Below are 72,089 nucleotides of genomic sequence, written 5' to 3'. Positions count from 1 at the left end.
TAAGTGTTATTACAAAATTATGAAACAGAAATCAAACATATAAAAGTTTCATTTAGATTAAATGAAATTAAAGCATATTTTAATTCAATTTAAGGTTTAGGTTTTCATTCAATATAAAGTTTAGGTTTAAGGTTAAGCTTTTCTTTTAAAATCAAATCTTAATTTACTTAGCCATACATTACAACTCAAATATAAATTTACAAATTTCCTTGTAGAATCCCAGGAAGAATGAAAAAAATAAATAAAAAATCTACAAATTTGGTGGGTAACCAATAATAATAACCATAAACTATATACTTACAGATTTTTTCCCCGGAATAGCACATTCCCAATTCATTAAATTATATGTTCCATCAGCATTTTTTGTTGGTCTAGCCACAAATCCCTGAAATAGGGAGACATAATTTTATCTATTAGTTTTCAGTAGTGAATCATCTTGGGTAATTAAAAAAAAAAAAACTTCTAATTAAATTAAACATTAGCAAAAAACTATAAGACTTACAAATGGGTGATCTTTTCTCCAAGCTTTTCTCTCTTCAGCAAGTCGAGCAATTGATATCCCGGACATGGTAACACTAAAAGTATTTAATATTTCATTTAAACATTTCATGAATATGTTTATTATAATTAAAAACTACAAAATATTTTATTATGATAGAGACAATATATTTTTAAATAACTTATAAAACATTAAAACCTATCTATTTGAAAATAAACTTTATTAGAATTGGGTCACCACCTTTCAAAGATATTTCCATAACCGTAACAGTTTATTTTAATTGCTATCATCAATAGGCCAAATTGGTTATGGCTCTATTCACTTAATTGAATTAAATAAAAATAATGTAGATATATAATGAGTTACTCAGAGCTGGCTATGAATTTTTACCTTACAATAAATGAGTTAACTTCTGTCAGCAATTTTTAATTTTCCCACTAACCACTAGGTTTGAGCCGTAACTTATTGAGAATTTTGATACAGATAAACAGAAATGTTCTCTTATTCTAATTATGCTAAAGTTGATGTTTTACTGTCATCTGCCAAACCAACTACAATCCTCAAATAGATTTTAAACTTATAATTTGCTACAAAAAAAAAATGAAGGAATCTGCCTGGGATGGTTATGAGTTACACTTTTAGAGTTAGATCCCTTCTTTGTTTGATTTTTTTAGCTTCTTCTGGACCACTGCTCAGAAAACGCTAAGATTTGACGTGTATTTTGACGTTTATCAAGACACCATAATATTCCTACTGATAAAGATAATTAAATAATTATTTTGTAATATACAATACTATTATTAACAAATTTCGAACAATCTACATAATGAACCAAATATGGTGGTTACTTTCCAACTACGTAAATTACAATGTGCCTGCCACTAACATACATACCCTCCAACTGCTACGGAATTTCCGTAGTTTCAGAAATCTTCTTTTCTGACGGTAGCAAAATTAATGTCTTAATATTTTAAAAAAATTAATTTTAGCGTAACTTGTCCACTATTACTTATAAAAGTGCAGGCCATATGGCTAGATTCTTAAGTTCTGATAAAAGTTTTATGAGAGATCCATTTGCTTTAAAAATTTCTACTTTGGTTCGCTACCACTAGAAAGAATTATTTTCAAAATCCTCATAAGTTGGAGGGTATGAACATAGATAATTATAAAACTACAAGCTTAATAATTTGGAAAACAACGATTCAAAACTCAATTTTTAAGTATTTAATGAATAAGGTTATCTTTTCTGCCCCAAAGCAATGCATTTTGCTTTACCCCACCCCACATTAAATAACTCATTTTAATAATAAAGTTTCTGGAATTTATTATTCAAATTAATTTGCGTGCTTAAATCCATAAAAATAAATAACTTAATTGAAATTTACAAAACATGCTAACAAAATAAAGCCGAATAAAATCGGGAGATAATATAGGAGAATGGCGGGAGACGTCAGATTAGTCACAAATTTATAATCTAAACAAACAAAATGTTGCCCAAATTACGAAATAGAGACATAACTGAAGAAATACAGAACAATAAGAGCAAACCTGAGAGTTATTAAATTTTTCTGATTTAAAAACATTGGCACGGGATGTTTTATGGCGGGAGAAGTGACATAAGACTCACAGTGCCAATCTGACAGCATTCACCCTTCATATAGAAATTAAGGTTGGACATATATAAAATAAAACAATTATAACCTTTAAAATAGAAGTAATAACATAAATTTTTTTCCCGAACAACTTGAAAACAGACTTTAATGACGGTAGCTATTGAACGACTAAGATGCAGCTAAGACAAAAATACGCCAGTAACCAGAATTAAGTAAATTCAAAGAGAAAACATACTTGTTTACTATTCAACGAAAAAAAAATATTGCGAGATAGTAACATAAATATAATGAAGAGAAAAATTTGTGTAATAAAGATATGCTGTCTTAACCCTTCTTTGACTTCGTGTTCATGTGTGTTTTATTCAATAACAGGATATGCGACTACAAACATATTTATACATTAATATTTACTACACCTGAATATTTATATAGTCTCAAAAAAGACTAAAGTACCCGATTCGTCTAAAGTTTAAAATAAAAATATTTAAACAATTCAGCAAGCAACAACTTCTGAATTCTGTTTTCAGAAGAGATGAAAGCTCGTTGCCACTACACATGTCTGAATGCATGAAATAAATTTAGGTATATTCAGTTTGAAGCAACGCGTGTGATTAATTGAAATTTTTTGATTGGCCATTAAAAAAAATTTGGATGCAATGACTGTTTAGTTATCCTAGTTTGAATATTGACACAAAGATAATTTTTTTTAATTAAAAAATTATGCAAAGGCATTTTAAATATTCAAATACATTTCGTTTTACCGAATTTCCTGCATTTAAATTAAAATTATTAATTCATTGAAATAGGAACAAAAATTGGCAACTATTGTACTTTCAGACTATTTTGACTTGTTTTGTTCAATTCTGAATGAATGTATTTCTCAATTTGAATTAATTGTTACGAATATTGAAATTTAAAAGCGGTAAACCATGGCTGAAAAAATGGACGTTGACTTGTCTTTGGATGATATTATTAAAAAGCATAGAGGAAAATTTAATTCATTCCGCAATAAACGCGGTCGAGCTCTTCAGGGACGTCGAGGTAATACGAGAGGCCTTGGACGAACTCGTGGAAATTTACGTCAAGGCATGGATATCAGAAAATCTACCAATTTTAGGGTAATTTTTTTAATTTCTAGAGAAAATTGGTTTAACTCAGATTCTTAATGCTCTGTAGTGTGTGGAGGTGGTGCTGTGTTCTTCAATTTGGTGCTATGAAAGTGTTATTTTAACGAGCTTTTTTTTTTTTAAAGTTGTCTAAATGACTAATACTAGTTTTATTATTTTTTACTTATTCGACTCCATCAACTCCTCCCCTTTTCTTTCAGTGCTTTATTAGAAATAGTCATTGCTGTGTGATTTTATTTATTTTTTAACTTAAGAGATTTACCCCTAGATTAATGAAAAATTAATAAACTCTGCTGTTACTTCTCGCTATTCATCATGCTCTTTATTAGAAGACAAAATTTTTTTAGACACAATAAAAGGTATAAGTTTAAATGCTAGGTGGTAAACTGCAATAAATTTGTATTCAAGACTCCATTAAAATACTTCTTACACTAAAGTCACTGCCAGGTGACTCCTGTAAACTGAAGCTACTGATGCTTGCTTTGAGGTCTTAAAACTGCTTTACTTAATTGCTATGAAAGTACTACTACATTCTATCTCCAATAAGAAACCTGGGTGTAAGTATTTGCATCCTATGTAAACAATAAATATAATTGATTTTCAACTTGGGTACATATACCGAATAAGCTAAAATTGAGTATAATCAATCCATTAACTTTAGCTAATTGTCGAATTAGCAAAAATTGACAATGATAATGGACTTGATAAAGATTTGCATATCTGTGGTAAAAATAATGGCCAGGCCTTGGCATTTTCTGGGTAACATCCTGCAACACTCTAAAAAAGAAATTTAATCACAGAACGGGACCAAGTCGAACTTAACTAGTTATTACGTTAGGCAAACCTCACGTTTTTTTTTTTTTTTTTTATAGATTTATGAGTTTAAAATTCATTCGCACCTTGGCAATTGAAGTTGGTACGACTGATCATCAAGTGGAAGAATTGAAAAATTCAATTTTTTTCAAACATACTTTGTCGAAATTCAAAAAGGAAAAAATTGCTGATAATTGTTTTCTTTTTTTATATAAGTGGATGTCTATGCATCAGAATAAATATTTCTTAACAGTTAAGTTTCGACGACAACAGCAATTTTGAAAAGATTCCTGCATTTGTATTTGAAATTGAGCAATAGCCTAGTATAAGGCAATTTCCAGACAGTGGTCCACAAGATAGTACTGGATATAACTCATATCCAGCTTTTAGTGCCTTGATTGTTGGTATAAATAGGTACCTACTGATATGAAAATATCCCTAAAATGCATATTTTTAGCGTTCATTACGAGAGAATATAAAACATTGTTGTAAGAATCTCTTATTATTTTTTGGAAAACTACAGAAACTTCTGTTCTATTAAGATCTTTAAAAAGACATGTTGTTGGATCCTAAAAATATTACAGCGTAAGAGGTTGTAGCCTCTTTTAATCTGATCTTAGCTATATTTTTTGAAAAATAAATCAGTTGATGGATAGTGCTATGTAATCAGCATATTATAAGATATTTACCGATTTTTCTCTTTTTAATTATTTTATGAAAATAATTATGTATCTTAGTTATGATTAAATGTCTGTTAGTAAAAGGTGAACTTATACCTTTTTCTTTTTAGGGTACCTTTAAGGCACGATCAAAAACTTTTTTAACCACTAACAGAATCAGGCGAGGATTGAATAATGCTGCTGGTTCTGGTCCAGCAAAACTTTTAATTTCAAACCTGGACTATGGAGTATCTGATTCTGATATAAAGGTATTTTAATTTTTTGATATTAAAAATTTGTTTGTTTTTGATATGTTTTACTTATTAATTGTTGTGTAATCTTCATAAGTTGTTTCTGTTGATAAAAAATGATCAAGTCCATTAATTATAATTTTGTGGGGTAAAGCCCTTGATTTAAGACAGCCTTTGCAGGATTTGGTTCGCTGTTGTAAAAATATATTGCATTAATGTATTTCAATCTTCATTAATCAACAACAAAAAAAAAATTTAATGCTTTCATTCAGATTTGATCTATTTTAGTTCTTATTACTAAATATTTTTTAATATCTTAGAATAACTTTCCTATCAAGGGAAATTTATGACAATTTAAATTGATTATTTAAAAAATGTAAGTTTATGCAGTAAAAAAAAATCTTGCATTTGGAAGCAAATATTTCCGGAAAAGTTATTTTCCGTGAGAAATGTCTGTTTTTTCCAATCTGTAAACTTTTGAGGCAAATGAAGTTTTTCAATCAAGTATCTTACTGCTTCAGTTTTTTTTTTATTTTATATTTAATAATGCTTAAAATTTTCAGAATAGGATCATTCTGTTATCAAAGAATGAGTTGAGAGATACTTATAGATTATGTGAACAAATATTTTTTTTTATAAATCTTACTCTCAATATGCTTTTTAATTTGTCAAAGTTTAATCTAGTGTACTTTATTATGATTATATATTTTTTAAAGTAATATCTAACTTTTTTTTTACTAATGTTTTTACCTGAATTTTATTCATTTGTAATTTTATTTCATTATTAAAAATAATTATTGTGTTTTTAATGTTTAAACCTTTCTTTGCCCGAAGGAATTATTTGGCGATTTTGGCAACCTGCGAAAAGCAGTTGTTCATTATGACCAGTCTGGTCGTTCTCTTGGTACAGCAGATGTTGTTTTTGAACGTCGAAGTGAAGCAATACAGGCCATGAGACAATATAATGGAGTGCCCCTAGATGGTGAGGCTTACTGCCTGAAAGAGGTTGTATTTTTGTCAATTTTTTAAATTGTGATAAATTGCCTTATAATTTCCAAAATCTTGAAGGATTTGGTGGAGCATAAACATGTTTCCTGTCATTACTTTCCTTTGGCTATGAAGGTATGGTTTTTAGAAATTTTGTATCTCTAGAACAAGCTTGCCTCCTTTTGTGGTCAAATTATTTTAACTAGATTTATGATTTTATTGCATTTGAAATGAAATGCAATAAATTCAAGTTTTGAAAAATATGGTTGAAGCCTGTGGATTTTTTCATTTATTAAACATGAACATTACATTAATATTTGAAAGAAAAAAAAAGGATTGTTAGTTTTATTAATAGATAGTAACAAAAAAATTCTCATTTGAGTTTCACTTTTGCTGTTTTTATTGCATTTCATTTCATTGATTAAAGAAAATATTTTATGACTATACTCACTCAGTTAAGCACCATTTAAATATGTTTTAATTACATGTATGAATGAAATTTTTCCAAATGAATAGATTATATTTTAAAAAATAAATTGATGTGAATGCACCTTTATGTAAAAATAACCACTTTAAAAATTTGCAGATATTGGTAGAAGCTATATAAGTATTTGTTCAGATGTATCACTTGAAATCAGCCTATATGTTAGGTTTGGCCACACCTAATATATATGCTTCAGGGGTCTGTCACAAAATAGGCACCTGTCAAGAGAGGTGCCTATTTTGTGAAAATTAAATTATATTAAAAAATCAACACAAAAGTAAGATATTTTCAAAATTTGTCACTACAAATAAAAATCATTTATGACATTCATATTTTGCCATATATTCAAAAATAGTTTTGCTATTGTGAAATTTTGGACTTAAAATTGTATCGAAATTTAAAAATCTCTAAAAGTCATTGTCCATTGTTAAATTTCAACTTGAATTTAAAAGAAACACATACATTTAGCAGTACTTGCACTAAAAGTTATTTTGATTATGAGAACATTTCCCACGGGATAATACAGAAAAAAGTTTCAAAAAGAAAAAAATGTTTCATCAAAAAATAAAGGTCTGTTAGAATAACATGTTCAAATTTCAACTTCCTGTAAAGTTCACAGAGGGAGCGCCTCGTCGTTTAATTTAAAGGGGAAAAAAACTCTTAGACAAAAGCTCACTATAATATGGCGTAAGCGACCGGTTAGGCTACCACATAGCAATATCTCACCAAGCACATGCTACCTATTCGTATATGCTTAATTAATCCAGGATTTATCGTTTCTCATGAGGATACAAAAACTGAATTTTAAGGGGCGTGGGAGAGAATCTTAGGACTTACTTTTTTAAAAGGATTTTGAGAAACTACCGTTTTTCTTAAAGTTGAAGGTACCGCTAAATAGTAGTAAATTTGCCCTGGACAGACCCCTGTGCTTTTAATTTATAAATGGTACTTTGCTATATGTAAATTAAAAATCACATTACAAAGCTGTCGCTTGTTCCAAATAAATAATATTTGTTTCTTTTTTTTTTCGACTTGTTCCAAAAATAAAATTTTATGATTTTTTGGCGTTCTTGTGCCTTTTCGCTCCTTTTACTGATTTTTGTAGGTCTAAAAACTGGCAGCAGGGTGTGTTATTTTTTTTCCTCAATTCAAAAACTTATAATCCGGCCAGATTTTGAAGCTTTTGCTAAGTCCCATTATCGAGACGTTTACATGCATATGATTCTTTTATTTTCGTCATTTTGAATACTTGGTACTGCGCTATTCATTCTTTGTTTTTGCCTGATTTAAAAATTGTATATTGTGCTGCGTATTCATGTGTCTTGTAAAATCTAATATTGCAAGTTGTTTTCATGCATAGATTTTCGTATTTGTTCGCAATTTAAAAACTCTGCATTGGGATTCATATTCACCAGACTTTAATATCCGATATCATGGTTCTTGAAAAGAATGTGTTTTTTCTTGAATTAGTTCTATAAAGGTGTGATATTCTTCAATATTAAGCAATCTATTAAAAACGTCTGTTAAAAAAATTATGTTAAATATAAAGCATGTATGGTTTATATATTAATTTTTTGCTCATAAAATATTCAGGATTTTTCACTTGGTGTGGCAATTAATCCTGATTGGCTTATCGTGTTAGTGTTCTTATTTTTGTCTTTAAGAAGTTGGCAGCTATTCATTATACCAATGTGAAATAGTTTTTGTTACCTTTCAAATGTTATTTATTATATCACAACTTATCTAAATAGAAGAGAGTAACATTTGTAACATGTACCACTAGCAGTTTTTTCGTGTCTGTTAAGAAATATCCTAATCAACGGTAGAGTGAACAATGATTGCAGTTTATGGTATCAAAGTTTTAGTGTTGGCTAATGTTGGACTTTGTTTTGTTGCAATGTACTTGAAGAGCGCACATTGATTAAATAATAATTTATTTAAAAAAATTACATAACTTATCAGAAATACAATATTTCTTGTTATGCTTCTAGTTAAAAAAATTAATGTTATTTTTATACTGATTCTAGATTTTATTTTTGCAATGTTATGCCCGTATCAATGCTGAGGTCAACACTTCCATGACTTCTGGTATAAGATAATTTTTCTGGTATCATGTATCTGATATAAAATCATTTAATTCAGAGTGTGGACACCTCAAAAGATTTTTGAAAAAATAAGACTAAGCATTTTATCACTGAACTTTATTACATTAAAAAATAATGTTATCAATTTATATGAAAATTTAAAAAAAGAAGTATTCGTGGTATGTTAATAGTTTAATTATCTAGATTTTATCATTCTTTCTGCATAAAATTCTGAAGAATTTTTTTTAATTAAAATTTGATTTTAAAGAAAAAGGTTATTTTTTCAGTTTAGTTGTATTTATTAAAGTTTGGGTTTTTCTGATTATTCCGTCTAGGGCGAGCTATGAAAATTCAGATAACAAGTTCTGCTCCTCCAACAAGCACAATGGTAAACAACTCATTTTCTAACAAATTTGGAAAAAGAGGAGGAAATACTGGAAACAGATTTCCTGGACGGTAAGTATTAATAAATCTGTTTGATCTTTAAAATTATGAAAACGATTTGATTTTCAATTCGAAAATATTTGTGCCTGTGTGTAAATGTAAAGATTGCTCAATAGTGTTAAAAGTTTCTCTTTTTTTTTATGTTTTCATGTACGTAGATTTAACATAATAATTAAATTTATTTAATGAGAAGACCGATTTTGAATGGTTTGTGAATTAATTTTTGAAACAGTAATATTTTTATATTAAAAGCTCTTGAGCAATAGTGGAACTGTTTTGAGTGTTCGTCAATTTTACTTTTTTTTTGTGGTAGTATACTTTTTCTTAGAAACTTAAAATTATTAATATGTGTCCAAAAAAAATTGCACAGAGGGTACTACAAAAGGAAAATATTAATATTTCATTGTTAATTTGAGAATTATTAACTGTTAACCTAGTATAAAAATAAACTATGAGCCACTCAGCAACTGAAGGGTTGAAATTTGACATGTCGAAAGGACCATTTTTATTTCATGTTGAATTTCAAATGTGTGAAATTAAAAAAAATTGTGACAGCAGCATTTATGGATGGTGTTTTTTACACTAGGGAAACGCTGCGAGCTCGGTACCGCCTTAATTTCCAGGTTACTGTTTCCGTTGTATTTTAAAGCCATTTGGCATCATTGTGTTTTGAGATTCTTGCAAACAATGTATTTTTTTACTTATTACCAGGGTTGGCAGGTTTTTGACATGTGACAGTTTTTGACGGTTTAAACCGTCACGTCAAAAACCTATATTCATATGTGAAATTTAATTAATACATAAAATTTATATATTTTTTATAAAAGATAGTGTTTTTAAATATGTTCTAGGAAAAATAAATTTAAAATTTTGAAGAAACACTTATATTTTGAATAGTAACCAAAATCTTGTACTTTTGAAAGCTCACATCTTTTGTAATATTATGTATTCATTTTCATGTGTTATTGAAAATCTGCAGTGATATTTTTAAGAAATTTATTTATAACCAAATTTAGTGTATAGTATAGATTATACTAAAAATTAGACATTTTTAAAGATAAACATTAGCAGTTTTGTACATTAGACATCTTTTAAAGAAAAATCTTTTTAATATTCTTTTAAATCTTCTTAATAATCTTTTTAACATAAGACAATACAAATTTAAGTGCTTTCTGTTAAATACACAGAGTAGTTAGTGTCGATTTACAGTATATTCATCCTATTCATTTACTATGCTGAAAATTTAGTTTATCCAAATACTTGTGAATTTCATTTTGCTGAATACTATATAGTTTTGTTGAATATCTAAATATTCAGCTGTTGAATAATTACTTCTTGCTTTCAAGATATGCATTATTTGTATACAACATAACTTGTAAGTTCCTTATAAATATTAGTTATATGTTCCTTTTATGTCAAAAATGCATAGTAATAAACTTTTAATTTTCTTAAGTATCAAAAAAAAAAAAAAAATTTTTCGAAATATAAATATTTAAAAAAATTTTGCACAAAATTTTTCTGCACATGCATTTGAATATAAATTTCTGAGATTTCAAATCTGTTATTTTACCTTAATTTTAATTAAAAAATATTTTAAAACCTGCTGATTACCTATAGTATAATTAAATTTCAATATAATGCATGGAAACTGTTGGTAGTGTTGAAGTTAATATATTTTCTTGGCAAACTTCAGTTTTTGACGGTTTAAACCAGTATTATACCCTTGTCATGTCAAAAACCACTTTTTGACGTCAAAAACCCAACCCTGCTTATTACATGTGTTTACAATGCTAAGAGTGTTAACACTAACGTAAGATGGTGCACAGCTTGCAACAAGAACAAATAGTAATAAACTTATGGAAAGAGGCCAAATCAAGTCTGCCAAAAAAGCGAGTTATTCAAAATCTAGCAACCATGTCACCTTTTTTAAAAATATATCTCTAAATAACTAAACTCACCAGAATTACTTAATAACATTAATATCTTATGAAATACGGCAGATTTGAGCTCAGAAATTATCTAATTTATTTCTTTTATTGAAAGCAAAATTATCCGTTTGAAAATATCGCCTCACAGAATAACATGTAGTAAGCAGCAGCAAACTTTCTAACCGGAACTAGAGCAGGCATACAGCTCGAGATTGTTATTGTTTACATTTCTACTGAAAACACCATCCATTGAACAGTTTGAGATTTCTTATTTTGTCTTATCTAATCCAAGTTAAATACAGATCTATTTTTCTTTCATGAAAAAGCTTTTATAGCATACAATTCTGATTTATTTATTTTTTTAAATTACCAAAAAGAATCGGAAGTTTAAATAAAAATTCTCGACATGTTGATTAACACGCACACAAAACTATGTAGTTGATGTGTTTGAGAAAAGAAAGTTTTTTTTTTTTTTTGTCTTCTTGCGAGTGTATGAAATTAATAAATATAAATCCTGTTGAACAATTAATAATAGTGGCTTAAATAATAGTGCTGATAAAAGAATAGTTTGTGTTTTTTTAAGGACTTTTAAATTACCTCTATTGAACCTTCAATTCTGTGTATTAAGCCCCTTTGATATATTTATTTTTTTAGTTAATAAAAATCTAATACTGACTTATTTATCAAAACGAACTTGTAAGATCATCATTGTCATTATTTAGTTTAATGCTGTTCTTCTTTTTAAAAATGCATAGTATAATTACAAACCTTTACATTTGTATTTCAGTGGTCGAGGTGGTAATAGAGGAAGAGGGAGAGGCAGGGGTGGTTTCTCTAGAAGTTAAAAGTTGTACTAAAAATTCAAAAGGTGATGTATTTAAACAATTTTTTCAAGACATTTTTACATCTCCCTATTTCACAATTCTGCTTGAATTTTGTTTTGAACTTTTACTATCAATGTATTAATTTAACTTCTTTTACTGCAGCTATGTAACAGGATTAAATTCTCACTTGCTCTTAATGTGAAATAAACTATATACAAGGTATCTGCCACATTTTAGACTTTCAAATTCATGACTTAACGAAGTTACTATTTTCTCCGACAAAAATACAACAAGAAATTTAAAAAAGCATTATAATAACAAAAATTTAAATGATAGGTATAACCAAAACTGTTATACTTTGCATCGTTATATTTAAAGATTTTAAATTTAAAAAAAAAAAAAAAAGAGTTGAAGCAATAAAATAGCTGAAAAAAATACAAAAGCAAATAATTTTTTTCTGCCGAATTATATTCTAAAGAAACTTTTCTTGTTCATCCTAAAGGAAAGAAATACTCCTGATATTTCTGTTCTCATTTCGGAATTTTAAAAAATCGCCAATGACTGGCTTGCTTCAGCTAGAAATTTAAATTAATAAAATGGAAAAAAAAAATTCTGAAGTCACAGAAGTTTAAAAGATAATTCGCTCTAGAAATGATGTTTTTTCTCTCAGTTTTTGAAAGAACACCATAATTTTTAAAGAACAGGGTAAAAACATTTTATATTTTAATAAAATATGACTGTGAGTGTGGATTTTATTACAAATTCAGATAGTCGGAACACCATGAAATGGGGGTATTTTTAAATTCCGTTTTAAAAATTAGATTTTTTCAGCGGATACCCTGTATATTGTGAATGAAATTTGTACCTGAAAAAGCTAAGATAGCTTTACAAAAAATCCAATACATGCATTTTACAATTTATTCCAAGAAATGATTTTTGTATTTAAAATAAAAAATAATGACTTCTGGATTACTCAAAAATTATATTTTTTTTAAAGCTAACTCAATCTGTAAACATTGAAAAAAATTACCCACTACCAAAGAGCAGAGATGATTATGCTCCGAAAAAAAAAAAATCTGGATTTTTCGCTAGCAGCAATCTGGAAAGCCAAGGTCCAAAAAATCATCGGTCACATATAAAAACGTTCATCTATAAAAATTCTTGCATATTCATAGCTGCCAACTCTACTGGATTTTCCAGTAGACTACTGGATTTTGCCAGTTTCTCCTGGTCTACTGGTTTATTTGAAATTCTCCTGGTTTTTGTACAATTTAGAAAATTCCAAAAATTGAGTAAGTTTCCTTAAAAAATCCCTTTTGAAATTAATTTTTTGTGCAGATTATTGCTTGAATAATTAAAAAGTATTACTAATACATAATGAAGTGAACTTCATTTATAGAAATCAGTCGAAAACCTTTTTTGTTCTAAAATGTTCAGTTTATTTTTACTCACAGTAATCTTTTTAAATTACTTTTAAAAAATCTTTGAACTATGTTTGGTGAATTAAATGCCTATTAATGTTCAAAATTATGAGTAAACGTAATACATAACATTTCAAGTATGTTTAATGCCAATCATAACTATAGAATATTGCAGTTTTTCTACTTTGATGACTAAGAAAATCCCTAGAATTTCCTACTTCTAAAATATTTAGTACATTATGCAACAATTATCGTGAAATTTATATTATTTCGTAAAATCTACTGGATTTTTTTCTCTCTATGTTGGCAGCTATGCATATTTTATTTAAAAATATTGGAACTAGAATTTATACTTGGCATCTCATATTTATTTCTGGTAATTAGATTTAAATGTTATTCTGGTAATAAATGTGATTAGAGATAAAACTAAACTTATACATAATTAATTTAAATTATGCTGTATATACATTATTTAGAATTTCATGTTGTGAAAATATCAACGATTTAAATATATAAAGACATTAATTTTATAGCAATTAATAATATAATAATATTTGTTATTCATTTCAGATTAGAGCTATGAGGAATTTATTGTTACACCAGTTATCTTTCCGAGTCTCATAGTTTATTTTTCATTTTAGGTTATGTTGTCTGATGTGTGTGTATTGCCTTCTTCAGATCTATTGCTATTTGTATGCATCTGTTAACCACCTTGTGTGATGTTTTGCAATTATGTGACAACTGCAACAGCATTTTTAATAAACGTCAGACTGAATAACTTTACCATTTTTATCAATCAACTTGTAGTCAATCAGAAATGTTAGCATCTAAAATAACTATCATCATTTTGTAAAATCATCTTGTTTTAAATAAATTGTATCTATCCAAGCGTTCAATGTTGTTTTTAGTATGTATTCCTTTTTTATTATTTATTTATAAAAGTTATGGAACTAATGCTTCTGTCCCCTTTGTTGAGGTAAGCAAAATATTGTGATCACAATTTGTACATAAGATGATACTGTTGTGTTTTGGTTGACATTTATTTGAAGGGTGAAGTAAGTATATATTTTTAGTAAAAAAAGTATTGTGCAAATAATATTATTGATAAAAGTTACATTTTAAATAAGTTAAGTTTTTCAAATAAACTCACAGGTTGTTTATATAGATCTGTATTTCCTACTCAACCCTGTCTTTACACAAGTGATGGTAAATTTTCGCTTATCTAATGTGTTTAAACCCTGAACTTTTATTTTTCTTATCAATTTCATTTCCTTTGATAAAAATATTCTTTGTTAATTTATAACTAGTTTTGATAATATCTTGTCTCCTCCCAAAAAATGTTCCAATGAATGATTTTAAGATCTTTTATTTTGAATCATGTTAGGTCCATGTTTCAAACTCATACTTAAGAAGTCTTCTTATCTAGTTGGCCATATTTTCACAAAATCAAGTTTTAAATTTTGGTAGCACGTATTTTCAACTGATAAATAGTTTGTCATAGAACTGAGTTACAAAGAAAATCACAGTACATAGAGAGGAATATAATTTATATGTTACAGGGAAAAACCTAATAATTTCTACTGAAAAAGTTCCTTTCTTCAAAGTTGTCTGTTGAGATGTGTTATGAGGTAATTTCAGTTTGACAAGAATTTTTGATTAGAAAAAAAGCATTATTTTGAAACTTACTAATTAACTACAGTTCCGTAAAAATTTTGATGGAAAGAGCTGTCTGGTTGAACACATATGATAAAGCAAAGTTTTGCTGAAACTTAAAGACTACAATGCTTGAAAATGATGAAGTAGGGTCTAAACTTAAGTTAAAAAATTCTGGCTTTAAAAAAATTAAAATATTAACAAAACTTATTTTAAATGTTACCTTTTTCTTCATTAATGAATTTATTAATCTAGTATAGAACATTTATTGTATTTTTTTAAAATAGATAAGAACATGGAATTCTAATACATTGCTCAAAACAATTAAAGGCTATTGTCTTGTAGAAAATATCAGTATAGGCAATTTTTTTTGTGTGCATAAAATGGAAGAAGATAGTCAGGAATACAAATTTTTCTTGTTTTCAAATTTTGAGGCAGCAAATTTAAGTTGGCTTTCAGCTGAATGCAAGTGAAATCTAAAAAGAATGATCAACATTCAGCAAGCGTGTTGTTTCTATAAGTGATATCTTAACTAAGTCATTTAACCAAATTAGAAGTTTGGAGGGTTGTTGGCCGGCCGAAGTAGCAGAAGCCATGAGTTTCACAAAGTGTGATTTCCAAGATCTGGAACCGATTTTTGAAGACGAAATGTAGGCCAAAGATCAGGGCAAGGGCATAAAAGTGCAACAACACCCAATGAAGACAGTTATTTAACGCTAACGGCTTGGAGACATTGAAATATGAATGCCACTCTTTTTCAACAACACCTTCACTCGGCAACTGGCACCACAGTTTCGACATAAACTGACCGAAACCAATTCACGCTGTAGGTCTTGTGCTAGCCGACCAATGACGTAATAGCAAGGCCCTGTCTCGCCCGCAGGGGTGGGCAACAGAGTATGTGAACTGGAGGAGAAATGAATGGAGTGATATTTTTTTCTCTGACAAGTTCAGTATTTCTGTTCATCCTGATAAGAGGCATATTTTCTTCTGGGGGGAGCATGGCACTAGAAACAATCCAGCGCTTGTGCACAAAAGTGTAAGATTTGACAGTGGGGCAGTGATGGTCTATGCTGGCATCTCCATTGATGGGTGTATTAATCTCCATATCATTCGAAATGGAACTCTGATCGGTCGCCAATATAGGGATGAGATCCTGAGAATTTTTGTCTCTTATGCTGCAGCAATTGTAGACAACTTCAAGTTAATGGACGACAGTTGCAGGCCACATATTGTTAACTTGGTGAATTATTTCCTTTTGGAGGAAGGAATCATATGAATGGATTGGCTAGCATGTTCACCAGACACTAGCCTGTTTGGAATATTCTAGGCAGATGAATTGCTGGGCGCCTACCACTCCCATAAACTCTCTAAGAACTGGAAAGAGCTCTTCTGATGGCGTGGGACAGAATACCCCAGCCCCCTCATTGAAAAACTATTTTTTAAGGAAACACCTCTTTTTATTTGTTCTTCTCATATGCACAAATTGTGTTTTTTTCCTCATGTACCCAAATACTCAGAATAATGCATTTTTTTCTGGCAAACAAATGTTATTTTTATCTTGTATAGCCTACTACAGCTGTCGATAATGTATCAATCATTCAAACAATTCTCGAGGTGCAAGATCAACCCACAACATCAATATCCTTTATTTTGAGCAGTGTAGCTTTCATATAAATATAGTATGAAACTGAATGATTATTGTTCATTAAAGTAATTAAACTAAATTTGTTTCAGAAATGTAGATTCATAATACTACTGACTGTGTTGCAATAAATATCTGCTTTCTACCAAATGGAGCCCATGCTCTAACCTTATTGGAGACAGTTATTAAAGTGGAAAATATTTTGTTTTTTATTAGATTATAAAAGACTTATTTATTATGAAAATTTATTATTTTTTAAACATTGCAGTGCCCGCCGCTTATTAAAGTCACATATTAGTTTTGAGGATTTAATAAATAATCATTGAAGAAATATTGGTTTTAAAATTCACTAAAAATTAAATCAATTCCTACATTTACACTTGACATTTTGATTTTATGCATAAAGTTTTCAACCAGGTAATTTACTGAAAGGTTTTAAAAAATTAGTGTACTGTTATAAAGAAATTAAAGATTCCAATATCACTTTAAAAGTATAAATGCTGTTGCAATTTTTAGTACTACATTGAATGTCATGGCAGATTTGAATACATTTAAAAATTTTCATTGAGAATTAAATATTTTTCTGTTAGGCATGTTGCCAAATTAAATTTAAAATAAAAGCTTAACTGTACCCTTAACATTTATTTATTGCTGAATTATATTAGAACAAAGGTAAAAAAAGGTTGAACGCTCTGTTAAGCGTGGAGGTAGCGGGTTCGAATCCCGCCGTAACCCTGGATGTATTCTTTGTGATGTCTTTCTCTGAATTGTTCTATCTGTATTTTCTACTTGACAATGACTTATAAGCCTATATTGAGCACACAAGTCAGCAAATGTATGTAATTTCAATAAATCAAATAAAAAAAGGTTGCTGTATTATATTAGAACAATTCCACATTACAAAAATCAGACTGAATTCTAATTATTTTATCCATACAAACCAAGTATTTGTTTACTAGTAATTCAAATATTGCAAAAAAACTATCTAAATTTAATGTGTGAATTTATTTTAATAATTTGCTTATTACACTATTTCTTAGTCACAAAAAGTTTTCGGCAGTTTGAATTTTAAGAGGTTGTCTGTCATTTAACACATGAAGCCTTCTAAATTAAGTTAAATTAAATCTTCTTAATTCTAATTCCCAAGTAGTGTACTGAACACTGTTGCTTACTTAAATATCTGACAAACAGAAAATAATTATGTATATGCTACACATCTATTAGAACTGTAGAAAAAAGAAAATTCTTTTTTTGCTCTCATTTTTAAAACATATTCTCTATTAATATATATATAGGATCTCTAACTTTAAAATATGTTTAGAAAATCAATCCAATTTTTTGAAAAATTCACATAGCACCAGTGGATGGCACCTTTCGCTTGTGTAACCATCATAATTACTTTATGTGTTAGAAAGCAACAAAAAAAGGAAGAAAAAAAAATCACATTTTCTAAGTTATTAAAAATGATAATATATTGAATGATATGAATTATACCAATTTTGCATTTCAACTGTCAAGTATACTTTGTTGAACATTAGATAGAAATAATACAAAATTGTTCAATTTAATCGGAGGAAAAACGTTTTCTTTGTCAAATTTGACATAATAAAAAAAGTCATTAGTCAGTATAGGTTTTTATTTATTGGACATAAATCATAAAGGTTACTCAATAGACTATATGCAATTTGTATGCTATTTGGCTTGTTTTAAATAAAGCATACACTACATACAGCATGTTGATAGAATTACGTATCCACTGAACTGAATCTGGTCCTATATTGCACTAACACAAAAATCAACATACACATTTATAGTAACTTTAGTAATAAATAATTACTTTTCACTATTCAAAAATGTACACAAGTATGTAAAAATATGTATAAAACATTATATGAGAATACATGTATATAAATGTGCAATTTGGAATAAAAGTTTCTAAACATACAATCATTGAGGGGGAAAAGAAAGATTACAAAGGGAATTTTAACATTAATCTCATACAAAGCAAGTTACCAGATGCAGTTATATCTTGTTTTTAAAACTAGCATTCTTCTCATTTATTTCAGTTATGAACATCCAAAAATTTTATACAATTCACAAAAGGAAAGGACAAGAGATGTTGACGAAAATGTCAATAAAAAATAAAATTCAATATATTAAATGAGAAAGCTAAATAAAAAAATATCACAAGACATGACTTTCCTATACAAGTTAATGAATTGATAAATAACTGTAATGAATAATCAGTTATTTTTTTAATAAATTGTATTTAAACCTATGAATTTCTACAACGAAGTATGTTGGTGAAATAAGTTACAGTGCAGGGACATTAATTTTTAATAAGAAATAAATTAGGTAATTTAGACATAAAGTTTTGATTTTTGCACACAATGACAAATGATATTAATGGATTAAAAAATATTAAAATATAAATTTTTGTAATGAAACTGTACAGAACACTCAGAAACACCTTTCAAATGAATACGATAATAAATTTTGTGACACCTAAATGATAAACACTTGTCATCAAAGTATAACTTAAAAACTCTTGTACAAGTTACAGCCATGTCTTAAATAGGAGAGATGGTCTTGTTGTTGGCATTCATCATAATCTCTTAAGAGTTCTTTTCTTTTCCTTCAATAGTTTGAGATTTTTTTTCTCCACTGTCATTTTGTTCTTATCGCCAGCATGCTTTTTGGCAGTGGGGCCATCTCCCTTGGACGCCGAAGATCCAGTGGAGGACTGTGGATCCTCCTCGAGACCTTCTTTAGTAAATTTGGGAGGTCGAGCATGGATTTCCGTTATCATACGGGCTCGCTCACAATAAGTGTCATACTGCTCGAGCAATAATTTACCAGCCTCCTCATTTAATGCAGATTCAGGATTGGGAACAATCAAAAGACACTTTATAGTCTACAAAAAGAAAATTTGTTTTGAATTTTCCTTCTAAAAATAACCAAGTAACAAAAGACAACCAAAAAATTTATTTTTAAAAATGAAGAAAAAAAAGTAAACGCTTGATACAGTGTTCTCTCTAAGTGTTTTTAAAACGTAATTGTAAATACGATGTCCTCCCTATTTTTCTAAAGAGAAAGAGTCTTTTTTTTTAAAAAAAAGACCTTTTTTTATTTTAAGAAAAAATAACAGTAGCAAAAACCAGTGATTTCCCAATACCATAACTACTGCAAATTATTTATGTATTACTATAAAATATATATATATATATTTCTATTAAATTACTCTATTTTTTTTTCTTTTTTACCTTGCAAAACATTGGTATGTGCCAGAGTGTCTACATTCAACAACTTTACATCTATAAAATAGCCATAAATCAAAATGTTAACAGTTTTACTTCTCATTTATTTCATGGTTAAATGTTATTATTATAAACTTTAATAATTTAATAATAAATTTTGAAATTTTTTTTTATGAATCTCAAGTGATTATTGTAGCCATTTACATAACTGTATGTACTTTAAGTGCATGCTAAGTTAGTTCAGCATAAAAAAATATTTAAAAAGTTAGTTATAAGAACTTTTTTTACTCTTAGAAACATTTTCTCAGCCTAAAATCACATTCAGTTAATTAATTTTCTTTTATGAACCTATAAAGGTAACAAAATAAAACAATAATCCTAGCATTATTCAAAATAAATTCTCTTTTTTAACAAATAATATTTAATTTTAAAAACACATTTTAAATTATTTTAAAGCTTTATGCACAAAGTTTTCAAGCTATCTGAACAAATTTACTTTCCAAAGTCTAGCAGAATCACTGTGTGCATTGTTTGAATTTTTAAATAATTGAAAGAAAAAAGTTTGCTTAAACATAAGTATACCTGAAAAAGCTTAAAACTAGAATGGATGCTAAGGGCCTCTACACTAATAGTCAGGCACAGAAAAAGGCACTTAAGAGCTTTGAAAAGGCCTTCACTTGAAAGCATAAAGATTTATCAAAATATGTACCTAATAACTGAATTTGATCAGCAATTTTTAAATTACCCTTGTGGGGAGAGAAGTTATCGACAATGTCAACCTTCATCTATGAAAAGGTACCCCACCATAGAATCGAATTATCATGTCTTTTATACCAGTTAATTGGAATTATATATTTGTAATGGTATATACACTACAGTATTCCCTCACCAGAATTATATCTTTGATAGAATTCAATGAAGGGATACCACTAGTAGGTTTGTTGCTGTTTTTGTGAGAGGACGGGAGAGCTGTATTAAGATCGCCATACTTTTTGAGTGCTGATTTCACAATCAGTATGGCGAGTTGTATTAAGTTCATGTCCGAAGGTCACTAATGTGGGGCTAGTAGTTATCGACAATGTCAGCCTTCATCTATGAAAAGGTACCCCACCACAGAATTGAGTTAACATGTCTTTTATACTAGTGAATTGAAATTATATATTTGTAAGGTAGATACACTACAACCCTCTTACACTATTTTTTGTGTGTATTTTGAAAACTAATTTTCACTCAATATCAAAATGGGTGAAAAATGCATAGTTTATAAAAAATAATTAAAGGCATCTTAAAAGACAATTACTCTGCAAAAATTTTTAAAAAGAGTAAACTAAAGAAGAAATGATTATTGATAAACAACTTGAAGTTTTTTTTTTTTTTTTTACATAAGATTTTAACTGAAAATGAGACTTAACATGAGATAAGAAAATAACATTCAAAGATGCCTTTTTTCTTCAAAAAATTTTGAAATTACTTTAAAAAATTATTAATATACCCCCGAAAAAAGAGAAATTTGAAAAATTTAAGCAGTTGAGAATAATCCTAACAAAGTATAAATTTGTAATAACAATCAAAATTAAACCTATAAACATGGATAATTTTATCTGCGTGTAATTATTATTTAAAAAGTAAATTAATTTTCTTTATAATAAAATATGAATAAAAAGGCAGCATTTTTAAGGGATGGTGGCTTATTTTGATAGGATATGGCAAAAAAATTGTTGTGGCAGGCCACCCTTCTAAAGCACTTAGGGAGAACACTATTATAAAAAACAAGTTATAAAATATTTACCAATAAAATATGTTTTAATCCAAGATCACATTTCCAATCTTTTTTCAAGGTGTTGACACAAATTTCTCCATTTCTAGCAACATTAGGGTGGAAAATTTTAGTTACGAAATAGCCCTTTGGAGGTGCTGATGGAAAATCTTTACCCAACACTAGTCTCACACGAAATAAGCCATCAGCATATGGTGTTCCAGCTTTAGTAACAAAAAAATGGTTAATAGACATATAAAAACATACATAAATATTATACATGCATCGCATAGTAAAATTAATATTACAATTTTCTTTAAAATCAATATTACAAAAATTATAAACAAAACCATTATTTTCTAAAGTTTTTAAAAAATTACTGAAAGTTTTTAGGGGCGTTGTTTTTATGTTTATTTCAATTTAGTTGTGTCTTGCAGTCAGTAGTGTAATTTGGTGATCGGATTTTTGTTTCTAATAAGCTTTTGTGCATACTATTCTTATGTATTTGTCTTGTTTTTATACTTCTGTATTTGCTTCATGTATTTTATATTTTGTACAGAATTCTCTTCCTGGATTTTGGCAAAACCTTTGGGGTACAGAGAGCGCAAATTTAGACATTTGTCACGCCCTCTCGATAGAAAAGGTTTTGCTTTTATGACTTCCGGAGCTGGTACCCTCTGAAGAAATCAGCTTCAGTTGTCATATTTATCCATTTTTTCATATTTTATTGTTTCTTTTGTTCCTAGTTACATGTTATTTCCATATGTTACAATAGCTTTAGCATGTCTACTATGCAGCTAATCATGTCATTTAGTATGTCTACTACGTTGCTCAGTATCAATTGAAAAAAAAGAATAGTTTTGAATTACGGTCTAATTCAAGGAAAACTGAAAAATAAATAGTTTTTTTTTTTCAATTATATTTTTGTTAAACTACCATCATTTTTTTTTTCTTCTTCTTATAGTTGCATGTTTTAGGGAAAGGACCAGTTAAAATGGGAGTAAATAGAAATTGCTTTTATACATAATGAATAAGATGATTTTTGAGTATTTTTCTTTTATCAAGCTGATTATTTTATATTTTTATTTTAAATAACTTAAGAAATTAATAAATAGGATAAATTTCAAATTTATTCACTTTTACTTACAATTATTCAATATTTTCTACACCAAAATTTGGGTTTTTTTTTTACAGTAATTGTCAAAATAAAAAGAGGTTAATCAAAATAACTCAAGAATATAACAGATTGATCACGCGTAATTTGATATTTATATTATGATATTTACGTTTATTTATAAATACTTCATTTTTATAATAGCTAATAATTATCCGTATTCGAAATTTTTGGGGTTTGGTTTTTTGACATGGCAGATAAAACGGTGGTTAAAGAAGAAAAAAAATTAGTTTTTTTTTAAACTGGCAGTCAAAAAGTTTATTAAAATATTATTAATCATTAAAATTTTTTAACAATTATAAAATATTCACCTGGGCCTTCAATTGTAGCTTGAATGTCAGTGATATCTTCTTCATTGATGCAGATTTTGATACCTTCAGGAGGATTAGAAGAGAGCTCCCAAAGTTCTTTGGAAACTTGTCGAATAACTTGAGGAGAAAGATTTTCAACATTGGAGCTCTAAAACACAATATAAAAAAAATATCAGTAACACAGCAGGGTCTGCGATAAGGATCTCAAATTACTAGCCAGTAAATTAGCCAAATATCAAAAGCATAAGTCTAAATTTAAAAAGTCTTAGTCAAAGGCAAATCTTAATTTCTTATGATTTATTTTTTATATCATCGAAAATTTCAAATCAATATACAAATTAACTATAAATTAACTGTTTTATAAAATGCAAATTTAAATCAATAAATATTTTACAGTTGGGAAGGAATAAATAAGTAACGAATAGGAGAGAGAATGCAAAATCTAGCTGTTTTATAGTCTTACAAGAAAAGAAATAAGAATAGGTGCTAATTCTTGATAACTTCTTAGACTAGCGCAGTAATATAAGGGAAAACCTGAAGTAACATTTGACGGTTTTTTTTCAGATTCTGACTATCTTTAAAATTTTAAATAAAACATTTCATTCTTTAAGTCTTATTTTATTGAAAAATAATTTTTACTCTCACACTTATTTTTTTACTGAATTTATTTTAATGAGTGATATAATTTATTAGTTTAATGAATGATATAATATGGCAACAATGCCATATTATCTCATGACAATTGTTATTGTCATGAGAAAACATATTTCCGGCAAAAATAGTTGATTTATGATATGCACACTTATGATATGACACAAATTGTAGAAATGAGTTTTTGATACACAATATTGTGTGATCCAGCAACAATCGTGCTTATCTGTATTTAAGTTTTCTTTTAATTCTTGCATTATCTCTCTTGTTGTTTATAATACAAAGCTGTTGAGCTGTTACATAAATTTTTGAAAAGTCGTCATAATTGAAATCCCCCCTCCCCTAAATATTTTGTTTTAAGATTTGGAATTATTCTTTCCTTCATCTAGCATAATTTTGTAAATAAATCAGGTTTGAAAATCATTCTTTCATAAAATAAAATTAAATTTTTTATAATCGATTGTTGTTGCTTTTATTTTCATTCAATTTTGTTCTCATCTTTGTTATTTTGAGCAATATTTCATTTCCCAATTATTCTAGTTATCTTTCTTTCTTTGAAAAAAACAGAATATTCTAATTGAGAACAAAAAATTTAAATTAATCAGCTTTGCAATTTCAAAACAGTTTGAGACAACAGCTATAACCTTAGCAGCAGGGTTCAATCTAGGCGGGTTTGCATAGCGAGGCACCTCATTTGCCCTTTGAATAAAAAATTCGGCTCCGCATGCCTCATGAATCTGAATATGCGCCTTGGCATATTAAAGGGCAGAGGAACAGCCTATCTGCACTGATGTTTTGGTAAATCCACATGGTTTATTTAAAAGTTTTTCCTCAGAAATAAATAGTGTTTCAGCGTTAATTTTTTTTACCAACTGTTTCGCGATGCCTTTTCAAATTCCAATATATTTACAGGAGCTGTCCAGGCTTAATTTACTACCGTTCAGCAGTACCTTAACAAATTCAACTTAAGGAAAAACAGTAGTTTCACAAAATACCTTCTCTAAAAATTTTATTTTAATCCCGTAAGAAAGGATAAATCCATATTTTTGTGCTGATTTTTTAATATAATTTTCACAAATTATATCTACATTTTTACAAAGTAGGTACCTCTCAGAAAACCTAGACAGACCCCTGATTTAGTATATTATTACGATATGTGCATTTTGAACTTAAGCCATCAATTTTTTTAAGCATTCGATTTGTGAATATTCAATCGTAATTTCAAGTCATTTGAAGATGATTTTTTCGGCAGTTATTAATCAATTTTTCAGCTCTTTACATGTGGTTTTTTAAATTCTGTTATTTTATATACAATGCTATTAAGATGTACAAATTTCAAATTTCAGTATTCATTTTTTGACACATTCGATTCGTGACCATTCTATCCCACTTTCAATGCATTTGATTATGGTTTTTTCGGAAGTTATTTGTCACAGCCCTTTAACACGGCTATTTAAATTACGATATGTTTAATACGATGTTGTTACTTTTGATGATGTTGTTGAATTTTGAATTTGCGTTATCACTATTTAATACGTTTGACTCATGACGATTCTGTAGCAATTTCATGGTGTTGGTCATGGCTTTTTGGATGTTATTAATCATACTTTTGGCCCTTTTACATGGTTTTTTAAAATACCAAAATGTTTAATATGATAGAAATTTGAATTATCTGAACTAGATATGTTCGATTTGTGACAATTTTATCACAAGTCCTTGATACTTTTGATAGGTTTTATGGCAGTTGCTTATCACTTTATAGGTCATTCACATGATCTTTCAAATTTCGATATTTTTATACCATGTCATTACCCCAGAAGCAGAAAGTGCCTAAAACTGTGACGTACGTCGCAGAACAAACGAAGCCTTGCAGAACAATTTGTATCTTGAATAATTGACAGCCTTTTCCTGCGAGCCCCCCTTCCCTCCGGTAGTCTTGCAGAACAATCCCCAACCCTAATTTCATACATTCTTTTACAGATTTTTACGGCAGCCCTTATTTTAATGTTCGGACCTTCATATCATACGCATTTTATTAATAATTCATCATCGTCATTAACAAAATTTTGCACTTCAAAAGTGATTGAAAAGGTAACAAATCAAGAATGTTTGCCTCGGTTTAAAAAATAATGTAGTGCACCTGTGTATGATCCTGTATTTAAATAAATGAAAATATAGTATTTTAACGTAAAGATGACTTTTTTTCGCTGTGAAATGTTTGCAGAACATTTGTATAAATTAATAAGTCCTGTTGCAGAACATTTGAAAATATTCTGCTTTTGGGGTCATTACATTGCTCGGTTAATGACGATTTCATTATAATTTCTCGTAGTCGGAAAGTTCATGTCAATTCCATACTAGACAATGTATCAGCACAAACTTTCCAGAAAACCTAATAGCTACTTCGGCAGTTATTAATAATTTTATCATCCTTTTGCTTATGTTTCTTATATTTTCTTTTATGATATTTTTATAAGATTTAATGCGACATTCAAATTTCGAACTTGAGTTATTACTTTTTGAAGTCTTCGATTTGCGACTATTTCATCATCATAATTGACATAATTTCCAACATTCTCCACTTGTTTTTTTTTTATTCTGATACTTTTTACACACTGTTATTATAACAAGCAAGTTTTTCTATTTACCGAGTCACTTCTTGACATGCTCCGTTTAGATTGATTCTACCGTAAATCTTCATAGTTTATGGATTCCCCCCCCCCCCACAACTGTTTGTCATTTCTTGTCTACTTCGTGGTGATTTTTTCGATTCCAATGAAATACGATGTCATAGTTAACGAATTTCATATTTTAGCAATTATCTCACCCACTTCCTTATGTATTTCGTAAATTCACAATAATTTTTCGATTACTTTTTCAGCAGTTGTTACAATTATTGTTTTTTCATTCATTTCTAAATTTATAAAATCTTGATATGTTTAATAAATTATTTAGTTAAGATAAAACAAAAAACTTTGTATATTTTAGGTGTCTTAAAAGTTATGCAAATATATATGAATTATGGCCTTTTTAAAGGGGAAATAGTGTCCTTATCAGCTTCTAGTGCCCAGCCCTTTTTAAGATCTAGAATGAACATAGTTAGAAGCATTAAGACAATTACTTCGAACTACTTGGAACTAAGTTTAGAAATCAACTTTTTTTAATGCAGCAGAACTATATGAATGATACAAATTAATAATAATAATTAACAGTACAGCTTTTAAACAAAATATATTAGTTTTTTCTAGCAAATGATTTATAGTTTTATAGAAAATGCCTTATTCATGGAAAATTTAACTTAATTTTAAGGAAACAATTATTCTGATTCAATTTCAAGAACAATTAGAATGAATAAGAACATGATTGATATAGGCTTGGAGCAATTTCTGACAAAAATGTCTGGTTTTGAAGCAAATATGAAGCAGCAATTCCATTATTAAAAGCAAATAACATTTTATCTTTTTATAGAATAAACACCTTTAAGAGTACGTAAAATTAATTTAACTAATGTTATTATCCTAATAGTCATCATAAAATAAATTTAAATGCATGTATTTTCTTATTATGTTAATTTTATAAATTAAACTCTGTCTTTCTCATAGAACACACTGGTCTATTAATAATTTTGAGTAGTTCATTTACATTATTATTGTTGTTAGTTAAATACACAAGCTAGTATCAGTCACTTAATTTTGGTGATACTGACAAACGGATAGTAACATACAAGAAACACAGCACGGGAAAGGACAACCTTGAAGAGCATAAGTAATAGCTACAACCAGATAAACCTCTACATATTTTTGTTTATTTTTTAAAAAGTACAAAAACACTTAAGGGCCTCGGTGATAGTAGTTGTTGTAATCAGGTACGGGGAGATTCCGTATCGTGATCTGTTGGAGATTTATCACCAAGTCTTGGAAACTTCCGGGCAGTGGCTCGCGAGAAACTAAAAAAACATCACAGAAAGGGACCAACTCAAAAGGTATAACTTGTAGCCATCCCTGGGCAAACATTCACATGTTTTTTTTACATGCTACATGTTTAAAATCTATTTGGCACCTTGGCGATTGTAGTTGGCGTCACAGATCACGTTACAGAAATATCCCCTAAGGAACTATCTCCACAGACTATAAATAAACTAAATTTCAAAAATAAAAAGAGCTATTTTTACAGAAAACAATTTTAAAGAAACAGAAAGATAAAAAAGTACAAATAGCTGTATGAAGAAATAAATTCAAGCTGTTAAAATAGGATAATTTTTTGAGCTTATTCCCAGATCATATTAGAAATAGGAATCATAGATAAATGAGAAATAGCTATAGGAAAAAGGATAGTAAAATAATCAGAAGTTCAACCTCCTAGTTTAGAAAGGGGAAACCCTTTAAAAAAAACACTAACTAACATTTTATACTCAGGCGAGTGTTATATGTAACCTATATAACGAAGGTATTGATTCATAAGGCATGAAATGAAAAGAGAGATAAAACAAAGAGTACAATTTTTTCCCATCTAAAGGGACAATTACAGTAATACAATCTCAACTGCATGAAATCAACAACAAAACAAAATGCCTCAATATAGAAATTTTTGGAACCCCCAAAGTTATTTCGTTATCAACAGCTATTTATCTAATAAAATTTCAGTTAATAAACGACAACTAATATAAACAATAAATGGTAAACAAGCTTGTTGAAATGATTTTAAAAAGACATCACTGTCGATTTTACATAAGAGTAATTAGAAACATAACGTAAGTCTCCAATATAGATAAAACAATTATGATTATAATTTAGGAACTTATTTGAAAGATATTTTATGGAAATAATAATTATTTCTTATACTTACTCCCGACATTCTCCAATTTTACCCCAATATTAGTCCAATGCAGTAAAAATATAATATTAAAAACAAATATGAATAAAACTCCTTTATACTAATAAGTTTCCTAAATATGATCTATAATAATCGAATTTTTTTCATTTTTAGTCAAGAAAACTAAAAAACCGTTGAAAATTACTCAATTTCAAATCAGACGTAACAACAAATGAATAGCTGACTATTCTACGATAAAAATTACTTTCTAATCGATTTTGTAATCGATATTTTTCTCTTTTAGCCAACCAAATTGCGGAAGAGCAGATGAGGAGAAGGAAATTTCCTGGTAAGGATGAAAATAGTCAAATTCTTCGCATGAATACTTTCAAAGTTACTGGAAAATAAATTGAGATCCAATGCCTGATAATTATTGAACTACAGGCAACTCTTCCACCAACTATCAAATGTATAGTGCCGAAAGTAGAGCAGTATATATTACAAACACAGCCTGAGCTAAAATTTTTCAGATTCAAATCAGCCAAAGTGCTCCAACTAATTTATCAAGTTTTCTGCATATTCAAACAAAATAAAGCACGCGATGTGTATATTAATGTCACTTTTTCTCACGACATCTGATGAAATTTTCTGATGTGCAGAAATCCTCCTTTGTCAGTTGCTATGTAAACGTCTCATTGGGACCTCGATCCCTGGCCAAGCAGTATCGCTGGCCATATGCTCTGTAACGTGGAGGTAGCGGGTTCGAAGATTCCTTCCATAAGATTCATATGGCATGCCTACGAGAAGGAACTTGTAGGCGCACCATGCGAGTTTCTCGTAATCGTATCCCCACTAGTTAGGCATACGAATTTCGTGATTTTAGTACCGCAATGTTTCTTTTGAGCATGAGTTACACGGGTCATTCTCACTGAAAAGGTATAAATAGACTAAAAAATTTTCTTAAATTAAAGTAATTAAAAAAGCGATGAAAATTACATAAATGCCTTTATTTATTTTTGTTATATGTCCTTATAATAATGGTCAAGCTTTCTATTTTATTTTTTACAAGATTTAAAATATTTTAAATTCTGCCTTGTCAACGGAGGAGACATTTTATGTTATAAAATATAAAATATCAATGAAGACTAATTCGTTAATTATTGGGTACAGCTGACATGAGTTTAACATTAATAAGTAAATAATAAAATATTTCATTATTAGAGATAGAGCTACTTCTGATTAATCATGCTGCTATGAAAGGAAACATTCACTTTTAACCTAGGTGTACAATTTTTTAAGTAACTCTTACTGAATATTAATAAATTAAAATGTAAAGACTATTGAAATAAAAATTCAGACTCCACATGAAAGTTGAGTGTTGAGGGTACTCTTTTATGAACATTTTATGCATGTTAAACATACTGTCAACCAAATAACGTTTTTGTTTTTTCTCTTTTCTTCTTGTTATTGCTTCTTTTTTTCCCTGGACACAAACGAATTGCTCTATCAATTTCTAGAAATTTAAATACATTTAATCACGATTTTTCTGTTAAATCTTTTTTTGATACAATTTTAAAGTTTCTTGCTCTTTTTTTTTTCTTCTTTTTTCTTACTTTCTTCAAACAATATACCCAGAAAGCATGTAACCTTACGACAACGTTGTGTTTTAACTTTATTTTCATTGTCACGAAAAGGTTTGCAGTAAAAACCTTTTTTCAATAAAGCAAAAATATTGCAATTTCCAACCTTTTTTCCTAAAAGGAAAACTAAATGATTTTTAAAGCTTTTTTAAAAAACATTGTTACTTAGGCTAAAAAATAAGCAAATGGCAAACCTTAATATTTTCATTTTTGTTCATTGTCATGATAAGGTCAGCAGAAATATAAAGCTGAAACCTTTTTCCAAGGAAAGAAAATAAGGCAAATATTAACCTTTCCAGCGAAAATATTAATAAATAATTAGAAAATATTTTGCAAAAAACCTCATTTTAGGGAAAGCAAATAAACGAGTATAAGACCATGTTTTTGGATTGTTTTCTAAGGTCTGCGAAAGTATGCAGCGAAAACCTTTTTTTAAAGTTTTCTTGTAGTCACGGTTTAGATTTAAAAAGTTGGGAAAACATTTCTGTTGAGTCTGAATCATATCAAGTCAAGGGCTTTACCGTCTTCCTGTTATAACGAGAAATACTTTAGCAGTTTTCGAGTTTTGCTTTTTTAAGAAAATGTGAACACAACAAATAAAAGTTAACGTTAATTTTTCGAAACTTTTCATTCGAATAATCACATTAAAAATGAATAAAATTTAAAAAAATTTCATTTTGATCTTCAATATTTTTTTTCTTCAGAAATTTAAATTTTTTTTAAAAATTGTCTTTAGGGGTCCTATGCGTTGCGGTTCCTTTAAAATGTGTGGTCTATTCTCGTTTATTTTACCTCATTGCAGACCTAATTATGGTATAGCACTAAAATATCCGCACCAAGAGAATTTTATTTAAAATATTCGATACAAAAAATATACAAAAAATTCGCCCAACCAAGTGAACTAGAGGGTCCACGATTTGTGACTAACGGCGTGATGGTGACTATAAAATCAGCATCGCGCACCTTCCGTTTTTATTTCCACGACAAGCTGGTACCTGCTCTAAAGCTGGGTAGATTCAAAGCCTAGACCCATAGCTTTATTTCATCATATCTTAGGAGTGAATTTAAAAACTTTTTGCGCACAAAACTCACTGTATAGTGTGCAAAATAAGAAACAGACCTCCCTGAATAAATTTTGATCTAATGACCGGATCTTCACGTTTTGTGACTCAATTTTAATGGTTCGAAGGGATGGCATAGGCTAATTAATGCAGACGATATTTTAACTTACGAAATCAGGCGCAAAATTTTACTTTCTCTGAATAAACATACCTTTTTTCAGACGCATTTAGATTTTGAACCCCCAAAATATAGTGGGTTGCCGCAGTCTGGGGAATATGGTCCACATTGTTTGATCAGGAGAGCGATCCAAAGTTTGGATCCCTTAATTGTAATTTTACTTTTTGCGTCTTTCGCGATATATCCAGATCTTTTTAAACAAGTTGAAAAATTTTGAACAGAATTTAAAAATTCGTTATTCTAAAGATAATTACACGCAAAAAATTATTTTTCGTAGGCATTTATTATTTTTTATTATGTTATTAAATAACAGCTGGAAAAATTTTGATTTGTAAGGCATACAACTTCTTATTAAATTTTAATGTAGGTAATTTTGCATGGCAAAACACAAAGTTGAGTTAAATCGGTTGAATTGTTCCTGCGTATATTTAAAATTCTATTTCTCAGAAACAATTTAACCGATTTTGCTCAAATTTTATATTTTGCCATGTAAAATTACCTATTTCTAAAGGATGTAAAAAAATACATACCTCATAATTTAAAATTTTTCCGACTATTACTTTATAAAATAATAATAAAAATATTTACTAAAATATACTTCTTCCATAACATAATGGATAAACGAATTTCATAATTGTGTGCAAATATTTTTCAATTCGCTTAAAAAGCTCTTGAAATATGGTGAAATACGCAAAAAGTAAAATTAACATTATGGGAATCAACTGTTGGACCGCGCTCCTGGCCAAACTATTTAGACCATATTTCCTTGATTGCGGCTAACCTCTAGATTTTGGGGGTCAGAAATCTAAATCAGTTGGAGAGAAAAAGAAATTATTTAGAGAAAGTACGATTTTTGTCTGATTTCGTAACTTAAAATATCGTCTGCACTAAAAAATAAGCATTTTTGAGGTTATAGTCCTAGAACGTGAAGATCTGATCATTAGAAAAAAAGTTATTCAGGATGGTCCGTTAAATTTTTGCACACTGTATAAAATTTCAATAATATCAATTGCAGTTTTTGCGATCAATGTTATAAGGTTGAATTTTTCAACTCTATTTCACTTGGTAGAGTTAAAAATATATTAAGTGCATTAGTGGATGTATCTGTATATTTATAAATCTTATTTTTTATTCATATAGTGTTTTTATTTTTAGTACTTTATTTACAATTTAACCGTGAAATTAAAAATTTATAAATGCTGATTATTTTATTTTTGAAGAATAAAATTTATTTATTTATAAAATTAAATTCAAGAATTTCTTTTCTTTATCGAAAACAAAATAGCTAATTAAATTGTATTAGCATTTTTCTAATGTAATTAATGCTTGTAATCGTTTTTGATTTCTAGTAATTTATTTTTGTTCAATCATTATTTAGAATAAATTACAATTGTAATCGACACCTAATTCTGGACAGCGACTAGTTGAATTGTATATAACTAACTGATGGTCAGCCCCAGTCTACCAGCAGCGACAAAAAATGACGCAAGCGGCCAACTCATCCTGGTGTGAGAGATCCCTTTGACGTCGGGCTAACAGTAAGAGATTTCCTGAACGCAAATGTGGTGAAATTTTATCGAAACAAATTTTCATAAAAGCACAAGATGGTCTTAATACTTGACAAATGTATTCCATTGTCTCCTAGATTGGGTTCAAAATTAAAAGGTTTCAGGCATGAAGAACTGTATTTAATATCATTTATATGAGATGTAAATAAATAATTGTTTGAATGTTTAGTTTTGGTATTATTCAATTACAATCAAGTCTTGTAGATATGTTATTTGTACGTAGAGATTTTACATATAATTTTGAAATAAATTTGTCAAACTGACAATCAAACAATTTGCAACTACAGTAAAATGCTTTCTCTAAAAAGTTTATGAGTTAACAGGTACGTAAATGTTTAACCATTGCTGATAATTTGCATCAGTTTTTCAGAGTGAAAATTTTTTTTATATGCATTTTCAACAAAACACTGTTGAAAATAAAAAATTAGTATTAAAATGTAAAAGGAAGTGATATAAGAAAAAACACGTTTTTCTAAAGGAGGAGGGGAGGCTAAAAGTCAGCTTAATTAAATTTTACTCAATTCGTTTAAAAAATTTGGTCTTTTAAATCTCTACTTTTCCTTTTAACGTCTTATTTGTATTAGCTAACAACTATATATCTAAAATACATAAAATGAAAACGGAAAAGCAATAAATAAACTTTGAAAAAAAGTTCTTTAAAAAACTAGAAAAACTTCTATTAGCCCAGCTGTACTGAAACTTTAAGGCAATACTTTATGTTCAAACTTCAAAATTCTCATTCGATTAAAAATAATAATAAAAAGAAAAAAGAAACAATCTCACTAAATTTAACATTAGAAAATTATTGTAAACCTGATTCCCCTCCATCCAATAATACTGTCTTAAAAACTTAAGTCATGCGCAACAAAGCACTAATATTACTGCTGGTGATCATTATCACTCTTGGAGTTTGCTTTCGCAATTAAAATTGAAATTGGAGTTTAAGTTTTATTGACATTCTGTTATATTGTTTCAAGTTAAAGATATTCGAGTTAAAGAAAGTAGGTACACCGTTTGATTGTATTTCATTTTCATTATTAAGTATTTAATTTACGTATTGTTATTTTTTTAAGATTATCAATTAATATTACCATTTAACTTAGAAATCTAAAACTTAAATTTAAGCTTGGGACGACACAACCTAAGGGACATTGATTATTATGCTCTCTTCTTAATTTCAATAAATTTTAAGTAAACACTGAAACTATAATTTAAATTTAACTATCAATATTTTAATTTATTACTCTTATTATTATTTGACATTAATTTTTTTTGGATGTACGCGTTGCCTGAAGATTCATGTAAATAGTTCCAGAGACATTGCAAAAAAAAGCAAAAAGTACAAATTAAATAACTATTAAAAAATGAAATTAATACTAGCGTTAATTAAACTTGCATTAATATGAAAATATAGCTCAACTAATAAAAATTATATTTCCCAAATTGGAGATTTATTCATATTAAAATTTTTATGACGCTTCAGACTACTTATCAGGATTTTAAAATCCAAACTGTGTATTACTGTGTGTGTTTGAATCTGAGTTTTGCCAAACGTAGCATTTATAATGCTTTCTTCGCGCACTTTCGAGTTTATTTAAGGCTAGAAGATTGCAATTTAAATTTCGATAACTTTCCAATTAGCTTCAGCTCATTAATTTCTAGACAGAATAATATGTGTTTTATTCGTTTTCTAACCACTATTAGTAGAATTTATTGCTTATAGGAATAATCTTCTATCGAAAATGTGACTTTTTTTCCTAGTAGCAGGAATGTTCAATTTAGAATTGGAACTCTGTGCTATATGTCAAAACATATTTTAATCGCTTTCTGTCCACTATTAGCACAATTTATTGCCACATTATTGGCTGATAGGAAGTCATCATAAATCGAAATGTTAACCCCTTCCCGACTAGCTAGTGCGCGAATTCAGACTAAACGTCTTATCGGGATGCATGCACACCGTCGCTTAAATTAATTACGTTTATTAAATGGGTATTTAGATTGTGTAACTAACAACTCAGAAACTTTTCGACCGATATTAATTAAAATAAAAAATTAATTATTAATTTTTTTTGCCAGAATTAGTTTTGGTTAAATGAATTTTATAATTTTGCGAAAAAAGTTTAGATTTATTTGAACGTGAAATACGCAAAGAATTAAATTGACATTAAATGTTGACCCAAACTTTCGATCCCTCTCCTACCTAAACTATTGGAACCATATTTTTAATATTGTGACGACAACCAATTTAAAGGCAGGAATTGAAATCCTACTAAAAGGAGGCATGTTTTTTCAACGAAACACTTTTTTATTGTTGTCTGGTTTTATAATTTAAAATGTAGTCTACAATAATAAATTAGCATATTTAAGATAAGGCCCTTGAACCAAGTTTGGGTCACGGTTTAGAACAGCGGTTTCCAACTGGCGGCCCGGGGGCCGCATCCGGCCCGCGAAGCCTTTTTTCGTGGCCCGCGAACTAAAATATATTAGTTGTTATTTTTTTTTTGTGGGAAATTTTCGTACAAAATCTGTATGGGTTTAGAATACTTTTCTCGTTAACAAAAACCTAATTTCTTCGTTTCAATGAAATTTTACATACCAGCGGTGCAAAAATATTTATTTCTCAGGTTTTGCATTCAAGAAAATATTTATTCAAATACAAAAATAATCGTGAATGTTGTTAGTAGTGGAAAATTGGGGCTCAAGTCGCAGTCATTGACCCCGAGTCGATGTGACAGTATACTCATGGGGCTCATGTCGCAGTCATTGACCCCGAGTCGATGTGGCAGTATACTCATGGGGCTCCTGTCGCACTTGGAAAATTTTTCTGAAATGGAGGGAGATTGCGAGATCCCCTCTTTAGATAAAGTTATATCAGAAGGATGATTTTTATTATCTCTTTTTTCGAAAGTGAAAGAATTATTTTGATTTTCGGGACTTAGAAATTTTTCGCAAACTAGTATTATTTTTCAATTCGTTCTTAACTTTTATTTTTTTTTTATTATTATTATTTATTTATTTTTTGAAATTATTCAATTATTATTTATTTATTTATTTCATCATAATTTCCACTTTATTCAGGAAATCATTTCTATGACTTAAATTTTTTTTCTATTTGAAATTTAGTTTATTATTTTCAAAAATTTTAATGTAATGTATCCGATCATCTTTTTCATCTTATCAACCTGTGGTTTGAGGAAAACTATCATTCTAGAGAAGATTGATTGATTGTATTTCTTGTGTTCAAATAATGTGTTTGGAAACAATAAGTCCGATAAAACTTAAGAATTTTTCACTGATATACAATGCATTAACATTTTTCTTAAAATTCTTATGCTTAAGAAAGCTTTTAAGAAAAGAAAAAAAAACGATAAAGCATTCTTGTCTTTAACCGAAGGTTAAAATGTTTTGTAAACATATAGAAACACACCATAAATGGAAATTTTGATAAGGGTAGCTTGTTTTTTCGATCACATGTGTGCTAAAACGGCTCTGATTGGACAAAAATTACTTGAAAAGTGATATAGTTCAGTAGATATTCTCTAGTTTTCGAAAAGTTCTTTCTTGATACGATACTGCTTCATTCTATTCAACCATGAAACGTTCTTTGGCTGTAATGGAGGAGAGTGTAGATATACCTGTCCCTACACCATCTACTTTCTCGGAAAATGTTATAGTTCTACCGAATCATCACTACCATCTTGGTGGTTTAAACTACGTTGCTGTTACATTTTTCTCTGGTAGTATACTGATACATCTTCGGGAATATCTCCAAGGTGAAAATGGAAATCTCATTCCAACGAGGAAGGGTACAACTCTAACTCCTTCGCTCTGGCTATCCATTGTGAAAAAATCTGATACCTTTAAGGAATCTGCTTTAGCTGGAGAAGTGGTCATTGTAAATGATAGTCTCTTAATTGCGAAGGCGAACTTCGACATCGGAACCCATGTAACCTTCCAGAGGTATTATAAGAAAAAAAACTTTAGTAGACAATTTTGTGACTCAATGTGTTCACTATCAGAAGATGAATTTGTGAAACTAATGTGTGACAGAGACTTGCAAAGGAAAATATCATCTAGTGTAATTAATGAATTATATTCCCATGTCTTCCCTCAGACAGTGCTCAGAGAGGTAAAAAATCACCCTGCTGACTCTCCCCCTCCTCAAATCGAACAGAGTGATGTTGACTTGTTGTTATCAACTTCCCTAATTGAACTATTGAAAACAAGCTTAGAAGAGAATGTACCAAGTGCATTTAAGTGTACAGGTTGTGAGGAGAACTACGAGAACCAACTGGGGCATGAATGCCTCACCTTCAACTATGAACAAAAAATTTGGCAGTGTGGTGAAATAGCCATACTCGACATCAATATGGAACAATTATCTCAGAACTTTGTGGAGATGAATAAACACATTGTGAATTACATTAATGCTGACTTTTTTTCAAAATTGAATGCAACTATGTTAATGCGTAGTGTGAAAGATTTGTTTATAGCGTCAGATCCCATTCCATTGAGAATGTTTTGATTTTATTGTGGTTTTTTTTCTGTTCCGTTATCTTCTGTAATAATCTTCTTTAGTGTATTTTTTTTTTCAACTTTATTTTGTTTAAGTGTAAATTTTCTTAATCTTATTTAAGTTTTGTTTATGCATTTATGTTTTCTTAATCTAATCCCTTCTTGTTTTCTCTATACTAACGTATATATTTAATGATGAATTTTTTAAAAAGAAAATAAATATGTTTTCTATTTTTAATTCGTTATCATTTTTATTATACACTTTCAGAAGGTAACACTTCATTTATCTGTCTCTCAGAATGCATTTGAATGACTTATACAATGATCCCGCGCTACCTGCGAGTTTCGGAGGGGTAGAGGCTTTGTACCGATCGATGAAAGGAAAAGTTAATCGTAAGGAGATAAAGAAATGGTTAGCATCACAAAACTCTTATACTCTTCACAAAAATGTAAGAATAAATTTTAAGCGGAATAGGGTGATGGTTAGTGGAATGAATATTCAGTTTCAAGCTGACATAGCAGATTTGAAGGGGGTAATGAGTTTTAACGATGGTTATCGCTACATTTTAACATGTATTGATGTCTTTTCGAAGTATGCATGGGCTTTCCCATTGAAACAAAAAAATAGTGCAAGTATCATTTCTTCATTTGAAAAAATATTTAAAGAAAGGAAACCTTTAAAGTTACAAACAGATCAAGGGAAAGAGTTTCTTAATAAAAAGTTTCAATCGTATTTAAAAGAAGAAGGAGTACGTTTTTTCACTTCATTTAATCAAACTAAAAGTTCTATTGTTGAGAGATTTAACCGCACCTTAAAAAGTAAGCTCTGGAAATATTTCACCGCTAAAAATACTTTTAAATTTATCGATGTGTTAGACAATGTAATGAAAAGTTATAATAACACTTATCATCGTAGTATTAAAATGGAGCCAGCTAAAGTTACGAAGGAAAATGAATCACAAGTTTTCGATAATTTGTACAAAAATATATCTCCACGTGAAAGAAATACATGTGCATTTAAAATTGGGGATGCTGTACGCATAGCTAAAACTAAAATGACTTTTGAGAAAGGATATGAAAATAACTGGTCTGAAGAAATATTCACCGTGACCCATTGTATCCCTAGAATACCTCCAGTGTATAAAATAAAAGATTTGTTAGATGAAGAAATTAAAGGAACGTTTTACAAGCAAGAATTACAAAGAGTTGTTGTTCCTGAAACATTTCCAGTAGAAAAAATTTTAAAAAAACGATTTCATAGAAATAAGTTGCAATATTTAGTTAAATTCAAAGGATACCCTGAAAAATTTAATGCATGGCTTTCTTCTAATAATTTATTCTCCCTATAAAAATGCAATGATTCTACATTTGCTTTTCATTATTCAAGATGAGTTTCTACGTAACACTTCCGAGTGATGCCTCCATGGACATTTTCCCCGACAATACTATGTCTCACTTTTTAACAAAACTTCCTAAACGACTCGAGTTATTAGGTGAATGGGAAGTGGGTTTAGTGGAAGTAATTTATCCGAGAATGTGGAATAATATAACTGTCGGTGGAAATTCGTATGAATACGATTTAGGGAATGGTGTGAAAAAAATAAATTCCATTCCAAATGGTTTTTATGAATCGGTGAATGAAATTATCACTCAGTTTGAAAAAAATATAAAGATACAATTAGGTTTCAATAAATTCTCGAAGAAAGTAAAAGTGCAATTATCAAACGGCGCCACACTTACCTTATCAGGAGGATTAGCCGAAAGTTTAGGTTTCCCGCCTAACGAGATAATCGGAGAAAATGTTATCCCCCCAGGTACGTTATCCATAGAAAGTCCATTCGTAGCTGATCCCAATGTTGATTTACACTTATTATACATATATACAGATATCATTCAACCTGAAATGGTGGGGGGCGTAGTGGCCCCCCTTTTACGAATTTTAACAGTGAAAGGTAGAGATGGAGAAATGGTGCACGCTCAATTCGAAAGACCACACTATTTACCTCTTTCTAGAAAAAACATTGAGACAATAGAAATACTTATAAGGACACACAGTGGTCGTTTAGTATCATTTGAACGAGGGAAGTTGATAGTGAAGCTTCATTTTCGCTTGAAAAATTTGTAAGACAAAATAAATTATTCATTAGAAAAAGAGAAAAAAAAAGAGAGAGAGAGTGAAACATGTATCAAAACTATCATTGTTGCATGAAATCTTTCGAAGATTATTACTCGAATCAAGCGGGAAATGGATTATCCTATTACAAAGGAATACGCCTTCAAAGGGGGAGTGGTCTAGGCGGAATTTTTAAAAGTATGTTTCGAATGGTTTTACCTTTATTCAAATCCGGGGCGAAAGCAGTGGGAAGGCAGGCTCTCAAATCCGGAGTTGATATTGCAAACGATTATATTCAAGGAAAAGATTTAAAAACTGCGTCAAAACAACGTATGAAGGAGGCGACTAAAATTCTTACGAATAAAGCTGCGGATAAAGTTAAAACTATGGTGGGAGGACATAAAAGGAAACGTACAGCTAGAAAATCAGTTATTAGTAAAAAGTATCGCAAAGTGTGCACACCTGATATTTTCACCAAACATGGCTTTGATAAGAAATGATTCTCCACCCTCAGTTAAATCTGAACTCGATTTGTTTCTCATGCCTCCCACTCAAACCGCCATAGAAAAGGGACAATGGTCAGAGTATTACCCCATATCCAGTATTCGTGACGGACTTCCCATCGAATTTAATATATCCGGGACTTCAGAGGAATATTTTGATTTGAGTGCAACGCAGTTATATGTTAAAGTAAAAATTTTAAAAGACAATGTTCCTTTACCCGAGAATGCGAAAACTTCTACCTGTAATTTATTTTTTCATTCTCTTTTTTCTCAAATCGACGTTGCGTTAAACGATCGTACCATAACCTCTTCAAATAATACTTATGCGTATAGATCTTACATTGAAACATTATTGAATTACGGCTCCGACTATAAAAAAAGTTTTTTAACTTCCGAATGTTTTTACAAAGATACCGCCGGACATCTCGATGAAAATGATCCCTTTAAGGAAAACGTTGGATTGAAAAAACGTGCTACAATGATTGCGAAGGGAAATGCATTGGAAATGATTGGAAATTTACATTGTGATATTTTCTATCAAGACCGCTTGTTATTAAATATGGTTGATCTGAAAGTGAAGCTTGTAAGGAACAAACCAGAATTTTGTCTCATATCCCCCGAAAAGGGAAATTATCAAATAGTAATTGAACACGCATCATTGTTTGTACGCAAAGTGAAAGTGAGTCCGGGAGTGTTGATTGGTCACGCAAAAGCTTTGGAAAAAACATCAGCTAAATATCCACTAGATAGAGTATTATGTAAAATGTACTCTATTCCGACAGGATCATTCTCCTTTTCTCAGGACAATGTCTTTTTGGGTCAGCTACCAAAGAGATTAATTTTAACATGCATTGATAACGATGCGTTCAATGGTAGTTATACTACTAATCCTTTTCATTTTAAACATAACGATGTAAATTTCGTGGGTGTGTATGTGGATGGTAATCCAGTTTGTTACAAACCCTTAACTCCAAATTATGAAAATGGACAATACATTCGCTCTTACAATAGTTTACTGTTAGGAAGTGAGAAATTAGCGAGCAATAAGGGGATTTATATAAACAGAGATGAATTTTCTAAGGGGTATACGTTATATGCTTTCGATTTAACCCCAGATTTATGTGATGGAGGTTACCTCAATTTAATTCGTCAAGGGAATTTAAGAATTGAACTCAAGTTTTCCAAACCTCTACCCAAGACAATTTCGCTGCTCGTTTACGCAGAATTTCAAAACGTGATCGAAATAACAAAATCTAGAAGTGTTTTATGTGATTTTTCGGTATGAACACTCTACAAATTGAAGATATATTAAAGAAGGATACGTTCACCCGAAAAATATTCGCAGGTGTTTTTCCGAGCGATAAAATCCCGAAACGGATAAATAAATTTCCTTCAGCATTTATCGTGAATACGGACATTCACACCAAACCGGGAAGTCACTGGTTAGCTTTTTATGTAGATTCACCCAACACTGTTGAATTTTTCGATTCCTACGGTAATTCACCGAAATTTTTCAACACTTACATTCGTAACTATTTTAAAAAATATAAATTTGTTACTTATAATGACATTCCTCTTCAAAGTGCTTCCACTGCTGTCTGTGGACAATATTGTATTTATTACTTGTATTTCCGTTGTAGAAATCGTACAATGAAATGTATTCTCAATTCGTTTGAATTAAAATCTGTGCAAAATGATAAACGTGTTTATAATTTTGTAAAGAAAAAACTTTCTTGTGAACATGTACCATTTTTAATTTAGCAATAAAGTGAGTCGTATATAAATAAGTGTGATGTGTGTTTATTCCTTTCATTTATAATCATGCAACCATTAAGATCACCTTTTACTTCCTTAATTTGTGGTCCTACCTCCTGTGGAAAGACCCATTTTTTGAAGAATTTTTTAAAATTTCACACAGAATTAATCTATCCAAAAATTGATAGAATTATTTGGTTTTATGGGATATACCAAGATTTGTATGATGAAATTCCAAACGTCACTTTCGTGGAAGGGTTACCCGAAAATTTTAATAGTTACGCGGGTAAAAATTCTTTATTTATTTTAGATGATTTAATGTCTGAGTGCGGAGACAATAAACGAATCACTCACTTGTATACTCGGGGATCTCATCACATGAATATATCTGTTATCACAGTGAGTCAGAATATTTTTCACAAAGGAAAAGAATTTAGAGAAATATCTTTAAACTCTCATTACTTATTTCTATTTAAATCGAGGCGAGACGTGACCCAGATATCTCATCTAGGAAGGCAATTATATCCCAGAAATGTGAAATTTTTTCTCGAGGTATTCGAAGATGCTACTAAAAAACCTTACAGCTACTTAATGGTGGATTTAAGACCCGAAACAGAGGAAAATTTACGCTTGAGAGCTAAAATATTACCAGGTGAAGAAACGTGTGTATATCAGCTGAAATAAAGGAAACTTCTCCCGATAACGCTTCATCATTTGATATCATGGGTGCTTCGAAGGAGGATGTGCAAAGACTTCGACTGATATTAATTTGCCCCAAAAAGTCATTAAAATCACTGTTGAAAAAACTACCGAAAACAACTATAAAATGCATTTCCGAATGTTGTTTAAACACAATAAAAGGGAACATACCCATCTCTTCACACCAGAAAAGAAAGTTATCTCGTCATAAGCATACATTGAGAAAACTCTCCGACAAAAAAATATCTTTGAAAACAAAGCGAAACCTCATACTTCAGAAAGGAGGATTTCTATATACACTCTTACCTGCGGCACTCGGAGTTTTAACGTCTCTGTTAAATAAATAAATATGGAATATGCAAAAAAAATGATTTTAGTCCCCGAGCACATTGTTTCTCGCCACGTTCCCTCAGATGAAAAACTGAGCGAATTAGATCGTGAAATGAAGGAAATATTACTATCTCAAATGGACGATGATGCGAAAATTAAAATGTATAATCAAGTATTGTTAAAGAGAATAAAAATAGATTTAGTAAATTCACCTCTTGAGAATCAAGAGACTCCCCCCGAAGACCCGTTGGAAACAGAAACGGAAAGGAAATTAGAACCTGAAAATTACATTGAAAGTTTAATGTTGTCATCCGTCCCGAAGCAGTTTACACAGGCTACAAAAAACATTCTCGAATTTTTAAAGAAAAACAATGAAATCGTATCTTGGACTCCACGAGGAGAGCTCTTACACAAAGGAAAAATTATTGAAAATTCTAACATCGTAGATTTAATCAACAGCATGATGAGGAGAAAAAAGAGTGATACTTTTATTACAGGCCAAGAAGAATTTCGCGAAATTCTCAAAGATGTGAATTTACCTCAAACATTTATAAAAAATGAATCCTTTAACTTACGAAAAGTTAATTCGCCTGTATCCAAAATGAAAAAAACTAGAAACAAACCATACCAATGGTTGAAAATATGATTGTAATATTATGTACGTATAAAAATAAAGTAATACTAATAAAAGAGTGTGCATACAGTTGTGTTTTTATTTCCTATTATTTTAATTTCATGAATATGTGATAATTTAATCAGCGTTCGCGGCGCGGCGGCTCTCGCGGGCGTGCGCGGCGGTTCTCGCGGGTGTGCGCGGCGGCTCACGCGGGCGTGCGCGGCGGCTCACGCGGGCGGGCGCGTCTACTCTCGCGGGCGGGCGCGGTGGTGACCCCCTCCCCACGTAGGGGAAAAACAGGTTGTTATGACGTCATTTCGCTCAATTACCGAAATTTTAATCATGTGACGAATAATAATTGCAAACACGTCATAAGATAGATAATTCCTTTAACTACTGGGTGTTCTCACATCACTTACACAGAATCAATCATGAATTTCGATAGTAGAGTCATCTCTTTATGTTGCTTCATTTTGATAAACGTAATACTTTTCACTGTAAATCTTTTAAACTCACACAATGTAGTAGACTTATGTCGAAGTGATGGAATTGCGATATCGGATAACGTCTCTTTTTCCATTTGCAACGATACCTTCGATTTAAAGTATAATGGTCAAAGAAAAATAAGCATTATGTCCGCGTTTCAGATAATGAACGAGACAGAAAGAGTAGAAAATGAGGGACGACGAAACATATCAGAAGATGGTAAGTAACGTTGAGTGTAAAAAGGGAGGATAAGAAATTATCGTTAAAGGAAAGAATGGACATTTTAACATTTTTTCGTGAGATTGAAAAGAATCTCCCCACTGAAAGTAAATCCTAGAGGTATTTTGTGATAAAAAAAAAAAGAAAAATAAGGAAAAAAAACTTTTAATGTATCAGTGAGAATATCTCAAACATTTTAAAAGTATAGTGGGTTTTTATATTTTATCTAACGACAATGAGACTTAAAACATCTCTTTCGGAGTCAACACAAAGAAAGAGAAATTACTAGCTTTGGAATATCGATGATGAGTTGATATTTTTTACGAGGGGAATAGTTTTCAATTTATCTGAAAATAGTGTTTACAAGTGTCTGCTGCAAGTGGAGCCGACCCCCCTTTTTCTATATCTCGTCTTTTGTTTTGAATGCGAACTTCGATGATTATTTTCTCTATATAAGAGGTTTGCTTTATCGAAGAAAAGTATCAGTTCTTACCGGACTATTCTCCCGTCCACATCTGGACCATGGATATTTCTATGATAGACGAAGAAGCTGATGAAGCGATTCGAGCAGTTCCCGAAGTAAGTAAACATTGTTTTCCAAACTTTTCATGTACTACTTTATTGGTTAGAACATAATCATTTCTATTTAAAGGCTGTCATTTTTTTTTAAATATTTTTTATATCTATAATCCATTTTATATTATTTCAATTCATTTATATTTAATTTTAAAGTGGGTGTGAGCATTTAGGTTCCGACTTTGAATGAAGTAAAAAATGTGAAATTAAATGTAAAAGTTTCTCTTTTCTAAACTTCCTCTGCAAATTTTTCTTCTGTATTTTGATACATTTCTTGGTTGCAGTTATTTTATTCAAAAGTATCTACTTTCTTGTAATTTATTTTCAATATCTTAGTTTCATTTATTTCAATATTTATTTTACATCATTTTAGAAGTAGGTGTAATAACTAAAAAAAAAAAAAAAAAAAAAAAATAATAATAATAAATTTTTTTTTTTTTTTTTAACTGAAATGAATTAAAAAATAAACGAATAAACAATAAGTAAAATAAAAATAAATAAAATAAAAATAAATTAACAAGGAATAATTAATTTTTCCTTTCTTCAAGTTTGTGATAGTTCTGTGTTTATATTATCATTATATTAACCCTGTATTTATTTATTTATTTTGAAAGGAAGTACTACAAAATTTAGACGATGGCAGTGGAAGAGCAAGGAAGAAGAGATCCAACAGTCGTGAATGCTCACCCATGAGGGGATATGGAAGAAAGAAAGTGAGAAAAATATCCACTGACGATGAGATGGATGATCCCACCGAAGTCATCGAGGATGCGATGGACGATCCTGCTGCTGATGAGTTAATCAGAAACTTTTTAGATGATCCGAGCAGAATGGAATATAATACCACTGACCCGGGACCCAGCGTACGTAAGTTCATTCTTACTATACTTCATAAATACTCGCTATGCTTTTCCTTCTTTTTTATAAAAATATTTAATTATATTTAATATAAAGTATCTTATTAGAGGGTATTTACTTATTTCTTAAACGAGGATTAGAAAATTGATTGTACTCGAAAATAAAATGGAAAAAAAAAAATAAATGATTAAATGACTTTGATTATTACTTATATTTCAGGAAATAAAATGAGCATAAAGGAATAATATTTCACAGTAAAATTTAAAATTTATACTTAAATAACACTATTTTTATACCCATTGAAATGTATGAAAAAGTAAGAGAGGGAGAGAATAAATTATCTTATTATTAATTTTTACCGTTTTTAAATACTTTTTAAACTTATTTTAAGTGTAAATGATTCATGATTAGTTTAACTTATTCCATTACTCTTTTACAGACATCTAACGTCACCCAGAGATTGACAGCAGAACATCCCCATGAAAGACAGGCGATAGATGGAGGATTCCGGAGCCACACCCTCTTCACCAGTAAGAATAATGACTTACTTTTATTCTTAGAGGATTTAAAGTGCGAACTTTTCAGTACGTTACGAAAATACATTGCATTGTCGCCAATCAAATGGTATCTTTGTGTAAAAGCACTCTTCTCGAGAACTGGGCAGGGAGGTGAGCGAGAATTAGCCACCTCATTCTTCAGGAGTTGTAATGAAATTTCTTTAAACAGTGACACTTTAGAAGAACAGGTGAATTGTGCTTATTCAAAAATAATTTCTTCTTTTGATGAATTCATTGATAGGGGAAGTGGGTGGGTGTTAGAGGAGGTAAATTATTTGGAAATTAACACTGCGCATTATGTTCCTTTAAATGGTTCATCCTTTATCCCTCTCCCCTCTGAAATTGCTAAGAGAAGAGCCGTTTTAAATATTCGAAATTATGATGAGAAATGCTTTTTATGGTCAGTTTTGGCAAACCTCCACCCTTGCCCCGATAGAAAACAAGCTACCCGCGTTACTAAATATTTAGAATTTGAAAATGAATTAAATGTGGCAGGAATTTCTTTTCCAATGAAATTAACTCAAATTTCCAAATTTGAAAAATTGAATAATCTATCAATCAATGTTTTTGGACATGAAAAGGGAGATATTTTCCCATTGCATCTCTCAACAAATAGAACTGGTGTTAACCATTCCAATCTTTTACTGATATCTGAGGGAGAAACACGTCATTTTTGTCTAATTAAAAATATGAGCAGATTATTAACATATTTAACCTCACATAAGGGCACTGCCTTTTATTGCGATTATTGTCTTCACAGATTTTCTTCTCAAAAAATGCTTGACGATCATGTAAATTATTGTAAAAATCACAAAATGCAAAAAATAGATATGCCTACCGCAGGTGAAAATATTTTAAAATTTAAATCTACTCATATGATGCATAAAATTCCCTACGTTATATACGCGGATTTTGAATGCATACTTGTTGATGATTCAACGAATATAGGCTCTCACACCGAAGTAAATGCACGCCATGTCCCCTGCGGATATTCTTATGTTATAATTGATAGCGCAGGGAAATGTCTTAAGCCTCCAGTTGTGTATAACGGAGAAAATGCAGCTGAACGTTTTATTCACTCTTTATTAGGTGAAGAAAAAATGATTTTAGATTTGCTTTCTGTTAATAAGCCTATGCGTTTAACTTCTGAAGAGCAGGTGACTTTTTTAAACGAAACGCATTGTTTTATTTGTAAGGAACCATTAAACGAAGATAGAGTGAGGGATCACTGCCATATTACGTCAAAATATAGAGGTGCTGCACATTCTAAATGTAACTTGAATTATAAAATGATAAAAAAAATTCCGGTTATTTTTCACAACCTAAAAGGGTATGACTCCCACCATATTATCAAAACGTTAAGTAAAATAAAAAATAAAAAATTTTCTTGCATCGCTACAAACGCTGAAAAATTTATAAGTTTCTCGATAGGTTATCTCCAATTCTTAGATTCATTACAGTTTATGCCCGCTTCCCTTGATAAATTAGTAAACAACTTGAACGAGGATGAATTTCATATATTATCTTCACAATTTCCTCGCGAACAACAATCTCTCTTAAGACGTAAAGGAGTATACCCTTACGAGTATTTTAATAGCATGACGAAATTTGATGAAACGAAGTTACCCCCTCGCGATAATTTTTATAATACCTTAAACGATGAGCACATCTCTGAATCCGATTATAATCATGCATGCAATGTTTTTCAAATTTTTAAAATGAGAACTTTAAAAGACTATCATAATCTTTATGTAAAGACGGATGTACTTCTCTTAGCTGATGTTTTCGAAAAATTTCGAACTTTGTGTTTATCGCACTATGAAATCGACCCATGCCATGTATACACTGCACCTGGTCTAGCGTGGGAGGCGTGTTTAAAGATGACCAAGGTAAAGTTAGAACTTTTAACAGACCCCACTATGCATTTATTTGTAGAAAGTGGTGTGAGAGGTGGAGTTTCTGTTATCTCGAACAGGCATTCAATCGCCAATAACAAGTTCATGAGTAGTGGATTTAACCCCACCCTTCCATCCTCATTCATTATGTACTACGATATGAACAATCAATACGGTTTCAGCATGGAGGCGCGTCTTCCACTGAAAAATTTTCATTGGCGAGAAAACTTAGAGCTGACCGCAGAGGATATATTAGCTATATCGGATGATAGTGAAGAGGGGTATATTTTAGAAGTGGATTTAAAATATCCGCAAGAGATCCATGATTTGCATAGTGATTTACCCGTTGCGCCACAAAAATTAAAAGTAACTTCAGATATGCTTTCTCCTTACTCTCAAAGAATCGCAAGCGAATTAAATGTGAAGAAAGCTTTTAATGTTTCAAAACTCATTCCAAATTTGAGCGATAAATGTAATTACGTTGTTCATTACAGAAATTTGAAATTATATCTAAAATTGGGCTTACAACTTACAAAAATTCACAAAATTTTATCTTTTAAACAAGAATCTTGGTTGAAACCATTTATCGCTTTTAATACCGAGATGCGTAAAAAGGCAAGCAATTCCTTCGATAAGGACTTTTGGAAACTAATGAACAATAGTGTCTTCGGAAAAACGATGGAAAATCTCCGAAATCGAACAAATGTTGATATAGTCACTGATAAAAAAAGGGCTTTAAAATTAATTGCGTCCCCCTCTTTTCATTCCTTCAATATTATTGATGAGAATTTAGTAATTGTCACGAGACATGTAACATCCCTAACACTCAATAGACCCATATACACTGGTTTCTCCGTCTTGGATATCAGTAAGACATTTATATACGACTTTCATTATGGGCATATAAAGAATAAATATGGATCGAGAGCAAAGTTATTGTTCACCGACACCGATTCACTTTGTTATGAGATTCAGACAGAAGATATCTTTCTTGACATGGCAGAAAACCTTGATTTATATGACACATCAGATTATCCCTCAGATCACTTCTTACATTCCAATAAAAATAAAAAAGTACTCGGTAAGATGAAGGACGAACTGAATTCAGTAATTGTTCGGGAATTTGTGGGACTACGCTCTAAAATGTATTCTTTGTTGAGTGAAAACGGGGAGAAAAATACTGCAAAGGGCGTAGTGAAAAGCGTAAGACAGAAGCAGTTAAAACATATTAACTATAAAAAATGCCTTTTCGAAAATTGTCGAGTGAGAGAAAAAATGACCACAATCCTATCCAAAAACCATGAACTATATTCAGTTACTACGAATAAATTAGCTCTTTGCCCTCTGGACGATAAAAGATATATTTTAGAAAATGGATGCGACACGCTAGCTTACGGTCATTACAAAATTAATAGTAGTTGATGTATTTACTCATTTATTTCATTCAATCTCTTTTTTTTTTCCCCCTTTCTTTCTTTTCATAGAAGTAATGTATTTTACTACCTCCTCTCCCCACCACATTAATCTTTAATTTTGAAACTAATGGTAGTTAATTTATTTATGAAATCTATTGTTTATTTCATCTCGTCACGTTTTATTATTATTATTATTTTAAATTTTTGTAAGGAGTAATGTATTTACCACTCAAATGAAATATTTCTTCCATAATTAAACTTTGCAAGGAAAAAAGGGGCAATTTCTGTTCTTCTAAAATGTCACTTCAAAGATTAATAATTTTTTATCTGCTTTTAATATCCATTTTTGTTGTACATAATGTAAAATTTTGTGAAATAATTTGTACATCATGAAATGAAATTATATTTTTGCGAGTGGATGTTCTGATCTGTACCTTTTCTCCTCAACATACAATTATTGTTGGCAACGAGGATTGATCTATTGTATAATAAATTTTTCATCATTAATTTATTGAATAAATATGTTTTTTTTTTAAAATTCTACATTTTTGTATTTATTATTTTACACTTTATTATAATACACATTTAAATTACTATTAATGAAAGTGAAAAAAAATTACAATGTTGTAAGGTGATAAAAAAAATTAAAAAAAATAAGAATAAAAACTTTTATTTGAGGGAGATGAAAGAAAAATCATAATATTCTTTAGGTGTAATACACAGAGTATTTTTTTAATTGATTTTAATTGATGATTAAATGTTTTTAATTGATGTAATTTTCAATAATCAATTCATTCATTAGATAATTCCATGAATAATGTTTAGATAATTCCATGAATAATGTTAGGAAGTAAACGTTTATATCTAGACATAGAAGTATACGAATAAAACCTTATATTTTCACTTACTCCGTATGCGTTCATGGTATACTGGTTAGCACACTCGAAATAAACCAGTATTCCATGAAAGCATTTTGTGTAGAGTCCACGAGGTTGTTGGTTCAATTCCTGTTTCAGATATTTCCATTTTCAGAGTGTTTTAAATATTTATTTCTCTTTTTTTTTTTTTCACCTTATAAATTTTAGAATTTTAGTATCTTTTTCAACCAACAGATGGAGATACGAGTATATAGTAAAAATAAAAGTTTTTCCAGGAGTATAAAGTAATAGATATAATGAAATGAAAACTCTTATTTTTTCTTCCTTTCATATGCTTTCATAGCATATTGGTTAGTGTAAATCAGCATGCTACGAATGCATTTTACACAGAACCAAGGAGGTTGCTGGTTCAAATCTTGGTGGAAATTTCTTTATTTACGCATTATTTTTAAATATTATATATCACTTAAAAATATAGTATCAATTCCACTCGCTAGAGGGCGACATGAACAGCGAATAAGGAGTTCGAAAAAAAAAAGCATGTTTCACTTTATAAGTTTTAGTATTTGATAGAACCACCAGGTGGAGCCACGTAGTTTAAATTAAAAGTCATTGAATTGCGATCATGACCCCCCCCCATGAGTATACAACCACATCGACTCGGGGTCAATGACTGCGACATGAGCCCCATGAGTATACTGCCACATCGACTCGGGGTCAATGACTGCGACATGAGCCCCATGAGTATACTGCCACATCGACTCGGGGTCAATGACTGCGACTTGAGCCCCATGAGTATACTGCCACATCGACTCGGGGTCAATGACTGCGACTTGAGCCCCAATTTTCCACTACTGTTGTTCTTTTTTATTTCACTTTTTTTTTTTTTTTGTATTTTGTGAATATAATTTAGCATGTTATGTATCAGAAATTTTCTCGAAGAAATTCTCCGTTTTAACTTTTTGAAACCACTCAATTTCGGCGAAAATATTTACGCACACATTTATAAATTTTAAATTTAAAATGCAAATATCTATTATCAGGTGATTGCAGTAGACAAACCTCAATTTTCTCATTGAACATTTTGTGTGCTACTGTATAAGTTTTATGTCTTAACAACTTGATATCTGTTGCACATCAATTGTTTAATACATAGCTGCACATTAAAGTTATTGTAGCCCGAATCATTTAATATGCAGTTTGATATTTTTAAAAATCTACTTCTTATTTTAATTTGTAATTCAATAGTTTTGTTTTGTACAGCTTGGTAAAAATCTGACAGAAATATTTAATGTTCCTTCAAACATAAAAGAGTCCTGTATAAAATTTTGATAAAGTTGCGGCCCGCCATTTGATTTGTGTTTTTAATTGTGGCCCCCGGCCTCATCTAAGTTGGAAACCCCTGGTTTAGAACAACAGATTTATTATTTTAGGGAACTACCCTTTTTAATCCTGTTTTAAGTGGTTCATAATAATACTCTGTTATTATAAACCACTAATCATTACCGTGTAATAAAATACTCAGTCAGGAGCAGTTTCTGCGATCATTAGTAAAATACCACGGATAACCCCAACTGTAACCAAGTATTAGATAGTATTGAATTTGTCTGTAATCTGCAATTTAATGCCCTGTTTTCATATTCATTTAAATACATTAAAATTTTATTTGACCATCTGATTCTGAAAAATTGTCAATTGTTTCCTGTATTTTTGAAGAAAAAACAAAATTTTAAAATAAAACGAGATTTAACGTTATATTTCTACGCTAATTACCTGGTACAATGTTGAATTTTTTTCTAAAATTAAAAAAGTGTCAAAGATTTTCTTTTTTGTAAATTGAAGGGCAATTCTTGAGTCCTCTACCCAACGCTATTCACTTAAGTAATTTTGTTTGAAAAATTGCTTGTTTTTCTATATCAATTAAGAACTTTAAAAATTTTCTTAATCCGACTGAGCGTTTCACATTTTTGTAATTTCGTACGGAAATTTCTACTCAATACACAACTTTTTCATTGAACAAGAAAAAAAAAATCGGATTTCCATCAGAAAATGAAAGAATTAAAAATGTTTTATATTTTTTAGAAAGATTTCATGTTTAGCTGCCATGGTAAAGACTGTATGGCCTTTGTGGCAAATCTTCTTAGAAGGTTAATAACAGATGAGGTGGCCATCTGCTACAGTTTAACTGGAAAAAGTAAAAGTGGACAACTGAAAAACTCTTTTGAAAAGACTGACATTTACAAGATGATTAGAGGTAACTAATAATACACTGGTTATCATAAATTAAGGAAAAATCACAAAAATAGCGATAACTCTTTCAAAAGTAAGCCAAACCGTGCAAAATTTGCATATGTTGTCCACTAAGAGTAGCTGAGTAAAATTGCAATATGCAAATTAGTGGCGCTGCACTCGGCTTACGTCATCTGCCTGGAGCATAAAAGTCCAAGTTTGAGAGAAAGCACACAAATTTTACTGTGATTGCGACATTGAAAATCTGAGATAGCCAATTCGTAATAATGACCTCTAGGCATCATTTGCCTGAAGAACTACGATGGAGAGCCATCGGGAGACTAGAGGCAGGGCAGAGTCAATCAGAAGTGGCCAGATGGCTAAATGTGAGTCCATCTGTGGTTCATAGACTTTGGAGGCAATTTCAAACCACAGATTCGGCATCTAGGAGGTTCAGTCAAGGACGGCCAACTGTTACGACCAGTGCCGATGACCGATATTTGACATTAAGTGCACGCAGGAATAGAACCGCTACTCCGACACATCTTAGATCCTCTCTTGCTGCAGCCACCGGAAGGTTGGTGTCAACGTCAACTGTGCGCAGAAGGCTCCACGAAGGTGGTCTGTATGCGAGACGACCAGCCATTTGCGTGCCGCTCACATCACGCCATAGGAGAGACCGTTTGCAGTGGGCCCGACAACATGTCCACTGGACGTCAGATCAATGGAGGCCTGTTCTCTTTACGGATGAGTCCAGGTTTAGTCTAGAAAGTGACAGTAGACGTTATTTGATATGGAGAGAACCTGGGACCCGTTATCATCCATCAAACATCCGTGAAAGAGATGCATACGGAAGAGGCAGTGTCTGTGTTTGGGGAGGCATATCCTTAGGAGGGCGCACATACCTCCATGTCTTTCCAAGGGGAACCGTGAATGCTCAGGTTTATCGAGACAACATCCTTGATGCTTATGTGCGCCCATATGCCGGGGCAATTGGTGATTGCTTCCTGTTACAGGACGATAATGCAAGACCACACAGAGCTCGCATTGTTGATGATTATCTTCAACAGGAAACAATTACTCTCATGGAGTGGCCAGCTCGATCCCCGGACTTGAATCCTATCGAGCACGTTTGGGATGCTCTAGGGAGGCGTGTATCTGCCATCAATCCGCCCCCTCAGACCCTTGCCACGCTTGCAACTGCTTTACAAGAGCAATGGCTCTCACTTCCTATTGAACTGATAGACCGCATAATTGAAAGCATCACACATCGCTGTTTGTGCTGTATTGCTTCTAGAGGCAATCATATTCCATATTAAAGGTACTTTTTCTATTGCAAACCGATACTTCCAATTTGTTTATTTTATACATGTGCTAATTTCTATACTACTATTAATGTCTGATAATTTCTTTTTATGTTGTTTAATACCTTACTATGTGTTGTATATTGTGGGTAAGTTTCATAAAATTCCATGTGTAATTTCTTGAGTTATCGCGATTTTTGTGAATTTTCCTTAATTTATGATAACCAGTGTATATATATATGGGTCATTCTCACAAAAACAGTCATTTTCATGTCCCCTGTATATTTTATGTTTGTTTTACAACTTACGAAAAAAATTTTTTCAGGGAAAGTGTCCCTCAGAATGCAAACTAACAAAAGAATAAAAATAAAATTATCAATTTTTATTTTTTATTAATTTTAGGTAATAAAAATATACCAATATGTCATTCCCTCACTTGTCCCCACTGCTGATTTTAAAAAAGAAAAAAATTGTTTCTGAAATAAATTTTTTTTTTTACAAATTTGTGTTTTTTATTTGAGAATATTTAAATATAGAATTCAGAAAATAAATTTTAAATTTAATTTCTGATAAAAATATTAACACAGCACTATTTTGAACTTTGTCCCCAGTGTTTCGCGTCATTCCCTCACAACAATGTTCTTATCACCTGCAATCATCTTAGAATAAAAATATTTTAATAAAAACTTCAGAAGTTAACAACTGGCACCATAGAACAAAATTGCAGTATGTTTCCATCTTCAACTTAAAGAAGCTTTGATGTGGAATGAATTTGAATGAATCAAACCAGGTAAAATTTTTTACATTTGTCATTCCCTCATGTCGTTTTTTAGAGTAAAATTAAATACAACTTCATCGAGAAAGTGGATAATTATATGTTGCTTTCTTGTATGAATATAATTGTATGTGATTAACTTCAGAAATTAATAAAGCCTAACTGTTATTTTTAAATTTTATTGAATTCGTCATTCCCTCACTAGTGTTTAAAGTGAGGGAATGACGCTGAAGTGAGGGAATGATTCAAGATGAGTATATTATTAAATTTTTTTTTGTTCAATCGTGCCAGCCAATTTTATTTCCCAAAGCTGTAAAAACTATTAAATATATAAGACTAAATTATAATAAATATTAGATATACTTAGTATGTTATCATTTTCAAACTTTAGGTAGATGTAACTTAGATAAAAACATGTATTTAAATAAAATATCATTCCCTCACTATTAGTGTCAGTCCCTCACTTTTTAAATAGTGAAAATAATTAATTTACTTACTAATTAATTTGAAAAATAAATTAATAAATTGATTTATTAAACTAATTAATTTATTTATTAAATTAATTAATTAATTATTAATTATTATAAATTAATTATTTAAAAAATTAATTAATTTAAATATTAAGTATAATTTATAGAATATATACTTTCTTTATAATGCCATTACATATTTCTATTAATATAGAAAGTTTCAGAGCTTTTTATTCACTTTACTTTTTTGGGATTTTATGAACTGAAAAATGACAGTTTTCGTAAGAATGACCCATATATATATATATATATATATATATATATATATATATATATATATATATATATATATATACACACAGAAGAATTATAAAATTTCATTCGCATTTATTCATTTATTCACTTTTTTTAGATGTTTGCATCCAGTCTTTTGATACATTTAAAGAAAACTATTTTAAAGAAGCCTTAAGTGACTGGCTTTCACAAGCCAAATTTAGAAAAAGGAGAAGGTATGTTTTATTTTGTTTTTAAAATATTATTGAGCAGATAAATTTAATAGTACATTAATATATAATTAATATATAATTTTAGTTCATTAATATATATTTTTCTTTATATATAAAAAGAAACTTGTAGTTGATATTTTAAATTATTGGCAATTATAAATTATGAAAAAAAAATGAAGAGTTTTATTTGTGCAAAATCTTTTTGTAGTGACGTTTAAAAATATATACTTTTAAGAAATTTTTTTTCATTGTTAATAATTCATTAATGGTAATAAAAATACCTGTTATTATTTATTAATTATGTGTGATATTACATTTAAATTAATATAAAAATTCCAATAACAGTTAAATGATAATCTTATAAAAATATTTGAAAATCTTAAATTTACTGTAAAATGAAATCCGATCAAAATTTTAAAAATTACTCTATGAATTTAGCGAATTCATGTGGAAATTTAAAATCAAACTAAATTCTGTAGCTCTGAAATGCTTACAAGTAGGCACGCAAACAAACTCAGGAGTAGACTTATTATTTTATTGTATATGGACAGGATGCGCGAATACTTTTATTTATTTTTATTGATTAGTTTCTTTTTTAAATTATTAACGGAGTCACAGTATAACTTCATAGACAGATTCTGGTGCAATTGTTTTTTTTTCCTCGTATTTCACTAAAAAAATCTGTTAAAAAAAGTTTTTTGTAGTTTTCCTATAGATATTTCTATAAAAAAATTACCTTTTTTTTTCAAATTACAAAAAAAAAAATTTACTGTAAAATGTTTTGATCTGAATTATTATGCATATTTATTTGGTTTGTTCAAAGTCTTTACTCTTCGACGACTAAAAACTTTGATATCGAAATAACAACAAACATTATATTCAACAAGTTCAGCTCAAGCCAGAGAACAACGAAACCTGTTTTCCACAACCCTTTACAATGATCAACACACATAATGGACATGAAATTCTCTCGCTTCTCATGAGATGACAAGACAACCACAATTCTAATTTCTATGGTAAACACCATCTCTTGATCCACAATCAAAATAAAAATTTTAGATATCAACTGTACAGACTTTTACCGAACTGTGTATGATCTGATATGCAGGAAGAAAAAATCTTATTTACAAAGATTTTTTTAACAGTTTTTGTTTCAAAAAAATTCATTTACTATTTTTTTTCCAGTAGCACGAAGAAATTTTCTACTAATCAGAGATCTTCTATAATATGATTAATACAGGGTTTCTGTTTGTTTTTACAGTGTAGTTTCAATTCCACTGATGTAAATTTTCCCATTTTATTTTTCAGGGAAACGAGAGCTGGAATAACCTCAGTTGCTGAATGTTCTGAATGTTTGACAACTTCATTTTTTATTTTTGCTTCGACATATTTTTTGTTTTTATGTTGATGTGTAATTTTTTATTTGATACAACAATTATTTATGGAATAAATATTTGTTTAAAAATCTATTTATTGCTATTGTATTTTCTACATTTGAAATCCAATTGTTTTTGAGAAATTTTTAACCTATTTGAGCTACAAAATATAAAAACTGGCTTTTATTTTCTATAGATAATATTTTAAGAAGTGTCCCATTTATCTAGACAAAAAAAAATGCTTTACCATAATATCAAAGAAAATAATATTAATGCCAGTTGTTAGCACTATGAATTAAATGTTTAAATTTTGTTTTATCCTGTTATATACTTAAAAATTAAGGTAATTTTTCTGTGTGTCCAATTTATTGATTTGAAATATAAGCGTTGCAAAAAAAAAAAAAAAAAAAAAATTCAAATATTTTTAACATTCTTATTTTGTTGAACAAAAATTTGAATTATTTTAGCATTTAAATCTTAATTTTTATCATTTTTAATGATTTCCTGGTGATTATCAATTTTAACAGGAACTTTAAAATAAAAATCAGTATTAAAGAAGTGAGTTTAAAATTTAAATATAAAAACAATATTTATAAACTTCATGAACAAGGAAATATCTTATACGTAGGGAAATATGCAAACATTCTTTTTTAGCTCAAAGAAGAAATATTTGGAATTTTTTCGCTCAGTTCTTACAGCAAAGTAAGTTAGACTGATTAAAAATGACTATTTCCCCCAAAATAATCAAGCAAAATTGATGGAAAGGAGAATTTACCTCGGACTGAGAAGCTATAAGAAGAAAAATATAAAACAAATAATAAAACGCGCTGTCATACAATCGTGGGAGAGATGACATCACGTTCAGAATGACGTTTTAACTGACGTACACTAGCAATAGTATTAAATTGCATTGTCAATGAAAATCTCATGACAAGGTAGATTTTAGCTGAGCATACGAAACGCTGCAAACGAAAACCTTATAATTACGTAGGTTTAAGATGATTTTCATCTTAGAACTAGCTTTATTCAAGGTTTTTTTCCCGCTTGAAAACCTTAAGACAACCTCGTTTTATGGTTGTTATGTAGAAGGTTTTTTTCCAAGGTTTTGGATTAGGGTAATGTGCGTAGAATAGAGCAGATTGTCGCAGACCTCGTTTTAAGGTTAGAGGGTTTACATGTAAACCGTATAAAAACCCTTTTTAGGTTTACATGAAAAGGTTTTTGTTGGGTGAAAAAAACCTTATATTGCTATCTGGGATAGGGTTTTCTTATAATTTCTGTTTAGCTTGTCTCATACTAAGTTTTTTCTGCTCTCTTCTCTTTTGCATTTGAACATTTGATTGCTTTCTTTGTTTTACATTTTGGTTTTGCCCTTTTTTTCCTATGAAGAGCAAAAAAATGTTAAACATCACAGAAATTATTTAAAAAAATTGCCAATATTTACTTCTCCTATAAGAAAAAGTTAAACTTAATTTATTACTAGTCATTATTTTATAAAAATAATTTTTTTTCTTAAAAAAAATATTAAATAAAAAATTACTATAAACATTTGACTAGGTAAAACTACAGAAATCGTTAAAATAACATTTAAATTGTTTAACAGCCATTTAAAAATTATTTTGTGTCGCAGACGTAGGGACGTCCACGGAGGGGATTTTTAAGTTATGTTTATTAAAAAATAAGAATGAAATATTAAATACATTTAGCAGAAATGCATATGATTTGTTAGTTAGAACTTTACTAAAAATGATAAAGAAAAATATTAAGAAATCTGCTGTATTTCCTAATATTTATTACTAAGGGACTTAAAAAATCACCTTTTTGTGAGAATGACCCACACACAAAATAAAAATGGCTGGGGTGTTAAATAATAAAGACTAAATATTTACAAACTACAATATTGTTAAATTTAAATATCTAATATGCTTATTTTTTTAAGTAATAAGTACATATTTTCTAATTGAATTTTTCATTCTCTTTTTATTTTTTAAATTTAACAAAATACATAAAAAAAAAAATTATAATGTAATTTTTTTCGTTGCTAAGACTTATTTCAAAATTGCAAGAGCTTCTAAAAAAGCAGTTTATCAGATATTTCTACTTGAAAGGAATTAACTATATATCAAACAATTTAAACTACACAATTGCTGATCTGGAAAAAAAGTATTGTGAGTTGTGTGCAGTGTGCAAGTATCTTCCAATTCATGCACTTATGAAAAGAAAAAAAAGCCAGATAATAAATTTTGGTGGCTTGAAATTGGCCAGAGGATCAAAATTGTAATGGCATGTCTTCGGGTCATCCTCAGGAATGTTTCCCAGGCCGTCACCAATAGCCCATTGTGGAGCTCTAGTACGACATTAATGAACTACGACAACTACTAAAACATTTAAAAAAAAGAAGATGAAAAAAACATTTTCTTTAAATTTTTAGCTAAAATTAATTATTATTCGTTATTTCATTTAAATGAAAAATATAAGATTAAAATTATTGATTGGAAAAATAAGAATTTTATAATACATTGTTTTCATTATTTAGCTCTTTCCTTATAAATTAAATGAAAGTAAAGATTGTTATTAATTGCATATTTCTCTTCTAATGCATGCATCTTGAAAAGCAGAAAAGGAAATGAAGTCTTAAATCAGTAATCAGAACTACCTGTATCATAAATTATTTACTTTATATCTTAAATTTATAAATCATTTTTTGACTTAACCGATAAAAAAAAATCTTTTTTCTCTTTCTTAATATTTATATTACTATGAAAATAAAGAAGAATGAATTTTATGCAATATTTTCTTAAATTAGTTTATTAGCTAGATATAAACGCCACTAGATGGCAACACAAGTATTATCCTGCTTCTTCAGGAAAATAGGTCTTAGAAAAGCGGGTCTAAACAGTACAAGTGTAAAAGTTGATTAATTCATAAACTTTCTATTTAAAAAAAAGTAGGATTATATGATTTTCATAATTATATTAAGAAACAGTATCAGTTTTTACACTTTTAAATATATTTTAAGTTATTTCGCTTGAATTGAAATTATTATAAAATTTAAGCTAAGATATTGAGGTCTTTGTTTTTAATTTACGAAACTAGAGGACACCACTACAGCTTCCTACATCATCACCACAGAGGATCATCACCTAGTCTGCTTTTTTCGATTTTAAGAAATGTTTAAGTATTGCGATTTCTCATACATATCAATAAAGTTTAAAGCTTTTAGAGATTTGAGGGACAGGCAATAAATAAGGAACAAAATAGAATTTTTTTAAATATCCTATTCAAAAAAATATAGCTATAAGCTTGTAACTGACGGTGATTATTATGGGAAATAACTACAAAATTCTGTTAACCTATTCATGGAGATAGGGGTATTTTTTAAATAAATATTGCTTTAAGAATTTCTTTTTTTAATTTTATTAAATATTTTTGAAACTCTAGTAGGAAAACTTAAATTATTTTTTTATTTCTTATAAAAACGTCCATATCTCCATTCTCCATGAATATATAAGGGTCATTCTCACAAAAAGGTGATTTTTTAAGTCCCTTAGTAATAAATATTAGGAAATACAGCAGATTTCTTAATATATTTCTTCATCATTTTTAGTAAAGTTCTAACTAACAAATCATATGCATTTCTGCTAAATGTATTTAATATTTCATTCTTATTTTTTAATAAACATAACTTCAAAATCCCCTCCGTGGACGTCCCTACGTCTGTGACACAAATTAATTTTAAATGGCTGTTAAACAATTTAAATGTTATTTTAATGATTTCTGTAGTTTTACCTAGTTAAATGTTTATAGTAACTTTTTATTCAATATTTTTAAAAAAAAAATTATTTTTTTAAAATAAATGACTAGTAAACTTTGTCCATCAAAAATGAAATCTCCCTCCATGGACAATTAATATAGTTCGGTAAATATGCAATAAATGGCAGCATATGCGAAATCCCTATTAGACAGCTGCTGGGAAAGGTAACCATTCTATTTTCTAATGTTAACTATCAGTTGTTTTTGTTCTCTTTGGTGTCAGTTTTGGATTGTTGTGTTCAACTCAGGTTTGGTAAAGTTCTCACCGTATACTCCGTGGACATCATAAAGAATGTAAGAGAAAATTATTTTGTTTTTGATAGATGAGTTTTAGATTGCAAAAATAGCATATTAATATAAAGAACTGCCCCATTTTTGTAACTTTAAAATTAAAAATCAGTAAAATTCAAGAACTAGTTTTTGTCTCCTCCGTGGACGTCCCCTCCGTGGACATAACAAGTTCACGGAGGAGAAAACACAGTCAATGGGAGAGACAATGTGTTAGATAACCATTATACAATTTGAATAATTAAAAAACTATATTATTTTAAGTGATATTTTTTAAACTGGAACAAATGTGTTAATTGGTTTGTATTTTTAAAGAAAAAAAATTAAGTTTAATTTTTTCTTATAGGAGAAGTAAATATTGGCAATTTTTTTAAATAATTTCTGTGATGTTTAACATTTTTTTGCTCTTCACAGGAAAAAAAGGGCAAAACCAAAATGTAAAAAAAGAAAGCAATCAAATGTTCAAATGCAAAAGAGAAGGGAGCAGAAAAAACTTAGTATGAGACAAGCTAAACAGAAATTAAAAGAAAACCCTATATTGTTTGAAGAAAGTAAAAAAAAAGAAGAAAAAAAAAGAAGAAAAAAAAAGAGCAAGAAACTTTAAAATTGTATCAGAAAAAGATTTAACTGAAAAATCGTGATTAAATGGATTTAAATTTCCAGAAATTGATAGAGCAAGCCGTTTGTGTCCAGGGAAAAAAAGAAGCAATAACAAGAAGAAAAGAGAAAAAACAAAAACGTTATTTGGTTGACAGTATGTTTAACATGCATATAATGTTCATAAAAGAGTACCCTCAACTTTCATGTGGAGTCTGAATTTTTATTTCAATAGTCTTTACATTTTAATTTATTAATATTCAGTAAGAGTTACTTAAAAAATTGTACACCTAGGTTAAAAGTGAATGTTTCCTTTCATAGCAGCATGATTAATCAGAAGTAGCTTTATCTCTAATAATGAAATATTTTATTATTTACTTATTAATGTTAAACTCATATCAGTTGTACCCAATAATTAACGAATTGATATTTTATATTTTATAACATGAAATGTCTCCTCCGTTGACTATTACATCTCCGTGGACAAGGCAGAATTTAAAATATTTTAAATCTTGTAAAAAATAAAATAGAAAACTTGACCATTATTATAAGGACGCATAACAAAAATAAATAAAGGCATTTATGTAATTTTTATCACTTTTTTAATTACTTTAATTTAAGAAATTTTTTTAGTCTATTTATACCTTTTCAGTGAGAATGACCCATAAGCTTGGCTTACGGAATGTTGTGCAGTTATTTCAATTAATAATCAACGCAATTGACATGAGTTTCAAACTTATCGCTGCATTTTTGGGCATAGGGTGCTCAGAAAATTCCTTTTTCGTTCGCAATTTATTGCCGCAATTTATTGCCTGTCCCTCAAATCTCTCAAAGCTTAAGACTTTTTTGATATTAAAAATCGCATGACTTAAACACTTCTAAAGTTTTAAAATCATTCTCTAAATATTTCTGGAGAAATATATAAAAAAAAGAGTTAATATAAAAGTGTTTCCATTATTTTGTGCAAACCCTGCAAACTTAATGATTACGATAACTATTTGACAATATTTTCTGAAACACTTGAGTATAGTTACGTCAGAATTAATTTAGAGTAAGTAAAGTTTCAACTTTTTGATTATTTAACAGGATATTAATTTTTGATTTTCGAAGGCACGTTAAACAAAGTTATTCAAAACATTTTTTTTAAATAACTTAAAAAGCCTTAAAAGGAAGGTTTTCAGTACTAAAATTAAATTTTTAAATTGAAGATTGCATAACTTAAAAGGTTCAAATTTTTGCAATACAAGATTTTAGCTACAATAAACAAAGAATAAAAAAAAATTGCACCAAAGTTGGTTCATAGCAGTCTTTTATCAATAACAAACGTGAAGGAAAAATGCTAATTTTAGACGCGATAACATAACATTAGATTCGAACATCTAATGTTATCTGGCCTAAAATTCTTATTTTACCTGTTGAAAAACATCGGAAAAAAGGAGTAAGAGTGCAAAATTTAAAAATTATTTAGCATGCTTAGATGGAAATTGTGTTTTCTTGCAGTCTGTTTTTATTAGGATAAATCGTCAATCTCGGTTGACAAAAAGAAAGAAAAGAAGCTCGTTTCATTCTGAAGGGTGAAGCTGAAAACAGATTCAAAAATATTAGAGTTGTAGAGGAAAAGAAAATATTTTTTTAATTTTGCTTTTAATAAAAAAAACATATTTTTATTATTAATTATTAATTTTTGTTATTAATAGTAATAATAATGCATATTATAATTAGCATTATTTTTATTTTCATGTTGCAAATTTCATGTAATTTTTTTAAATATTTTTATTACTTACTATTGGCTTAATTTTAATATTATTATTATTTATTTATTTATTTATTTTGATAAATTATAATATTTTTTTAATACATAAAATTAAAAGTAAAACGTCATAGTTTTGGTGTTAGTTATTTTCCACCTTCTTATTGATAATAATATGATTGACTGCTCGCTCGCAATAAAGCAAATTCATTCTAAGAAAGGAAAAGAAAAATATTTTTCTCTAATTAGGTATTGAAAGACGATATCAAATATAACCGGAGCAGTAGGTCAGCCTCACCTTGAATAAAAGCTTATTTAAACAAAATTTCTCAAAAAATTAAGAATAAAAGTCGTTTGCACCATTAACGTATCGTTTGAAGCGAATGTTCAATTCAATTCCAGGTATATTATTCATCTTCCTCAATTACGTCATTGAAACGTCATTCTTCTTTCACCTTACTTAGGCCTCTTCTATTGGACTTGTAAGACCGGTTGAGGAATCAATGTCTTTTTTTTTCTCTCATCTCTTTTTATATTAACCATCGATTCATTAATAATAAAACAAAATAAAATGCCCATTCGGCCCTCAGGTTAGAGAACCTGGTTTGCCAATCTTATGCTCGGAAGGCGCGAATGAAAAAACCGGTTCTTATCGAGACTTTTTAACTTCCAGTTTTATTTCTGTCAAAGAAAAATCTTAATCGCCGAGATGCACAATCATTTATGGAGGAGAGGAAAAAAAAGAAACTATGAGTGACATTCCATATTAACTAGAGATTGAGTGCTTGTTTCTGTCACTTTTAAGTGCATCACCCATTATCAAAATTGCAATATTTATTTTATGTACGCGACATTCGAAGTTAATGTAAATTCCTTTTTGTAATGTAAATTTTTAATGCGATTTCACTTTCTTTTTTTTCCTTCATATTTGCAGCTCCTTGGTGAGTTTTTTTTATTGTGGGCATAGCTCAAAAAGTTTTTCAAGAAAATGAACACAGCTCAAAATGCGTATTTTAGAAAATGAACACAGCTCAAAATGCGTATTTCAGAAAATGAACACAGCTCAAAATGCGTATTTTAGAAAACGAGCACAGCTCAAAATACGGATTCCAGAAAGTGAATGGCTCAAAAAGCTTATTTAAGGAAATGGACATAGCGTAAAATACGTTTTTAAAAAGATGTACTGCGCGTGAAAAAACGGACCACCCTGAATAATTTTTGATCCCTATAATGATCGAATTTTCACGTTCTAGGACTCAAACTAAATGGCTCGAGAGGTGGCCTCAAATATGCCAATTAATAAGTGCAGACAATATTTTAAGTTATGAAATCTGACAAAAATAAACGTACTTTCTCGGAATAAACGTACCCTTTTTTCGATGTATTCCGATTTCTGACCCCTAAGTAATAAGGGGTAGCCGCTATAATAGTTTGTTCAGGAGAGCGCTCCTAAGTTTGGACCCCTTAAATGTTAATTTTACTACTTTTTGCGTATTTCACTATATCTCGAGAACTTTTTAAGCGAAATGAAAAAATTTTGCACCCAATTATAAAAGTCGTTTATTCAAGGATAATTCCAGATGAAAAAAACTTTTAGCAAATATTTGTCCTTTTTTTTTTAGAATGATCGAAAAAATTTTGAATTGTTAAAGATACTATTTTTTGCATCATTTTAAGGAATGTAATTTTATGTAGCAAAATACTAAATTTGAGCAAAAATCGGTCGAATAGTTCCTGAGAAATGGAATTTTAAGTATTAGGCTTTTTTGAATACGTTTTCAAAACTTAAACTACGATTATTGTTCTTTTCTTGAAGAATAAACTAATGAATTCTAATAAATCATAACGTTACGTCATCCTTTTTGCAGAAAAAACTTAGAACAAAGATTATTTTTTTGCCCACAGTTGTTTTTACAAGATTGCCACGTGCCCTGTAAATTTATAATAGTAATCATTATACGCAGTAGGAATTAAGACTTTTGAAAATCACTTTATTGTTAACTGCTTTGAATATACAGAGATAGAATGAAAAAGTTATATCTGTAATATATCCGGCTATCCCGAGATTGAAAAAGCGCCACTTTGGCTGTTTCCATTTTTTTTTATTCGCGTGCAGGTCGTTGGGCTACCGAAGCGGGGGTGCCATTAACTCCGCAGAGGATCAAAATTGTGATGGCATGTCTTCGGATCATCCTCCGGGATGTTTCCCAGACCGTCGCCAATAGCCCATTGTGCAGCTCTAGTGCGACGTAAATTAACAACAACAACAACAACAACCATTTTTTTTTTTTAAATACATATTTTGAGCTGCGTCATTTCCTTAATTATGCATTTTGAGCAGTGTCCATTTTCTTAATTACGCATTTTCAGCTAAAAGTAATGAGCGTTTTATGAACAAAAAGCACAATTTTGTAACCGTACTGCTTAAGTTTTCTGATGTTGCTAAAAAAGAGAAGCCTTGTTTTCAATCTATATTTACGAGCCGTAATGGCCCAGGGGATAGAGCGTTCGCCTTCCAATGAGGTGAACAGGGTTCGAATCCATCCCAGGGATGGCTGGTTGATACAAATTCCGCATCCGGCTTGCACCGCCCACAGTGCTGAAGTAAAATATCCTTTGTGATAGAAGGACCATTGGTTAGAATCCCCTTGCCTTCAGACTAATTGTAGGGGTTTTCGCGTGCAAATGCGTGTTAGTTCCATTAAAAAGTCCTCCACGAAGGCAAAATTTCTCCCAATTCTTGATCCAGGAGTTCCCTTGTCTTCTAAATTGGGTTCAAAATTACAAGGCTACAGAGTTGAACCTTAGTAGTTCTAAAACCCAAAAGAATTGGGTCTGCTGCTCAACGACGGTTATTAAATATAAAATGTATATTTACATGTTTAATGGAATCGACTATATCTGATTCTATTGACTATACCTGGGTGAATAGGAAGTATAACTGAAAAGTTGAGAGCGTTTTTATGGATAAAAAGTACTTCTTTTTACAAGTGGAAAATTGCTTGATTGTGCCAAAGTTTGATTATGACTATTATAAGTAAGTCAGGAGCAGCAGTATTATGCGAAATGCTACTGGATTATCTTTATTTTGATGGGATGAACTACTAAAAACATGTTTTGTTTAATCTAATTATGTAGGGCCATCTGCTAGGATAAAAATTACACTAAATAAATAAAACATTTGAAAAATTTTAGCTTTATTACTGTGTCTTGTAAACATGTCTTTCAGTTCTGTGCATGATTTCCTAGTGTTTTTCAGTACTAATCTATCGATGTGCTACTTTTTTTCACCCAGTACTGAGAATGGGCATATGTTTAGTAAAAGAAAATTGAAAAATAACAAAAAAAAAATTTTAATTTTTTTTTTTAAATTTTTAAACTTTAATTTTTTGAGACAGACTGGACAACATTTTTACTTTTATATATCTTTTTCTGACCCCCTAAGCGATATATTTATCGCATCTTAAATATATTTTGATGTTTTTTAACTATTAAAAAGCCTAATAGTTACTAAAATATCTATGTTAGATTATCGGCATTATATTTGTACTAAAATATAAATTCTAAAAAAAGTAGCTTGAAGTTCTTTTTTCATTCATGTAGTAGTAGTAGTAGTTCAGTTACGTCACACTAGAGCTGCACAATGGGCTATTGGCGACGGTCTGGGAAACATCCCTGAGGATGATTCGAAGACAGAGCATCACAATTTTGATCCTCTGCAGAGTGGATGGCACCCCAGCTTCGGTAGCCCGACGACCTACACGCGAAGTCGAGCACTTTACAGTAGAACAGTTTAACGAGGACTAATACCGCACACCCTCGGTCCCTACGCAGACTGATCCAAGTGGTCACCCACCCGCACACTGACAGCAGCTAGTGATGCTTGACTTCGGTGATCTGCTGGGAACCGTGTCTTAACGATCAGTCCACTGCGGGACTTTTTTCTTTCATGTTCAATAACTTATCAATAACTGATTTTGTAAATTAAAGAAATTTCAATGATGAATAACTGTTTCTCTTAGATCTATAAATAACTGCGAATAAGTGTACATTTGAAAGATTATTGTTAGGAAGAGAACTGTGTTTGAAAGATTTTATCTTTAACGCAGAAAAAGACATCGGTGTTTAAAGCTGTATTTCATAACCATAAATTATTTAAATGGTAAATATAATATCTTCCACTTATTTTTGACCTAAATTAGCAATAATAAAAAAAAAAGAATGAAAAAAGTACGAAATAGATATTCAAGAAAATTTCTGCGTCAAAGGGTTATTGTCTTTCTTCCTTAATGATATAGAACATTAATAATAAAATAAAATGAAATTTTTTAAAACTAGGTGTTCAAGTAAACTGAAAAGGAGAAAATAATTTAAATTTTGTCAGACCTAAAACGTTCATCACTGTTAAAATACTCGCTGGAAATTTTCATTTGCGATCGAAGCGAAAAGGATATGCTCTACGATTTTCGTTTTAGGTCTGAATAAAATAAAATGTTTTCTCATTTTTTTTGTCTACTTAAAAAAAAAAAGTTCTAAAATTTTTCATTTTATTATTTATTTTATTTATTTATTATTATTTTAATTTTGTGTCTGTTTGCTTACATCGGAAAACTTCCACAGCGATGAATTTTGTCGGTATCATTCAAGAAACATGTGTTAACTTGTGTTGTCATTCAACACAGTTTCAGTGGAAATTTGAGAACTCTAGTGAACTGAAAGGTGGTTGGAATTTTAATTATACCTTCCCTGTTGTGATATTATGAGATAAGTTCTGCAAGTTGGGGTCATGAAATGCAGTGGCGTACGCAAGGGAGGGGTTTAGGGGTTTAAACACCCCCTTGAGTTCAGACAAAATGGCAAAAATGAAAATTTTAGTAGAAATTGTGCGGGCTATTATTTTTTAAGACTACATATTTTTATTTGCCTTATGCCTATTTTTTTTTCTCACGGTATTTCTCAGAATATATATATATATATATATATATATATATATATATATATATATATATATATATATATATATATATATATATATATATATATATATATATATATATATATATATATATATATATATATATATATATATATATTTATATATATATATATATATATATATATATATATATATATATATATATATATATATATATATATATATATATATATATATATTATATATATATATATATTTGCTGTTCTTGGATCTTTAGGATGTCAAAACGCAAGAATTTAACAATTTTTAATTACTTTGAGAAAAAATCACGACCTGAAATTAGTGAGGTGACAGCATCCAGTACCAATATAAGTTTTTCTGTTGTACGGAAATGTGCTACTTCCGTTGAAGAAAACGTTTGTAGCATAACAAAATCTGATGAATGTGAAAGTGGCCCTCAAAGTGTTACTTCCCACCCATATGACTTTTTTCAGAAGATATTACATTATGTTCTCAAATTTAAAAAATCAAATCAAAATTTAACTAAACAATGTTGTCTAAATAAAAAGTCAAAATTGTCTAGCTGTCTAAATTAGGGAAATAATAGTGCTTTATTACATACTCGAATTTCTTTTAGTATAGTTCCAGAAAATTATGAACACCCCCCTTGAAAAAATTCTGCGTACGCCACTGATGAAATGGTTGAAACTTCTATAGCCATCAGCACAGAGCCACAGAAACGATGTAAGCATTCTAGTAAATCGAAAGTGCTCAGATTTCAAATGACGATTAATTGTATTTATTGGTAAAATGACTGCGAATTCTGCTTACGAAAAATGGAACGATTGAAACTTGATCTGTCATCAGTAGTTTTAATTGCTCTAGATAGTCGGAAAATGTTTGAAGTTTTGACTGTAAGATTCTATCCTCAAATACACGCAATCGAGCTCATAAAAATTTAGTAATAAAATACTAATTTGTTTGTAAAGACAACCTTAAAAAAAATTAAGTTCGCATAAGTAAGTTTTGCTTGAGTTATTCTCATTAAGTCTTGTATCAAAACAATCATTAGTTATTATGTACCTCTATAAAAACAGTTCAGATAAAAATAAAATGTTCGGGTAATAGTAGAACTAAAATACAAAATCCTTTTTTTTATTTCTTTAATTGCGATCAACGCCCGCTACTGTTTCTTTTTAATGTCTTGAACTCTTTTTTTTATCGTCTACGCTTTTAATGTTTTCGAACAACTATTATTATTCTTTGCCTATGTATATCTGTTCAAAGTAATGATTATGCTTTTACTTAACTTTTTCTTGTGCTTATTATAATGATAAAATGCTGTATCTAATTTAAATTGATGTTAGGACAAGCTATTCTTTTTTTTTTAATGTCAATTATCGTTTGGTTCTTGGTTATTTGAATTAGAAAGAATGAATAAAGACAGTGAGTTTTGAGCTAATAATTATTTTAAGTACAAGAAATTTTAATGAAGCATTTGATTCAGATTTTGTTTTAAAGATACATAGACTTTATTGAGCGAACAGCTTTGAATAAAATTACGTATTTAATAATTTGCACATTAGATTGTTAATTTTTTTGATTGAATGATAATTTGTTTGATTTGTTGCGTAAGTTAAGCTAGGTTTAGTATTGGTTTATAAATCCTGATTTTTATTCTATTTTTTTTAAAGAAAAAATTTTTTGAAGATATAATTCAAAAGTAACGTTTCGTTTCGTTTATTTTTATTTTTTATTTCTTCTCAATTTAATTATTTATTTATTTATTATGGTTTCAACTTTTAAAATACTGAAATGTATGAGTGATAAGAGATGTAAATATTTACAGCATTTGATTATTTGATTAGACTTCTTTCTGTAATAAATCATTTCAAATTATTTTTCCTTTTCTTTTAACTTTTAGTTCGATTTTTGTATCATTTTTAAATCTATCGATAAATTTTTTTGGATATCGATTTATTTATATAATTTTCAAAAAGTTAAGCTTAAAAAAATACTTTTAGAAAGAACATGCTTTAAACACTGAGACAGAATGCATATATCTAGAATGTTCGTAAATAGTTTTCTCTATTAAATACATTTCTTCTACGTTTTCAAATTCAGACATTCTAAGTTCTATAATTACTGCTGTGTTGTAATCTTTGGAGGGGGAAAAAAGCATGAATTTTCAACTTTATTTTGCCCTAATAAGCTGAAGTTTTGTTAAATCACAATGGACTTTAAAATGTGGGTCAATTTACGTAGAAACCGTAGATTGTTTTGGTAACAAAATCTTTAATTTCCGTTTCCTAGCATATCAAGACTATCATTATGATAGTAAGTCATCGATTTCACGAAAGAAAGTTGGCTTTTTCAGAAGAAAATCATTCTGTATCTATTGTCCTACATTCTAAGTTTCACTTGTAGTATACGATGGAATTCTTTCCACACTTCAAGGACAATACAAATGGAATATAAGTCCGTCTAAGATATAAAAATGTCATTTCGTGACATCCAGAAATAAACAAAGACATCTTTCTGAAATTAATCAGCATAATTCCATTGTTCTTTTGACCCTGATTTTTTTTAGGCGGAATATAACCCCCTTTCCCCCAAAAGAGCTGAAAATATACTTAACTTCCCATGAAAGATTCAAAGATTTGCCATGGATACTGAGAGTATATAGCGGAATTTGTAATTTAGAAAATTACTTAGAAAACCGTTTGATAGCGTGTTCGGGTAAATATACATGAAAAAATATCATTATTATAATTTTAAAGTAAGTATTATGAGAATAGATAAAAGGACTATTTAAATATTCGCTGTTCAACGAACCGTGAGTTTGAGGGTTAAAAAGAAAAAGATTTCTCTTCATTGTTATAAAATATGTAATTTTTAAAGATGGTAAAATCTTATTATATTCTCGGCAATCTTACGTGTGAAGCTCTGAAATGTTTCTTTTCTAGTCAACTTAAATATTTCGGTGAATTGTCTCTTTCAATTGTTTATTTTATAAAAAGTTTTGTTCTCAATGGCTTAAAGCTTAAGATTATGCAAATGTTATGTAAATTTTCGAACTGAGTTTATGTAAGTTTAAGGACATTTGCTTGTTTTAATTTTCTACGAAAAGGTTACAGTTCCACGGAACAAAATTAATTGGAGAAAATTAAAACCCGCCAAAAACAAAGTTTTGCGTAAGTCAAATCTCGAGTAAACTTATTGCAATAGTCGAATTTATAAATAATGCAGTAAAAAATTAAGTATGAAGGCAAAATTATTTAACCAAATTTCGTGTATACAAAATGTTGCATGAACAAAATCAATTTCCTCGCCGAAACTTCGAGGAGAAAAAGAAAAAAAAATCGAAAGGAAAATGGCGCATGGACTAGTGTTCTCGTCTTAAATTTTCGAGGGCAAAACGTTGCTTAGGCAAATTCTACTTCCTTGCCAAAGACTGTAAGACTAAAGAAAGTAAGAAAGCAAAGATAGTGAAATGGCCCATGAGTAAAATGTTTTGCCTAAAATGTATGAAATACTGCTTGGACAAATTCTATTTCCTTGCCAAAGATTATAAGACTAAAGAAGCAAATAAAGCAATGATAGTGAAATGGCCCACGAGTAAAACTTTTCGCCTAAAATGTATGAAATACTGTCTGGGGAAATTCTGTTTCCTTGCCTAAGACCGTTAATAAGTGATGCAAAGACAGACAACAGCGAGTAAAACTTTTCGCCTAAGAAATCATAGCGATGCTGAATATAATCTTGAAGTCAAAGATAAAACGAGAAG

General features: G+C 29.6%; 6 protein-coding genes across 9 annotated transcripts in view; 4 read left to right on the top strand and 2 right to left on the bottom strand.

Moving 5' to 3' along the window:
- Positions 1–2,681, bottom strand: part of lwr (ubiquitin conjugating enzyme lesswright) — a 16,327-nt gene extending 13,646 nt beyond the window's left edge. The window contains exons 1-3 of one of the 4 annotated variants that reach the window (XM_043042439.3): positions 2,529–2,681; positions 503–575; positions 302–385 (exon numbers count right to left, since the gene is read on the bottom strand). In XM_043042439.3, coding sequence (XP_042898373.1) covers positions 302–385; positions 503–568 — 150 coding nt within the window. In that variant the 5' untranslated portion in view covers positions 569–575; positions 2,529–2,681. Of the gene's footprint in view, positions 1–301; positions 386–502; positions 576–2,347 lie in introns of all 4 variants that reach the window. The other 3 variants (XM_043042438.3, XM_071178921.2, XM_043042440.3) reach the window with 3 other exon arrangements.
- Positions 2,682–2,921: 240 nt separating this feature from the next.
- LOC107437155 (THO complex subunit 4) lies at positions 2,922–14,030 on the top strand. Its single transcript, XM_087165530.1, has 6 exons — positions 2,922–3,230; positions 4,843–4,980; positions 5,797–5,944; positions 8,853–8,973; positions 11,677–11,757; positions 13,776–14,030. Exons 1-5 carry the CDS (start codon positions 3,042–3,044, stop codon positions 11,732–11,734), a joined length of 654 nt encoding a protein of 217 aa, XP_087021656.1. The 5' UTR covers positions 2,922–3,041; the 3' UTR covers positions 11,735–11,757; positions 13,776–14,030.
- A 4,020-nt stretch (positions 14,031–18,050) lies between these two features.
- On the bottom strand, positions 18,051–28,955 carry LOC107437147 (ubiquitin-conjugating enzyme E2 S). The gene is made up of 4 exons (XM_021148926.4): positions 28,427–28,955; positions 22,931–23,078; positions 21,479–21,669; positions 18,051–19,346 (listed from the first exon to the last, which is right to left on the bottom strand). The coding sequence occupies exons 1-4, from the start codon at positions 28,433–28,435 to the stop codon at positions 19,038–19,040; spliced, it is 657 nt and encodes a 218-aa protein (XP_021004585.1). The 5' UTR covers positions 28,436–28,955; the 3' UTR covers positions 18,051–19,037.
- A 4,771-nt stretch (positions 28,956–33,726) lies between these two features.
- On the top strand, positions 33,727–56,982 carry LOC147807678 (uncharacterized). The gene is made up of 4 exons (XM_087165529.1): positions 33,727–33,841; positions 52,341–52,512; positions 55,449–55,545; positions 56,851–56,982. Exons 2-4 carry the CDS (start codon positions 52,350–52,352, stop codon positions 56,948–56,950), a joined length of 360 nt encoding a protein of 119 aa, XP_087021655.1. The 5' UTR covers positions 33,727–33,841; positions 52,341–52,349; the 3' UTR covers positions 56,951–56,982.
- On the top strand, positions 39,952–42,413 carry LOC147807680 (uncharacterized protein F54H12.2-like). The gene is made up of 2 exons (XM_087166751.1): positions 39,952–40,999; positions 42,040–42,413. Exons 1-2 carry the CDS (start codon positions 39,952–39,954, stop codon positions 42,411–42,413), a joined length of 1,422 nt encoding a protein of 473 aa, XP_087022877.1.
- LOC147807679 (uncharacterized) lies at positions 44,304–49,923 on the top strand. Its single transcript, XM_087165528.1, has 3 exons — positions 44,304–44,658; positions 45,270–45,518; positions 45,953–49,923. Exons 1-3 carry the CDS (start codon positions 44,602–44,604, stop codon positions 49,385–49,387), a joined length of 3,741 nt encoding a protein of 1,246 aa, XP_087021654.1. The 5' UTR covers positions 44,304–44,601; the 3' UTR covers positions 49,388–49,923.
- Positions 56,983–72,089: the final 15,107 nt, after the last annotated feature.

Source organism: Parasteatoda tepidariorum, chromosome 6 (genome assembly GCF_982258835.1).
Source record: "Parasteatoda tepidariorum strain Cologne lab strain chromosome 6, Ptep-v5.0, whole genome shotgun sequence".
Taxonomy (NCBI): domain Eukaryota; kingdom Metazoa; phylum Arthropoda; class Arachnida; order Araneae; family Theridiidae; genus Parasteatoda; species Parasteatoda tepidariorum.
Note: the sequence above shows the minus strand (reverse complement) of the source record. Positions and strands in the feature narration are given on the sequence as shown.

Bases quoted from the DNA above. Each gene is read 5' to 3' on its own strand.
- LOC107437155 (XM_087165530.1), top strand. From the start codon at position 3,042: ATGGCTGAAAAAATGGACGTTGACTTGTCTTTGGATGATATTATTAAA. The intron at 4,981-5,796 runs GTATTTTAATTT...CTTTGCCCGAAG, and splicing joins TATCTGATTCTGATATAAAG to GAATTATTTGGCGATTTTGG. The intron at 8,974-11,676 runs GTAAGTATTAAT...TTTGTATTTCAG, and splicing joins GGAAACAGATTTCCTGGACG to TGGTCGAGGTGGTAATAGAG.
- LOC107437147 (XM_021148926.4), bottom strand. The intron at 21,670-22,930 runs GTGAATATTTTA...TTGTTACTAAAG, and splicing joins AGCTACAATTGAAGGCCCAG to CTGGAACACCATATGCTGAT. The intron at 19,347-21,478 runs GTAAATATTTTA...TTCTTTTTGTAG, and splicing joins GATTAAAACATATTTTATTG to ACTATAAAGTGTCTTTTGAT.
- LOC147807680 (XM_087166751.1), top strand. From the start codon at position 39,952: ATGGCTTTGATAAGAAATGATTCTCCACCCTCAGTTAAATCTGAACTC. The intron at 41,000-42,039 runs GTGAGAAATTAG...TATTTATTTTAG, and splicing joins CAATAGTTTACTGTTAGGAA to ATGATTTAATGTCTGAGTGC.
- LOC147807679 (XM_087165528.1), top strand. From the start codon at position 44,602: ATGGATATTTCTATGATAGACGAAGAAGCTGATGAAGCGATTCGAGCA. The intron at 44,659-45,269 runs GTAAGTAAACAT...TTATTTTGAAAG, and splicing joins CGATTCGAGCAGTTCCCGAA to GAAGTACTACAAAATTTAGA. The intron at 45,519-45,952 runs GTACGTAAGTTC...ACTCTTTTACAG, and splicing joins CCACTGACCCGGGACCCAGC to ACATCTAACGTCACCCAGAG.
- LOC147807678 (XM_087165529.1), top strand. From the start codon at position 52,350: ATGTTTAGCTGCCATGGTAAAGACTGTATGGCCTTTGTGGCAAATCTT. The intron at 52,513-55,448 runs GTAACTAATAAT...CACTTTTTTTAG, and splicing joins CATTTACAAGATGATTAGAG to ATGTTTGCATCCAGTCTTTT. The intron at 55,546-56,850 runs GTATGTTTTATT...TTTATTTTTCAG, and splicing joins AAATTTAGAAAAAGGAGAAG to GGAAACGAGAGCTGGAATAA.